Source organism: Euprymna scolopes, chromosome 10 (genome assembly GCF_053919585.1).
Source record: "Euprymna scolopes isolate OS-2025 chromosome 10, ASM5391958v1, whole genome shotgun sequence".
NCBI classification, from domain to species: Eukaryota; Metazoa; Mollusca; class Cephalopoda; order Sepiida; family Sepiolidae; genus Euprymna; species Euprymna scolopes.
In genome coordinates, this window is record NC_136491.1 from 46,760,732 (window position 1) to 46,832,820 (window position 72,089).

The 72,089-nt window shown below is 33.8% G+C and overlaps 2 protein-coding genes and 1 long non-coding RNA gene across 3 annotated transcripts; 1 reads left to right on the forward strand and 2 right to left on the reverse strand.

Moving 5' to 3' along the window:
• Positions 1-688: 688 nt before the first annotated feature.
• Positions 689-38,067, forward strand: LOC145285983 (uncharacterized). Its single transcript, XM_080134573.1, has 5 exons — positions 689-1,159; positions 6,770-6,875; positions 9,057-9,160; positions 17,039-17,237; positions 37,939-38,067. The coding sequence occupies exons 1-5, from the start codon at positions 756-758 to the stop codon at positions 37,999-38,001; spliced, it is 876 nt and encodes a 291-aa protein (XP_079990699.1). The 5' UTR covers positions 689-755; the 3' UTR covers positions 38,002-38,067.
• LOC145285986 (uncharacterized) lies at positions 35,537-43,185 on the reverse strand. Its single transcript, XR_013869088.1, has 2 exons — positions 37,614-43,185; positions 35,537-37,055 (listed from the first exon to the last, which is right to left on the reverse strand). It is a non-coding gene; the product is annotated as an uncharacterized LOC145285986 (long non-coding RNA).
• Positions 43,186-46,312: 3,127 nt separating this feature from the next.
• Positions 46,313-50,585, reverse strand: LOC145285984 (uncharacterized). The gene has a single exon (XM_080134574.1). The coding sequence runs from the start codon at positions 50,162-50,164 to the stop codon at positions 49,370-49,372; it is 795 nt and encodes a 264-aa protein (XP_079990700.1). The 5' UTR covers positions 50,165-50,585; the 3' UTR covers positions 46,313-49,369.
• Positions 50,586-72,089: the final 21,504 nt, after the last annotated feature.

A 72,089-nucleotide genomic window follows, 5' to 3' on the forward strand; every position in this document is an offset into this window, starting at 1 on the left:
CTTATCTTGCCTTTGATAACATTTATTTGTTTTTTGACAACTTTTTCGAATCTATGTGTACAGTAATACAAACCCAAAACTTTAATAGTTTATTTTGGAAGTATATTCCATAAAGAAATTAAACAAACCACTTTAAAAAGAGAAGTTTCGTATATTTTATTCGCAGTTTTGTGTTAAGGGTGTCAAAAAATCCCAAAAACTTCTGACACACCTAGTAAGTCGATAACCCTTTCTATGGATTGACAACCTCGTTAGATTTACCTTTAATGGTCCCGCTAAAATACATTCCCGAAAATTGATCCTATAAATTGATGACTCTGCCGTGAATTCGAAAACATATCCTATAGATTGATCACCCCTCGACTTTCATCCTATACCCTGTATTGAATACAGTGTATTCGTAATCTGGTGGACAGACATGTACTTTCCGTAAAAATTACTTTTAACTAGAAATAAGTTTCTACTTGATGATTTTTTCATAACTTTTGTACATATTACTATTTTCGACATGACAATTAAGTAGGTTGTTATTTTTCCTAAAAACAACATAATTTTAAAAATCGATCTGTCGACTATTTTATTAAACACCGATATTTATTTACGACAGACAGCAACAATTAGTGCAGAGTTTGTTTTCTATCGACGACGTTAAATAATGTTGATTCAGAAGTGCGGTTGAGGGATTCTGCATCCATTGTTTCTCGAGATTGAAAGTAAGCCAAAAATTGAAATAGCATCACACGATGAGTCATTAAATGAAAAATGGGTGGATTTTTATTTCGGAAAGAACTTCTTTTCTTATAACACCGTTCGGTGAATTTGTTCTTCCGGCGAAAGCGGGAATATTTAAATGCAAAAAAAAAACAACAAACAAACTCGTTTGTTGTTTCTCGAACTCAATTGATTTGTTTATAAAATACCTAAAAGAAACAAAAATGAGTGACCTTAAAGATAGTCCGAAGGAAAACGGACTAGAAAAGCAAGAGAAAACTGCGGACACGAAGGAGAAAACTTTCGAGAAGGCTGTTATAAATCCTGAAAATTCCGATAGCGTAAGCAGTACGAAGGAAGAAAATAATAGCGAACATTTGCATAGAAGATTCAAGTTCTTAAAAAATGCGTTAGATAAAGTTTTTAAGAAATGTTCTTCAGCTGGAAAGTAAGTTTGTTTGTTTTCTAATTATTACATTTTATTGTTTTGGTGCTGTTAGCTTGAATGTTTGCGATCCCAGCCAGAAATTACTTTTGTGACAGTTTAAGTGTCGAAATACTTTCGAATTTCGCAAGTTTTTGCAGACTTATGGACGCTTCTACACTATTAGGACGAAATTTCGGAAATAGTAAACTGGAGTTCATATAAAAACAACGATATTTACGTATTCCTCGTATTTTTAATATGATTATGGCAAAAAATTACGAAAATCGATAAGGTAAAAAATTATTTATTAAAAAAAATAAAAATAGAATTTGAAGAAAACGATCAAAAGACGCAGGAGAGGTCAAAAGGGAGGTAATTTTCCGTTTCGATTTAAACAAGATGGCGGCAATTTTCACTTGGCAACACGATTAATATTGTTTTGTTTAATACTTCAGTTATATTTAGGTAGTTTCGACTGCATAATTTGGAAGCTACCATTGTAATTTATTAGAATAAAAAACAAACAAAACAAAACAATAGAAACCATTTCTTATCCGAAAACTCTATTCATCGACTACAAAATTTCGTCCTAATAGTGTGGAAGCGCCGAATTATGTAAATGGCTGCTTTGTTGTCACTGATATTTAAAGAACAAATCTGTATAAATTTGTAGGTTAACATCCTCAGATATCCCCGCTCTAAACATAAAAATTATTTTTGGCACTTCTGCATGACAGTGACATGATTGAGGCGAATGTGTATATTTTAGTTTCAAGCACGGCCGATAGAGGGCGTGTGTCAGCCGAACAGGGGTCGATAACTCGTATCTTCCTAAAAGTTCGTGCAAAAACAATCCCTTCGAAGGGGTTTTTGAACAAATAAAGGAACTATCCCTTGTAACTGTGCAAAAACACTATATTCCAAAAAGGTTTCAATGAAAATCACTCATTGAAAAAAAAAAAAAATAAAATAATAATAAATAAAACAATAGTATTAAAAAATTTCTATAAAGAAATAACGGTATTATTATACAAACACCGTGACAGCGTTAGGGTTAGGGTTAGGGTTAGGGTTGGGGTTGGGGTTAGGGTTAGTGTTAGGGTTAGGGTTAATTCGCTGTCACGGTGTTTGTATAGTTTTACCGAAATAACTTCTATATTAAAATTATATTTTGCTACATTGACAAATTATATTTTGATATGTTTATGCAATCTTACTGCGGAAAAAATCGTAAACACTTGTTTATATTTGTGGTTCACATAATGGCCGCTACACATCAGTTCTCTTTCGAAGAACAGGGATCGATATCTCGTCACTGTTGCTAATATGTCACTATCATGCCGAAGTGCCTTTTTTTTTTTTACAGAATTACTTAAAAAAATTGGCTGAGAAAAACAAACAAACATAAAGAAAAAAACAATTATTTTAGAGGTGCATATGCACTTTATGTTACCGTGTTATTTTTAAATAGTATTTTCAAGTTAAATTCAAATTTCACAATGTTAGGTGGAAAGACAGAATAGTAACAAAATACCTTTCTCATGTTAAAAATAGCTTTCTAAATAATAATATTATGACAATCTTGACTAAAGTAGTCCACAAGCTGGCGGCCACGAACGGATGAAAAAATGGAACGGAATACAAATTTTAGTGAAACGAAATTAGCGAGCCGACTGAACAGTTTATCAAAAAAAAAAAAAAAAAAATAGCGAAAAAAACCAACTCAACTGCTGATAACAATAACTAATAATAAGCGTGTTTTAATTTTTAACATGTTGGCCTCCCGATTTATCGGAGAAGGACCTATGTTTTCAGTGGCATCCGTGTTCTGTTAGTCCAGACGATTGCCAAATAACCGTCCATTAGTTTTTCCTGAAATTTTGCCACAAATTGTATTTTTATTAAATAGATGTGCACAGTAAAAAAAATTTTTTTTGCAAAAATTCCCGTTGCATCCCCATGGGCTTAAAAGAGGTAAAAAATGCCCGAAAATGACACATTTTTGCCCCATAACTTTTGATCCATTCATTAGATTTTCCTGAAACTAGGCCAAAATGTGGAGCCCATTATTCTTAATATAAAGCCAGTATGAGTGACCCTGGCAAAATTCTGGTTTGCATCCCCGGGGACTTTCAATGCTAAAAATGCCCTTTTTGGAGCTCTTTTTTCATATTTCTCAACAAAAACTTGATATGTCTGACTATATAGTGGTTTTTCATGGTGGTCAACTTAAATATACATGTGTTAAGGCCTGAAACTGCTATGTTATCTATTTACACTGGGATTCGGCGTCCCTAGGGGCTCAAGAGGTCAAAAACGCCCCAAAATGGCCAAAAATAACACTTTCTGCCCTATAGCATTTGATCCATCCATTAGATTTTCCTGAAACTTAGCCAAAATGTGGAGGCCATTGTTCTTAACATGAATTCAGTATGGGTGATCCTGGCAAAATTTTGGTTCGCATCTCTCTGGGACTTTTAGGGCTTAAAAACATGCCTTTTTGGAGCTCTTTTTTCATATTACTCAAAAACTGGATATGTATGTCTATATAGTGGTTTTTCATGGTACTGAATTCAAATATGTCTTAAGGCATGAACCTGTACCGTTTGTCCATTTTCACTGTGATTTGGCATTCCCAGAGCTCAAAAGGGGTCACTAATGCTCCCAAATTGTAAAAAATAACACTTTTTACCCCATAACTTTTGCCCCATTTATTAGATTTTTATGAAACTTGGCGAAAATGTGAAGGCAACGTTGACCCTTCACATTTCTCATATTCATCATTTCTTCACTATTTTTTGTGGTGTCATCTCACATGCAGCACCAGAGGGGGACCACGCAAACGCAGCTTGTTAATAATGAAATGAAATAACTAAGAAATATTTTTTTGTTTTAACTAGACTGTAGTTTCACATAGCATTTTAATAAATAAAAGATATCATAAAAATTGAATTTCATCGTCCTCGGAGAAAACAAAATTCAATTTTTATGGTATCTTTTGTTTATTAAAATGCTATGTGAAACTACAGTCTAGTTGAAACAAAAATTTTTTTTATTTATTTCATTATTAACATATAACAAGTGCAGAGTAATTAAAAATTAAAACACGCTTATTATTAGTTATTATCAGCGGTCAAGTTTTTTTTTTTTTTGCTAGGCTGTACAATCGACTCACTAATTTCGTTTCACTAAAATTTGCGTTCTGTTTCATTTTTTAAAATTCGTTTGCAGCTGCAATCTTACAACCTACTTTAATCAAGATTACCATTAGTATTATTTTAGCATGGTAACATAAGTGCATAAGTACTTTTAAGAATTTAGAGTAGAGATCAGTCATTAAACACAAAGTAATCCTCCATTTTTGGGTCATTCTAGCTTTTTAGAGCAGTAAAAATGGTGCTTATTCAAATTAGCATTTATGGCGGCAATTAAAAGTTAAGAAAATACAGAAAAGTCTGTATGATGTACATACTTGTTACAGAACGAAGATGTCATATTCCGAAAATCACATAAATCGCTAAAAATTTTTTGGTGCTTGTTAAGATGCAATTGACTTTATATATATTTCCATAAAACCTTTGGCTTTGATGGAGGGGAGATTAAAAACTTGCTGCTATGGTTTCAAATGATCTGAAATAACAGCAAGGGGAGACTTGATTCCAAATATTTCTCATATGTTATATGTCCCCTCTTTTGGAAATAAGGTATGATTATGAATATCTCCATTATTAAATAATCCTTACACTCTGTGAAATTTACTTTATATATGAAAACTAAAGAGGAGAGATTATAACAGATGAGAAATATTTGGAATCAAGTCTCCTCTTGCTGTTGTTACAGATCATTTGAAACCATAGTAGCAAGCTTTAGTCTCCCCTGCATCAATGCCAGAGGTTTTGGGTAAATATCAGATAATTTGTAATTCATATGCAAAACTGCCCCATTAGCCTCCTCCCACTTTTTGCCAAAATATTTGAGTCCATAATAACCCAAGCTCTGGTCCATCACCTTACAGATGCTAAACTTCTGACCGACCAACAATATGGATTTAGGCAAGCCTGTTCCACGGCAGATATCCTAACTGTAATCATTCACTTGACAAAGCAGGAGAGGGTAGAGCGATAGCTCTAGATATATCTAAGGCTTTTGACAGGGTATGGCATGAAGGTCTTCTCAGGAAAATCAGATCATACGGTATCACTGAAAGAATACATAACATAATTAAATCTTTCTTAGATAAGAGAAAAATCCAGGTTGTCCTCGATGGTCATATATCTAAACAATGATATAAATGCATGAGTGCCTCAGGGGTCTATCCTTGGACCTCTATTATTCCTGATATTTATAAATGACCTCTCTGACAAAATTGTCTGTGAGATGGGTATATATGCTGATGACACCACTCTCTATAACAGAAACGACAGGAAAACAAATGAACACATATTTAAAGAAATGGCAGAAACACTAGAGGACGACCTCCAATCTGTAGTTTCCTTCTATAATTACAAGAAACCTTCTCTACCACCAATAGCAATGGCTAAAGACTCTTTATCTGAAAGTACATCTTTTAAACTCCTCGGCCTAACGTTCACAGGAAACATAGATTGGAAAAATTACATTAAGAGCATTTCCAGGACTGCTGCAAAAAAGGTAGGTTTTCTCTATTGTGCTAGAAAGCTATTAACGCCCGAAAGTATCCTGTACCTCTGTAAGGCCACCATTCGCCCATGTATGGCGTATTGTTGTCATATTTGGGCTGGTGCATCTGCTACTGGTCTCTCAATGATAGGTCTAAACTTCAGCCTATGTCCCATCGATGAAATGTAGCATCCCTCTGCCTGTTCTACAAGCACTTTAATGGTGAATGCTCCGACGCACTGCAAGCACTTGTACCCCCTTGACGTAAATACCCCCGAGAAACCCAAGCAGCAAAATCCCACCCCTTCACAGTTGAGATCCCTAGATGTAAGAGAGCCTTCTACTCCAGTAGTTTCTTCCCCAGAACCGCTAGACTTTGGAATTCCCTCCCGGGTTCCTGCTTCCCCAACTGTACTGACATGCAGAAGTTCAAGTGTAACGTGAACCGACATCTTGCTGCCCAATTCCCCACATAGTACCCCTGTAGCTTATGTTTCTGATAGTAGCCCCCTATATCAAAGTGGCAATGTGCCTTGTTTGGGGTGAAAATGTAATAAAAAAAAAACAAAAAAAAAAGAGAGAAGATGAAAGAAAGGAATCCACGTCACACCACATTGGGATTGGTGATCCTTGTTGAGTATGGTAACACATGGTCTTACACATTTAGTGCTATTGTTGCTGAATTGCCTGAAAGTAAGGATTAACTTTTAGAATTCTCAAAGATCTAGCACCAAATCCTTATTTTAAACACTTCTAATATTCAGACTGTTTGTTGATTCTTTGAAGATTAAAAAAACTTTTCTAAAAATTATACATTTCACATTTTTCAACTTTGCTCTAATGTAAGTATAGCACTATTATCATCATAACACTATCGACACTATAAATATTCTGAAGATATTGTCAAAATTTCCATATAAATCGCCATCCATTGAGTTGGTATAAAATGTTTTTCCTTGTTTTATATGTTACTGTTTTTCTTTTTCAACTGAGGTATTCTTGGTACCAGGAAGTGTTTCCAACATTGAGTTTGAACAAACCAACTGAATTAAAACACATTCAAGAGCAAGTCATCAAACAACTCACAGAAAATATTCAGGTAAGAAACTCATACCCCATCTTTTCCCTCAGGCAAATAATTTTTGCACACATTTTCTTTCTCCGGTCAAGAATCTTTCACTATAACATCCGCCATTCATATGCACTGGTAAAACGTGCTGCACAACACGTTTACACTTTGAACCGTACCATAAATCTAATTTCATATTATGTCCATAAGGATTCTAACCACCCTAGATTATCAATTCCATAACTAACATTGCTGTGACAATATCTAGAATTTCGCCCAGTAAGCATTTCTTTGATCAGAACTTCCATTATTAATGGTGCTTTGAAAACGTCAGGATACACCCAAACTATGAACTATATGAGTGCATCAGGTAACCCAAGGGTACAAAAATAAAGAATAGATCTAATGCATTTAGATCCAGCACCATTATCCACAATATAGCCATGGCACACTTACCTAGAGACAGAGTATGGAATAAGCATATAAATACAAATCGAATGGCACAATTACATGACTGGAATGTAACAGTAAATAGCCAGAAATAACAAGTTTGAGTAATATTTAGTGAAAAAATAGGAAACTCACTTGTGTTTGGTTCAATCTGCCTTATAGCAAAAGTCTTAAAATAAATATGGATTTTATCATTCTAGGGAGTGCGTATGGGTTTGCGACAGTCAATAAGAGCTTAACAACATTAGGGATGATTTATAGATAAAAATGTCCAGTTTACAGCAGTACAATATTACTATACCATGTTTGTTCAAACCAAAACATACTTATCCAAGTATTTTGATTAATGTAGTTTCAAGATTAGTTTATGGGGATCCATTTCCCAAACACTTTGAGATATATTTCCATCATTCTATAGACATCTGGCACAAATACTGACCCTACAATATTAGTGCACCAGCTTTGGACTAAAATACTATACTTTGATCCTAAGAGTGTATTTTAGTTTGATTTTCACATTCAATGCACCAGACAAAACATTTTAAAAAATGCTTTTTTTTTGCATTGCATCTTCGGCAATCAGGCGATCCCATCTTTTAAAAAGTTGGCGGCAGTGATAGCAAACATATGAACATAAAATTGCTTCCAGTTATTATTAATTTGTTAATAACTATTTGTTGCATCATGTGTTGAACAGATAACATTGTAATTATTCAAAACGTTTTATGGCCTATAGGTATTGTTATTTATAATAACAATACCTATAGGCCATAAAACGTTTTGAATAATTAGATTTCAATGTAGTACTACTAAAATAGTCATATTTAAAAAAAAAAAAAAAAAGAAACACTTCAAGTCCTCAAAATACTATTTAAAAATTTTTTTTTTTTAAATGAATATACTTTCACATGCATAATTAAATAATCAACAAGCTATATTTTAAAAGTTTTGAGCAAATAAAGTGATGGAAATCTTAATGCTATAAAACAGTAAGTTTTGGTAACAATTTAAAAAAAAAAACCCTGTGTCTTTAAAAGCTTGGTACAATGTTTGTATGATTCCTCATAATGAAATAATGTCATAATGAAATTTGGAAAACAATCAGAAAGAACATCAATCTCACTTCTTGTTGGGTTATAAAATAAATTGGTCTATTCATTCTTTTGTTGTCTTAAAAATAAGACTTCAACATGACGTGTATCAAACATTTTTTTTTTCTAAATGTTTTTTGTACCTCAAGTAATAAATAAATTAATGTTTTTATTATTTTTTATGTGTTAAAATGATAATTTTTTTATTTCTCTTTCAGTACCATCTGTTTTTAATTAGGCTCCCCCCAAAATGTTACTCGTACACAAAAGTAAACAATTTAACTCATAGCATTCATAATTATAAGCTAGTCAGCAGCCACATCAGCAGCAGTAGCAGACACTGTTGGCTGTTAATTTTAAAGCAACAAGTTTTTGTAAACTATGTTTATTTTGAAAGAAAAAAAATTTTTTTTTGCTTAACATTTGTGATTCTTTTATAAAATTTCCCTCAAGAAATATTGGTTTTCAAATATACTTAACTTTCAAAACTTATAATAAATAACTTCGTAGCTTTATTTATTTATTTTTTTTTTTTAATATAGGGTTAATTCTTGACAAGAATGCCAAATAATACAGATTATCAATCCTCATCTCAAAAATTAAGAAATCTAACACGTTCATCTGTTAATGTTTGAGATTTTTAAAATGTATTTTCCTTGTTTCTTGACAGATGGAAGCCAAATTGATGTTAGAAGAAGAAAATATTGAACAGTTGATGAACAATTTGGACGTTCTTATTTCGAAAGCTCCGGCACCACCAAACACTTCCGTATGGTGAGTAGGATTATTTATTTCTCAGCATTTTATTTTTTATTACATGGAATATGGTTTCACTTTCTTGAATTTTATTTTGATTAATGGATTACCACAAGGATAAGTGTTAAAGAATTCATCAATTAGACAATGATCGCCTCCACAAGCGGACTGAAATCAATGGGCAGGGTGGGCAGAACATTTCTTCAGAGGAATTTGATTAGCTAAGAGAATGGCTCAACAAGTATTTGTTCACATTTGAAGACTGTGATGTTGCAGTTGGCTAAGAAACTGCTCTGTAGTATCTTGTTCCACAGATTGGATGTTCTAAGAAAGAAAATTTGTATATGAAAGTTGAATTTGTTCTAGTAAGAAGATAGAGAAAGTAAAGTTCTTTGCTGTGGTTGTAGACAGGCGAGTTCTTGTTGTAAATGTTTTACAGGGGTACTAGGTATTGGAGCTTAGTTGAACACCTACCATGAACATAATACAGTAGAAAGAGGCTTTCAGCATCTCTTTTGTGTGAAAGAGGCTGTAGGGACAAGAAGATAACATCTCTTACTAGATTGAAAAGGCATTTTTGTACTCAAGAGAAGAAAGTTACTGAGTGTGACCTCCTTAGAACATATCTGGTTCTTATATAGGTAAAGGATTACATCGGGGTGATGCTTTCTGGAGTGATAGAATGATGTAACCATTTTTCTATAGTATTTTGGCTGATTCAAGTAAAAATATGAAATAGAGAATAGGAATCTCATTTTTCAAGGTAAAAGTGAGACAAAATTCTTTTAAAAATGGGAAGAGCACAATTTTTTTTCTTTTAAAAAAATAAGTAGGATCAACTTGAAAACTGTTTCAAGAATAGAAAATCCATTGTTCTGCGAGTTATGGGCCTAAGAGCTGATTGCAGTTCCTAACCTTGGAGGAAAAGATATTTCCCTACATAGCATAAGAAGGTGGACGGTCCGGTCCAGTGTGAGCTGAGGCTAGTTATGACGATCAGCTGTGGAGAACACAAATGAATGCTTCCCCAACACAGTGTAAGGTGTGAAAAGGATATAATGGCAAACGGAGCCATTATGTTGCGGCGAATCACTATAGGGAAGAGAGAAGAAAAAACATGAGAATAAAATAAAAAGGCCGTCAAGATGTAACAAGTAATATGTGAAATATAGTCCCAAGCCAAAAAAATATAATGAACAAGGTAGCATATTAGTTGAGTTATTTTGATAGACAATAGAGGGTATCTTGTGAGCTGACCAGTGGAAATATTGTAGGTAGGAGTTTTTATTTTGATCCCCAAATGTAGTCTGGATAGAAATAATCGAGGAGATGAATGACTTGATTACAAGGAGTATATATAATATATATATATATATATATATGTACTAGCATGGGTACCCGGTGTTGCCCGGGTGTTTGGAGGTGTATGTTGAGCAAAAAAAAAAAAGTGGTAGTAGGAAAGCAGACTCAAACCCATACCACAAAGGAGGAAAAGAACGGGGAAAAAAACTTGACATCTTTGCTGTTACCATCACCGCCAAACCGGAAGTGACATAGGTTTAAATCGAAAGGAGAGGATGACTTTCAAAAATATTGGTGAAAAAAGCGACCTTCCTCCACCCCTGTAGAAAAGTGCCCAGTTGAAAGTGAAGATCTTAATGTTTTAGCCAATTTTTCGATATTTGTTGTCTGAAAGGTCGAACTTCAAAACGGTACTGATCTTGTAAAAATCCATCACCTCTGTCGAAAGTTTGAGGCAGACATGCAAACATGCATACATTTATATATTGGTAACTAAAAATTTTCAACCCAAACTGATTAAAAAGCTTGCCCTATCTCTGAATACCCTTTATGTAAAATTTCAAATGTTTAAACCAGAAATTGTCTGAGTAATTTGGTAGAGACTGCAGAAATCAAATTTTTTTAAACTTTGACGCCTATTATGACCCCTTAACATTTATTGTTTCAGGCTCAAATCAAGTTATTAAGTTAGATCCATATCCAAGGAACCTATATCTAAAATTCCAATTGTTTATACCCAAAATTGACGGAGGAGTTTGGTAGAGTTCTCAAAGGTCAAATCATTGAACTTTGATCCCTTAATAGCCAAATTTCTGGCCGAAAACGGATTACAAAGATTTTCCCAAATCTCAGTACCCTGTATATCAAATTTCGAGTCTGTAGACTGAAAATTGAAAGAGTTATTGCGTAGGGAAATGTATACAGACACACACACAGACAGACAGACGCATTCACTTTTATAGATATATAGATAAGAACTGTAAATATATTGTAAATAATTTTTCATCTCATCTAGGGATATTTTAAATAGTTTAGGTTCATAGAGTGAATGCAGTATTTTGGTGATTGCAACTAGTTGTAGGCAATAGCCCAAGTGGACGACCCTCAACACCGCTCTTCCCCCCCCCATTCTCCTTGGACTTCATACCTAATTATTAAATTGCATACATCTATAATATAATTCTCACCTGTCTGTTTAAATGTATGTATGTTTGTATGTCTCGCAAAAAATTTCCAGAGATGACGGATCCTGACAAGACTGGCATCATTTTGAAACTCAATGTCTCTGACGATAAATATCGAAAAAATGGCCAAAAACATTAAGTCCTCACCCTAAACTCGGCTGTTTTGTACAAGGAGGGGGTCGATTTTTTTTTTTTTTTTTCGCCGACATTTTAACAAGTCATGGTCATCGTTGGATTGACTTTGGTTAATTTTAACGCTTTTGACTTCCAGTCGCGTCATGGAGACATTGGCTAAAACGTCAGATTTTCTTTCACTTACTTTTCTGCCTTCACGTCACGGGTTTTAACCTGCCTGCTTACTACCACTTTTTATTTTTTTGCTCAATACACACCTTCAAACACTCGGGTAACGCAAGGCACCCAGGCTAGTTTTTATATAAATTCTGCTCATCAAGAGTTGTATGTTAAAAATGTATAACCCAATTCCATGATAAATAAAGTCTAGTTGTTAGTAACACCCATGGGGAAGAGTGGGCAGAAAAACCAACAGATGAGAGTCCTCCCAAGTTGACAAAAGAGACAAAAGGCCTCCATTGATTATGGAAAAGGGTGGCTGGAAATAAATAGCTGAGAGTAACCTACACCCAAATGGAAATGCCATAAGACTGAAAAGACATTTGGTCTGTGAAAATGGAAGTGGTCAGTGGGTAAAGACGGACAAAAGAAAAAAGAATAATGGGGCTTGACCTTTTTCCTATCCATGGGGTGTGGAAAATATAACAGTAAATAGGATGGATGTAAAGAAAAATGTATGTTGTACATTTTTGATAAAATAGGAAGGAAGGGGTGTTATGTTGTTAGTCTACCGGAAAATACTGTAAAGTGAAATAGTCGATTATGATCAGTATTAGAATGGTTGATTGTTATGATTGTAAAAGTAGAATATCAGAGGGAATGTTATCAAAGCAAAATAAATATTTATATTGAATAGTTTCCAGGAATGTAACTTGATGGATGTAATGTTATTCTGATAGTTATGTTTTCACTAAGGATGTATCAGGCAGTATTAGGAATTTAGGACAAAGAAAATGGATGAAAAAATACCTTTTGGAAACTACAGTTCATATGTTTTGATGCTACATAGAGAGTGACATCAGAAAAGGAAGTGAGTTTTAGATTGAACAGTCTGTAACTAAGAGTTGTGTAGTAGAGACAGCCGATTGCAGTCATGGGAGCACTACACTGGTTAAATGAAATATGTAGTTGCAGAAAAGCGTGACACCTAGGAACCAACAACACGCAACCTCAATAAATGTAAATGTGAAACAATTTGGAGTTTTTTATGAGAGATATGCCTACATTACAGGAGCATGTTAGAACAGACTAAAATGGTTGTGATTTAAAGCGTGTGTTTTTTTGTCCAACACAAATGTAAAAAATGTTTATCAGCCTTCTATGTATAAACTGTTAAGTATGTTGACACGTACAGATACCCATTATACACACACATTAAGAGAAACATTTTTACACAAGATAACATATTGGAAGATGTTACACACATTAAATAGACGACACCTTAACAAGCTAAAGAGACTCCTTATGTACAACTCGCATATATATACTTACTAGTGGGGAGGTACCTGGCGTGGCCCGGGTGTTTGTAGGTGTGTGTGGGGGGGGGTTGGAGAATCAAAACAACCCTGTTTAAAAAAAAAAAAAAAACGTTGGGCGGGTGTTTGGAGGTGTAAAAGAAAAAAAAAGTTTTAGTAGGAAAGTAAGAAAGTTGAACCCCGAACCTTTGATGTGGAGGTGGAAACGAAATGGAAAAAAACCCTAGGACCTAACCATCTCGGCCACGAGAGAAGAGGAATGAAAAACATCTTAATTTAACGTTTATAAAATGAAATTGACAGGTACGAGAAACTTAAGTCGCGTGATGTTTGACCTTGAAACATGACGCGGCTACAAGTCAGTTTTTGTTTGTTTTATACTGAAAAGCGAAAGAACTAGCGGCGATCGAAATATCTGAAAAAAATAGCGCATGAAAATCGGGCAAATTGAATACACACGCAACCCCTGTTCTTAAGTCGTAGATATTATCATTTAGACGTGATATAAAAAGTTTTAAGAAGTGAGCCGAGCGAGAAGGCCGACGAAAAAAGCCTTTTGCAGACATACACAAAAAGCGAACATACATACATACATACATACACACATTTTCGCTTTTATATATATAGATTATATAGACCAGTATACAACAATATTAAAAAGTTTGTTACTTTGTACTGTTAGTATTACTACTATTACTATTACAACTACATATACATTTTACTTTGCTTACATTTGGCTTTTTCAGTTTTTTATCCAAAATTCAAGAAAACATTTTACAGAAAAAAGCATGCAACTAAAAATTATAAAAAATATATTAAATATTTACATCTATATGCATAATTCTAAAACTATTATCCATATTAACTAATCAACTATAAAATATTCTTAGTTAACTTTGGTTGTAACTTAATTTCGAGTCGTTATAAAAATACAAATCATATGACACTAGAACTGATCATCTCGGTTTAAATTGCCCGTGAAATCTCAAGAGTATCCAATCAAATTTGATCATATGCATTGTAATTGGAATGTAATGTATGAAATAAAAAAAAATTGAAAAAATGTATCGCTTTTTGGTTCGTCAGTTTTGAACGTGTTTTTTTTTTTTTTTTTTCAACTTTAAGTATAAAAATATTCAACATATAAAGGCACATAAAATGCATATTTTATTCTTTTTCCGTCCATATAATTGTTTTAAAAATTGCCCCACAAATAAGAGATAAGGATTCCTAAAGCATATTGCCTGTTAAATTTTCCCAATTTCTAATGAAAAGATGTTACCTTTTAATACAAGTACAATTGATTTACCCCAGATCAAATTTATGCGTGTGTTGGTCATTCACTTGGGCTGAGCCTATCTTAGATGATGATGCTGTTGTACGAAAACTCTTATCTGGCTGGTTGTTTGCAAATTGAGTGTTTTAGGTGGTGAGTGAAAGGGCGAATGAGATGAGAAGTGGTAGGAGGAGGAGGAAAATAGATATGATAGTAGTAAAAGCAAAAGTGTATTCGAGAAAGAAAAGGGCAAGAGAATAAAAGGAAAAGAACAGAAAGAAAGAAAGAAAGAATTTACAATATATCAATGTTACTTGAATGTTGATTGAATGTTAAATTATTTAAATTATTCGGGTTACTGTTTTCATCTTGAGTGTTCCTATTTACTTACCTCCTCACGAGGGCAGAGTTAGACACAAGGTCAGTTTTTAATGTGGGGACTCTGTATAGGAACAAGAATAAAAATTGCCTCAGTCATGAAGAATTTCTCCACTAATCGAGAATAGAAAACAGTGTAGCATCAAAACAGATACTACACTGTGATCATGGCCAGAAAGTGACATCTTGAGTGTTATTTACATATATTTCGATCTATGTAACCACCAACCTTCTTCAGACATATCCTGTCAAACTCTGGAATCTTTCTTTCAAACTTTAGATAACCCTCCTCTAGAACTCTTGGTAACCCTACTGTCTAACTTGGGAATCTGCACGGAATTTCGGATGGAACCCTTTATTTAATCCATCGAGGTAACATGCTCTTGTTCACTGAACCATTAATTTCTGGAGATTTTCAGTAGCATATTCAGATTCCTTGCACAAAAATACACTTGTATAGCAAATTTCATTGCTTGATCTTGTGTTTTAACAAAGATATAGCATTTTTACTGAAAAAGTAGTGTAAAAAATGTGACAAAACGCATATGGTATTAAAGAAGGAAAAATATCCAAACGTGTGAGGCACAAAAATAGTCATGACTTCCTTAATTTTAATCAGATTTAAAAATTTTTAAAAGATTCTTTCTTAGATTATCAAGCTCTTTCTATGTATGCGGTTATTAGAATTTATGTTAAGCCATTTCAATTTTTTCATGTGTATTGCTATGTTCAGCCATGACCAGGTAGATTTCTGAGTTCATTAAGATACACCTGATAAGAGTTGGAAGTTATATTGGCTTGATATTCTTTTCTGAATAAAATTTAAGATTAGAACAATAGTTTGAATAATCCAAATCATCAATTCTCATCTCAGAACTTCAGAAACTCATAAAAATCGTTTGACTCAACCAACATAAAAGAAAAGGATAAAGATCATCAAATAACGTAACGAAAAATATTTATTTCTGAGAAAAAAGTATTAGAAAGCGTTGTACTTTGCAGTCCATATATTGTAGTAGTTATTTCAGTTGAACATTTAATGGAAGGGAAATAAATCAGCAGATGATTAAGAATGTTATCATCTGCCTTGGAAGTAGCTATTTTGCATGGAAATAAAAGTTATATGAATGTAGCAGTTTTATTGAAGGTGCTGTTAATTTGTGGCATGATTTGGATATTTTTGTTGGCAAGAAAATGCCAGCCAAAAGTATTGTATATTATTATTTATTTAAAGTTTTAAAAAGTATGACTGACACCTGAAATTTTAAATTGTCTGATTACGGCTCATGAAATTTTAAAAAAGTCCAATTAATTATTTATCAAACTTTGATGTAAAGACTACTGACATGCTTTTTATGGTAAATGTGAATTCAGTATTTTCATTTATTAGCTTTTAATAACTGGGATCTGAAGCATTTATTAAAAAAAAAAAAGAAATGTGGTCGATTCCAGTCCAGACTTAAAATTTTAACATGTATGATTTGGGTTTGACATATTTCAACTTCAGCTTAGAAAAAAACTTCCCCATATCAAAAAAAAAAAAAAAAAAAGAAAGAAAGAAAAAAGTCATATATGAAGAAAATACTTGATTCTGATTCCGACACTTAAATTTTAAAAGTTCCTACTCTTGTTCCAGCTGAGCTCTTCAAATTTTGAAACAGTAAATTTTAAAGAATCAAAGCAAATATTCAGCGCCAGAATTGGATATTTGCCTTGATTGTGTATAATTTCAAAAGCTGAAGTTGTGTCTTTATAAAATTTGAAAACACGTGTCAGAGCTGAAGTTGGACCATTTGTTAAATTTCAGGAACCAAGTTTGAACTTTAAAAAAATTAAAGAGCCAGATAGTGACCATTTTAATAATTTCAGAAGCTAAAGTTGGACCTTTTTAAAAGTTTTCAGGATGTGGAGCCAAAAGTCAAACTTTTAACATTTCAATTGGAATCTGAGATGAATGTTTGTTCTACTGACTCTGTAGTCTTATATTGGAGTATTCATGCCAAACATTTTTCTCATGACTGTAAATGCAAAAATGGTTTTATTTTGTTTGCAACATGAAACTCTTCAGAATCTGTTTTTCTTTTTTGTATTTATTTATTTTTGGTAATCTTGTAAATTGTTCTGAACAATTTTTTTTGTGCTTCAGGCGTCCAAGCGGCAATGTCCAAGAGGATGTTAGAGCGCATTTGATACCTGATAGAAAAAAATTCCATGATAATCTGAAAGACTTGCTCAAGAACCTGGAACAAGAAAACAAGCAGTTGAAAGACATTGTCGCTCATCGGCACAAGCATCTCCTCAAGACAAAGGATAAACTTGATGAACATAATGCATTCTTCACAAAGGTAGTTTTCGACTTTTTTTTAACCTTGACATTTTTACTTTTTTAATTAATTTCTTTAGATGTGACTTTGCACTTCTACAACTGAGGAACTGAAGTCCGTTCACGATATCTTAAAGTTGACTTTTACAAGAACTTTATGAATGATTCTTATTAAATACAGGAATATTATTCTACATTAGATTTATCAGGGACTTATATCCCTTGGACCATATCGGGGACTTATATCCCTTGGACCATATCGGGGACTTGTATCCCTTGGACCATATCGGGGACTTGTATCCCTTGGACCATATCGGGGACTTGTATCCCTTGGACCATATCCTAACTTATACAGAACAAGAGAATGCACTTTTATTTTCGAAAATCAAAATCAATTTTTTTTTTTTTTATTATTATTATTAGAAAGTTGGATTTCTGCTTCCCATAGATATGAGTTCTCAAAATTTGCTTTTTTTTTTCTTTTATAGAAAAAAATTTGATTTCTGCCAAATTGTTAGAGCCTTACCTCATGTTCTTTCATCTGGCTTGATTTTATTTAATCTTTATCTTTTCCTTTTTTTCTCTCTTCTTTATCTCTTCACCTTTCATTCCTGTTCCATTTTCAGTTCTCTCTGAAAATTCTCTTTAATTCTCTCTCTGGAAATTTAAAATGTTAATTTTGCTGTGAAGGCTAACAAAGCGGCATTCACCTTAAACAAGCTGAACTAGCTCCTTCCCAAAGAAGTTTCTAGGGAATATTAAATTCACAAGCAGTCCCCACTTGTATATATGTCTCAGTTAGGTGAGATGACAGTGTTAGAGTTTTGCAGAGCGGTATCAACATCCTCCTACTTATGGCACTTGGTATTGCCAAATTGGTCACTCATCTGGTACTGACCAGGCTCAACACTACTTTTTTTTTTTTTTTTTTTTTTTACATAGGCATGACCACATTATCAAGGCCAAGAGGCCACTCAAGGATAAGGGTTAAAGAGTGTACAGTAGAAATTGGACAATATAGTAATCATTAGTAATGAAAATTTGGTAAATTTGATAACTTATATGGAACGGCTCATCAAGAACTTATTTACGTTAGACTTGAAGACAACCATATTGTAGTCAGCCGGAAAGCAGGAAAACAGAGGACAATTCCACAGGCGTGCAGTTCTAAGAAAGAAGCTTTGTTCATGGAATTTAGGTTTAGGCACAGATAAAGAGTGGGGGGAATTATTGATAGTGTTTACAGCTAGACGAGTGTTTCTTGTGAAAGTTTGGCGAGGGGGGACCATAGATTGAAGCTCAGCCGAACACTTTCCATGAAAATAACGATACATCAGAGACAAACTCGCAACATCTCTTCTGTGAGATAGAGGTTGCAGCGAAGAGAAAAGGACATCTCCTACGAGGCTACGAAGTCTATTTTGAACTCTATCAAAGCAGGACAAGTCCTTTCTAGCAGCTCCTGCTCAGATGTGGCAACAGTATTCCATCCTTGGACGTACCTGGCTCTTATATAGATAGAGAATAGCATCAGCAGTGAGATATTTATCGGATCGATAGAAAGATCCCACCATTTTTCCAGCGGCCTTGGCAACAGATTTGATGTACGTGTTCCATTTAAGATCAGGAGTAATGGTCAAGCCAAGAAGCTTGTCAAAACTTGAGGCCTCCTGAAGACGAGAGCCATTCATTTCAATTGATACCAGATGTGGATTAGAATGTTGATGATGTAAAGAGAGAAGCTTGGTTTTAGATGCATTAAAAGTAACCAGCCACTCCTTTCCCCATTGTACTATGTGCTCAAGATCAGAGGAGAGAGAATTGGAGAGAACTTGGTCGTTTACTGTCTTAGATGTGCTACCATAAATGGTAGTGTCGTCAGCATAAATGTCTACAAATGATGTAAGGATGTGATTTGGAAGATCATTAATGTAGATCAGGAAAAGAGTCGGGCCCAGGATGGACCTCTGAGGGACACCGGCATTAATACTGTGAGCTTCTGATTTTTGCCCCTCAACTACTACTCTTATGAATCTATCAGAAAGAAATGATTTAATAATTGAGAAGACTTTTCCAGCTATACCATAGCTAGCGATCTTATGAAGTAAACCTTTATGCCATACCCTATCAAAGGCTTTAGATATGTCAAGAGCAATTGCCCTAGAAAGATTGCCACCATCGAGAGATTTGCTAATCCTATGCGATATAACTGTAAGCACATCTGCTGTAGATCTAGCAGAACGGAAACCATATTGAGTGTCACTAAGGTTATTTTTGTTGAGATGGTTGATTACTTCTGTATTTAACACAGATTCTAGCAACTTACTCATGACACACAGGAGACTTATTGGCCTGTACTGAGAGGGGGATGAGCGATCACCTGAATTCTTAAATACAGGGCATACTGATGAGATTTTCCAGGGAGATGGGAAACTATTCTCCTTAAGACAACGTTTAAACAGTTTTGTAAGTATGGGCGCTAGTTCAGGTTGAAGTTTTTTGAGTACTATAATTGGAATACCGTCAGGGCCAGTTGCTTTACTGGAATCAAGGTTTTTGATTAGCTTGGCAACATCACGTACAGATATACGTATATCACATAGCGTGTTTTCTGATACAGGAGGAAATATTGGGAGTTGGCGGCCTTGGTCGCAAAGGGTAGAATTAGCTGCAAAGTTCTTGACAAAGAGTTTGGCTTTGTCTGATGCTGACGAGATTACCTCAGGTCCATTGATAATAGTTGGGATGAAGCACACGCTTCTGTTCAGGATTCTGTTTGCTATTTGCCAAAACTGGTGGGAACCAAGCCGCTGCTCAGCTACTTTGGACTTAACAGATTGAGCATACAACTCTCTTGCGTTCTTTATTACTTTCTTACAATGGTTGCTGGCAGTCCTGAAAGCGGTGATCTAATGAGAATTACTGTTAACGTGATTGAAGGCTAGGCTAAGACTTCAAATGATGATAGATCTAGGGGTAGTTAGATGACTTTTGTTGCATCAAAGAATGACTTCCTGCCTCCTTTCTTCCATATGTGCACTCAGTGTAGTTCTCTTAATTTTGGCTTGGTTGAAACTGATTGGAGTTCTTAAGAAAAATGTTGATTTTTTTTCAATGCCTTCTCCACACACCCATATACACACATAGCTCTTTCCACAAGCAGGTTGGGAAATTTGTTTTGCTTTTAGCTTTTATTTTTGTCATTGGCTACATACAGCCTTAAAAATATAATTCCACCCCACATAGAGAATTGAAAACTGGAAATCTTTCTCTTTTCTGGCAGACACTTCTTAACTAGATATTCATTTTTGCATGGCTTTCACAACTTAAGTGTTGTGCTTGTTGGACATCTTTTACAGCCTATAGACTTTGTTCTGGTCAATGTCACTGAGATTCCCAAACAAGACACCACAAGATGTACTCATTACTCGTGTGTATATCTATCTTATGAGTCTCTCACAACATGTTTTTTGTAATTCTATTGAGAGACTTTAATGTATTTCTTACTATGTTATACTTATGTTTCTTGTTTCATATCATGTTAAGTATTATGTTTTGTGCTTTATATATCCCTTTGTGTTTGTCTTCAACAAGCTGTGAAAATGTGTGTGTGTGTATGAGTGTGTGTGTGTATATATATATATATATATATATATATATATATATATATATAAACTACTTAATTTTATATATTTTATAATATATATATATATATATATATATATATATATAAACTACTTAATTTTATATATTTTATTTATTTATATATATATATATATATATATATATATATATATAAAATTTACATTTCCTGTCTGGGTCGTTTGGACTTTTGTTTCCCTTTATTTTATATTTAACTTTATCATTTATTTTTTTTTCTCTCTCTCCTTTTTCTTCCTAGATCTTTTTTATTTATAGTTATGTCTCAGAAGTAGAGTGAAAAGCACATCTTATTTTTCTTTTATTAATATTATTTTTTTTCCTTGTACACATGTTTGTGAATTATTCCATGGATTTCTGCCTTTGGATTATTATGGACCATCTTCTTCCAATTACGGGATGTCTTTGGATTTTACTTGTACAAATGGAAATTCTTTTAACTTTCTTGAAGTTTTACATTTGGATTTTACCGTCACTGGATTTTTTATCTTCCACCAGACTATCCATTCATGTGTAATCACCTTTTTCTTTACCATATTCCCTCTGCTTAACTTATTTTGTTTTCAAGTAAGATCTTTGACTTACTTGTTGTTTCATCAAATACTTCTGCATGCAAAATCCGATCCCGCATTTTGCTAATTCCTACCCTCTGATGAGAAGGAGAGTATTTCTTCGAAACTCCGTGGATTAAGGACTATCCATTTATCTTGTGTTTCTTTTTCAGATTAAATATGTTTTTAACTCATTTCAAAGTGTTTTTTAACATATTTTATTAACTGTTTGCTCATATATATATATATATATATATATATATATATATATATATTGTGTATTTAGGCAGCATGTTTTCATTTAGACAGACATTGCTTAATAGTTTTTTGGGTTTTTTTTGTAATTTCTCTATTTTTTGTATGATCGTTCTAATATCGTGGTCGGATTTGTGTAAGAAAGTTCCATAGTTATTTTCATCCATCTGTTTTTTTGTTTTGTAAGTACTTTCAACTGATTTTCTTCAGGCAGTTTTTGATTACTGTTTCATTTAAAATCTGGATGCTTTTGTATGCTTCAAATTACATTTAAATTACTTAAAATAGTGAAGGGTTTCATGTTTAAAAAATAAATAAATAAATAAATAAAAATGTTTTTAACGTGTTAAGAATGTGGCTAAAATAAATAAGCAATATATTTAAATAAACATTTAGGTAAAAAATAAATAGTGTGTGTATATATATATATATATATATATATATATATATATACACTTTTTATTTATTTTTTACATAAACATTTAGGTTAAAAATAAATAAGATGTATATCTTGCTGTACTTTGGTATTAAGCACTATCATTAAACATGTTTCACTTTGGAACAATATTAATCTGGAATTATATATATCTCTATATATATCCATCAAACGTTTTTCCCTGTAAACAGGACCTGTTACCTTTTCTAAATCTACTAACAAGAACTCTTCATTCTTTCAATATGACCATACCAATGAAATCTTTTCTTCTGCACACATCTCCCTATACTGTCCAGATTTAAACTTGTTTTTAAGACTCGCATTACACATCCATTGTATAATTTTCATTTCTCATTTCTCTCCATGCAATGCATGTCCTCAACCCTCATTGGCCAACTTTCACTTCCATCATCATTACACTGTATACACATTCTTGATAGACTCTTCATTTAGTTGACAATGATAATGCTTTGCTGCTTAGTAACAGAAGTTCGTTGAGCTTAATCCATCCATTTCTGAGTATTGTAATCACACTAGAACTTGCTCCACCCTGTACTGCAATGGTATCACCAAGTTAAGAAAACTTTTGAACTAACTCAATAGCTTTGCCATCCAAATATAATTTCTCTATACCTGAGTTCTCATTCACATCCATCTCTATACAACGATAATTTTCAAATTTCCTGAACACATGAATCCTTATTTACTTGTCTCCCCATGAGGGCAGTTAGATACAAGATTGGTTTGTAATGTAAGGAAAATCCAGCTTCTCCAAAAGGGGCACTCTGAATTAGAACCCGATAAAAATGACCTCAGTCTAGAAAGATCCCTCCTTCACTAATTAAAGAACAGGAAAATAATACACTTTAAAATATTTATTTGCACAAAATATAAAGATTTACATTTGAAACAAATTGAGCACAACGCCATCAAAACAACAAGTACCTATTATTTCTTTATTTATTTAAAATATAAATGCAGAAGAAATGACTTTAAATTTGCCTATTGTATGATTCTGAACAAGTATTAAAGATTTGACTTTTGTTGTGTTCATTTGTATATTCTGTCATAATAAACTGCTTTCAGTTTGATGACATTTGTAAAACATAGTTGGGCAGACATTAATGTTTACCTATTTTGTCTACATGACATCTACAATGTTTATTTTTATCAATTTGAGTAAAAAGGGAAAATCGTGTCAGATTTTAACTTTCTGGAACCAAAAATTTATTTGATCGATTGTTTTGTTTTGTGGCATATCAACCCCTTTTAGGATTATTTAATATCAAATCCGGTCATTTGAGTGAAACTTTTATGCTTCAAGTTGTGAATATTTTCAAATATTTATTCATGTTGTAAATGTAAGTTTTGGGTTAATGTTTTCATCTTTGATGCTGTTCTTGTCTCAGCCGATGTAACTGGCCTTTTTCATGCATGTCTTGTCGAACTCTGTAATTTGTACAAAGTTCAAACAAATCCATTTATTTAATCCACAAGGGTAACTTGCTTTCATTTCATCAGCTATTTTAAGTAATTTTAAAAATTTTTAATTGTAATTAAGAATTACCGTCAATTGAACCTTCAAACTCCAGAAAACTGTCATTTAGAACTTATAACTTAGTACTTACATTCATTGTGCCATGGATCAGTAATGGTAATCCAAATTTGCAATCCTTATTCTAAAAAAATTCCAAAACATAATGTAAGTTTTGTAGATTAATTTGTTTTGTAAATAAATAGTTAAGAAATTAGATAATCTATTAAACTCATAGACATAATTCTAACAGGTATTTTAATTTCAGGTCAGGCATAGACTGTGAGCTCGGCATACCAAGCCCACTGTCTATCACCTTTACTCATACCTATATCCTCCTTCTATCTATGGATTAAATAGTAGAGTAGACTAGACTCTCAAGCCTTTGTTGTGCAACTAGTCTAGGACAAGAAAAACTGAAATATCATTTCTTTTTCTGCTCATCCCAGTGTTGTTTCTAGCCATTTAGGACTACTTACCACTGGACTTAAGCAATGCTGATTCAGAGGAAATGTGGTTTAGACTAAAAACATCTTGTTACCTGACCTTTGAACTCATCAAGCAACTTCTGAGTTTAAACACCTTCAGTTCATCTACACTACAAATATCATTTGATAATTAAAACTAACTTACCAGGGCTTTTATTATATACACCTCACATAGGATCCTTACAGGGAATATCTATTGTCTCAAAAAATTAAACATGGGCCTGATTGTGCCAAGTTTGAATTCAGTTTGTCCGATAAAAACACTTTGACCAAACCTATGCTTGACCTTGTGTCTAACCTCCTCGAAAGACAGTAAATAAAATGAGACTCACTTCTTCGTCTTCATTATCAGAATCCCCATCCTCTGTTTGTCTTATTTCTCTTTATTAAGAGTCTGCAATCTCGATCTTCAGGCTTGGCAATTATGAGTATTCCATTCAAATTTCAATAAGATCCTTAAGTTCTCTTGGGTCGTCCAATTTTCTTCTGGCTCTCTACCTTAAGGCCTCCTCTCAACCTGGCCAAAACACAAAAGTTCATCAAGGTTTGGTATATTCAGCTTTGAAAACAGAATATCGGCATTGATATGCCAGGTCTGATCCTATCCATTTGATCATTACTTTAATTTAATTGAAGATAGACAAGTGAAAGCAATCAAAAACAAAGATATAGTGAAAATAGAGACTATATAACTGAAGTTATGGGCTTAGAAATTGTTATTTTATAGAGTTAAGCTTTCATTAGAATGATTAAAGTGTACATAAAATTTGAATACTTCTGCAAAATAAGGATTATGTTATCATTGGCATATTCTGTGTAGTTTACATAAACTGCCAGCATGTGCTTTTTTTTTTTTTAAATACTGGCCAATTTTTAAGGTTTTGAACGAAAACATTGTTTACTAAAAACAGTGGCCAATGTTTAAAATGCTAGCAAAATTTTAACTCAGAATATTTAGAAGTGATCTCATTTGGACCATATTATTTCCAAATTATTCCCCTGAATTATACCAAAATATATAAAAAGAATGCACTCCTCTTTGCAGAAACCTAAAATATCCAATTCCATCCCCATGTAAATATCAAAATGAGATATGCTGTCTTTCTAACTGAAACTCTCACGCAGTCAAAGTACAAATGGCTGCCATTTTGGAATACTGATCACAAAACCTGGTTGCAGTCCTCTTCAAACTCTCTCTTCTAGTTGCATTAATTAGTCTATATAAGACTCCTAGAAGTTTAACAACAAAATATATGTCTTGTTTATTGCATTGTTCATGCATATTTTTCTTTGTAGACCTTTGTTCTTTACTGATTTTGTTACAACATTGTCTTAACTTCTTTTACCTCTTTATGTATCATGCTTCATATATCCTCTGTATGTTGTCTCCAATAAGCTGTCTTAGTGTGTGTGTATATATATATATATATATATATATATATATATAATGTGTGTGTGTGTGTGTGTGTGTTTAAAAACGTTTCTCTCAATTAAAAAAACAAACAAAAAACACCAAGATTCATGACTGCTTTGTTTTACATATTGTGTGTGTTGGATTTGTTTTTATTTATATTCATTGTTTGGATTCATTGTAATTGTAAACATCATCACTGTCTTCATGATCATTGAAGAATTCCATCGTTTTTAAACGTTTCTCTCAATTAAAAAAAAAACAAAAAAAAACACTGAGATTCATGACTGCTTCGGTTTACATGTTGCATGTGTTGGATTTGTTTTATCTGGGGTGAAGAGGGCTCCAGAAAGCCATGGTCAAGGCACCCTCTCTAGGAGAAGCAAATCTCTGATTTAAAAAACCAAAAAGCGGAAGACCAGTACCCGCTTTAAGCTGGTTTGCAGTTTGATTTGTTGCTGGATATCAACATTTTGAACTGAGAGAGAGACCAGCTGTCATACAAAGCTAAATCTCTGTAATAACATCTTTGTACAGATACTTCCTCAGACATTTGTCAAAAAAAAAAAGACAGTCCTATTGGCGATGGCTGTCCATATTAACAGGAACAGAAGATATTATGCTAAGCGACACCCACTCCAGCTCTGTTGCTGGAATGTGAGAACACTTATTGACAATGGTAAAAAGACTAGAACGGAAGACTGCAATTTTGACTAAGGAATTGCAAAGATACAATATAGACATTGCTGCACTCTCTGAGACAGGTTTCGCAAGTGAGGATCAACTGGTTGAGCGTGAGTCAGGCTACACAATCTTCTGGTCTGGTAGAGCTGAAAAGAAGAGGCGTGAGGCTGGTGTTGGTTTTGCAGTTAAGAACTCCTTAATTGACAAGATCGAACAGCCAGTAGGCATAAATGACCGTGTAATGACATTGAGAATGCCCCTTGCTGCTGGTCGTTACATGAATGTTCTTTCTGTCTATGCACCGACTCTTACTTCGTCTGAAGATGATATCACTTCTTATTATCATATGCTTAGATCTGTTATCACCTGTTTGCCAAGTGCTGAGAGTTTGATGGTTCTTGGTGACTTCAATGCACGAGTGGGATCAGACAATGAGACTTGATCTCCATTGGGTCCATATGGCATTGGTAGAGTCAATTCAAATGGTATGCTGCTTTTCCATCTCTACAGCGAACTAAATCTTGTTATCACCAACACTTTTTCCCACCAGAAAAACAAGGAGACCTGGTTCCATCCCCAATCTAAACATGGTCATTTGCTTGATTACATACTGTCTAGACGTGGTGATCTTGTAAATTTTTGTAAAGTTAGAGTAATGCGTCGTACTGATCATTTAATGGCCAGAGCTACACTGAAAATTACAGTTTGCAAAAAAAGCTGTTTCAATGTTTTTTTTTTTTACATGGGGGTCACGACTTATCAAGGCCCGAAGGCCACTCAAGGATACTCAAGGATAAGAGTTATTGCGTGTATAGTAATCAATGAGATAGTTTATGTTGGACTTGAAGACGTCCAAGTTGTAGTCAGGTGGGAAACAGGCAAGCGGCAGAGAGTTCCACTGGCGTGCAGTTCTAAGAAAGAAGCTTTGCTCATGGAATCTATGTTTGGATTTAGGCACAGATAAAGAGTGGGGAAAATTATTGACAGTAGTTTCAGCTAGACGGGTGTTTCTCGTGAAAGATTGGCGAGGGGGGACGAGGGATTGGAGCTCAGACGAACACCTGCCATGGAAATAGCGATAGAACAAAGACAGGCTTGCAACGTCTCTTCTGTGGGAGAGAGGTTGCAGGGAAAAGAAAAGGGCATCCCCCACTAAACCACAAGGCAGGATAGGCTGTTTTTAGCAGCTCCTGCCCAGATGTGGCAACAGTACTCAATCCTTGGACGTACTTGGCTTTTATAAAGATAGAGAATTGCATCAATAGTGAGATATCTTCTGGAGCGGTAGAAGGATCCCACCATTTTCCCAGCGTCCCTGACAACAGGATTGATGTACGTGTTCCATTTTAGATCAGGAGTAAAGGTCAAACCCAGAAGCTTGTCAAAACATGGAGCCTCTCCAAGACGAGAGCCATCCATTTCAATTGATGCCAGATGGGGATCTGAGCGTTGATGATGTAAGGATAGAAGCTTGGTTTTGGATGCATTAAAAGTGACCAGCCACCTCTTTCCCCATTGTACCACGTGCTCAAGATCAGAGGAGAGAGAATTAGAACTTTGTCATTTACGGCCTTTGATGTGTTGCCAAAGATGGTCGTGTCATCAGCATAGATGTCAACGAATGATTTAAGTATGTGTTTTGGGAGATCATTGATGTAGATCAGGAAGAGAGTTGGACCCAGGATGGACCCCTGAGGGACTCCAGCATTAATACTGTGGGCCTCTGATTTCTGCCCATCAACCACTACTCTTATGAACCTATCGGAGAGAAATAATTTAATGATTGAGAAAACATTTCCAGTAATACCGTAGCTGGAAATCTTGTGAAGTAGGCCCTTATGCCATACCTTATCGAAGGCCTTCGATATGTCAAGAGCAATTGCCCTGGAGAGGAAACCTTTGTCAAGAGATTCACTAATCCTGTGTTATATAATCGGTAGTACATCTGCTGTAGATCTTGCAGAGCGGAAACCATATTGCGTGTCACTAAGAAGGTTGTTTCTGTTGAGGTGGTTGACTACTTTATTTAATATGGATTCCAACAACTTACTCATGACACACAGGAGACTTATTGGTCTGTACTGAGAGGGAGATGACTTTTCACCTGAATTCTTAAATACAGGGCATATTGATGAGGTTTTCCAGGGTGTTGGAAAGTACTTCTCCTTAAGGCAACGCTTAAACAGTTTTGTAAGTATGGGGGCAAGTTCTGGTTGGAGCTTTTTCAGCACTATAACTGGAATGCTGTCAGGGCCAGTTGCTTTACTGGAATCAAGGTTCTTGATTAGCTTGGCGACCTCACACACAGATATTTGCATGTTGCATAGCGTGTTGTCTGTTATAGGAGGAAATACAGGGAGTTGATGGTCATTGTCACATAGGGTAGATAGCTGCAAAGTTCTTGGCAAATAGTCTGGCCTTGTCTGATGCTGACGAGATGACCTCAGGTCCATTGATGATAGTTGGGATAGAACGCACGCTTCTGTTCAGGATCCTGTTTGCTATTTGCCAGAACTGGTGGGAACCAAGCCGCTGCTCAGCTACTTTGGATTTAACAGACTGAGCATATAACTCTCTTGCATGTTTTATTACTCTTTTACAGTGGTTGCTGGCAGTCCTGAAAGCAGCTTAGTCTCAGTACATCCTAAAGTGTCTAAACGTATTGATGTTTCCAAATTGAAGGATCCAGTCGTACAAAGTTCCTTGAAATTTGCTTTCAACCAGGTGGATTTCTCAGATTGTGATTGGGAGACAGTAAGAGATACAATATACCAAAAAGGTTTTGAAGCTCTTGGATTGAAGGTTCCCACACATCGAGATTGGTTTGCTGATAATTTCAATCAAGTTAATCCTCAAATTGATAGAAAGCGGAAAGCTTATTTGAAACTTCTCAACTCTTCACTTCTGAACAGGCCAGCTTTCGCTGCCCACTTCTCTTCTGTGCAGAGTGAGGTTCAGTGTTGTGTGCACTAAATAAAAAAACAAATGGTGGTCTTACCTCTCCAGGGAGATACAAACTGCCTACGATCATAGAGATGTCAAGACATTCTACACTTTGCTTCATCAGGCTTATGGTCCAAAATCCTCTTCAACTACACCACTCTTGGTGAAGTATGGGAAAACCTTGCTGAAAACCTCAGATGAAATTATGCATCAATGGCATGAACACTTGCATGATCTTTTTCATAACCCATCCAATGTTGATGTTGCTGCAATAGAAAGTATCCCTCAATTTTCCTTTTGTTCAGAACTTGATGTTGAACTGACTCTTGTGGAAACAGTTGACTGCATTAAACAAATAAACTCGAACAAAGCCCCTGGGCTGGATGGCATCCCTGCTGAGCTGCTGATACATGGTGGTGTCAATGTACATTGTGTGGTCCACTCTTTGATACTGTCAGTATGGCAGGGTGATCCGGTTGCCCAAGATTGGGTAGATGCCATCTTGGTTATGTTGTACAAAGGAAAGGATACAAGGTCTGATTGTGGAAATTATCAAGGTATCTCGCTGCTGATGTGAGAAATTCCATAACCAACACCATTTTGTTTGCCCGCCTAACATGAGTTGCTTGACGGTCTTTGATTGGTTCAATTTGAATGCAGTGGGTGGATGAAGGACATTTCTCTAAATACAGAGACAACATAATTGCTGAACTTATTTTACCCAATGAGGATATTCTACAGTGTTCGGCTTGATATATTTGATTATGGGAAATTGTTCCTATTTCTTCCAGAGACCACGAGGTCCTAAAATATGCCATATTGGGCAACATCATTCACGCCGTTTTCAACCATGTACAACATGAATCCTTCTAAAATGAAACCTGAACTAACATTCCCACAGAGGAATCATAACTAAAGGCTCCATTCCGTATGGATAACAAATTCAGCCACTGTTTTTGCAAAGGACTTACCGTGAACCAAAGAACTTTCATTTACTGATACATCTTGAATAAAATTTGAGTTTTAAAGGCATGGCTTTTGTTTGTGGAGTTTCATTTGTTATCTGCAGGGAGGAAATTGGGTGTGTAGGGAAGAAATTTCTTATACCCCATTTTTTTTGCAAAAACAGTGGCTGAATTTGCTATCCATAAACCACAAGAAGGTTAATATGGGGGTGAACACGCTTATCAGGAGTGGATTGAAGGAGTGCTACATATTGATCAAATTGAGGAATCAAAACCTCTTTAAATTTGCGGCTTTATTCTCGCAAAAATTAAATTTAAAATTCGAAGTTAATAACTTCAATAAAGTTGTCGATAACTTATCTCAGGAAGGTTTCCGGCTATATCCCGGTAATAAGAATTTGAATGGAACCCACCTTATGAGGATTATTGGATTGGACCTTCTGAGCAAGTTGAATGAGCTAAAGCTAGTTGAGTGTCTTAATGGAAATGCATGGCGACATGGAAAATTTATAATTCTGTTTGGCGAGAGCCGACATTTTTTAAAAAAAGATTTGAATGTAGAATCGCCTCCCCTTAATTATATAGTAAAATCACTTCCTCAATCCAACAGTTATTTGATTGATTCGGTGCTAAATCCGACACTCTTATGAGGACGGTTTGAAACCTTTCTTTCCCGAGTCCGTGGTCGAGCATGGGGTTGAAACCTTGCTCAGTCTCGATTCATTAGGTATTGAAGAAGATGCTAAGTTGTCGGCTGTGGACAAAAAAAAAATAGAAGAGTTCAAAAACTATCGTATGGGAGGGGGGAAAATATCACGTAGACTTACCGTGGTATCATGACAGGATCTCACTGGTAAACAGTAACTTTGTGACTTCCTTGAAGGTAATGGAGAGAGTGGCAGAGTCCTTAGAAAGAAAGGGAATGTATAATGAGTACTTCCAAGTGTTTGAGGATTATGAGGAATGTGGAATAGTGGAGCAGTTTTTCGTCCTGCCTGGGAAGTATGAAAATTATATTTGGGTTCCACATAGACCCGTTATTAAGGAGGGAACTGGAGGGACGACAAACATTCGTCCCGTATTCAACTGCTCCCTAAAACGTCGAGAGGGGATGTCAATTAATGACACTGCCTACATGCTAAATTATTGGATTTATTGCTGGGATTCAGGAAAAATAAATATGCCCTTCTTGGTGATGTAAGAAAGACCTTTTTACAAATTCACCTTAAGTCAGAAGAGGATAAAAACAGATTTTGTTTTTTCCTTAAAAAAGGTGACAAATTGTGTACTTACAGGTACAAACCAATTATATTTGGGTTCAATGCTAGCCCCTTCATTCTGGACTTCAGTTTGAAATTCCATGCAGAAAAATATGCAAAGGATGCAGCATCGCATGCTATTTCCAACAATTTTTACGTGGATAATCTTGTCACTACCAGTTGTGACGGAAAGTTCTTACTTGCTATTTATAATAATGTTCGTAGCAGACTGTCAGTAATCAATAGGATAGTGTAGCAATAGTATTGGAGAATTGATAAGGTGTCATTACTTGGGGGGGGGGGTCATCAGGAATTTGTTTGTGTTGGACTTGAAGACATCCAGGTTGAAATCGGGAGGGAAACAAGCAAGCGGAACAGAGTTCCACAGGCGTGCAGTTCTAAGAAAGAAGCTTTGTTCATGGAATCTACGTTTTGATTTAGGCACAGATAAAGAGTGGGGAAAATTATTGACGGTGGTTTCAGCTAGTCTGGTGTTTTTTGAAAAAGATTGGCGAGGGAGGACCAGAGAATGGGAGCTCAGACGAACACTTGCCATGGAAATAACGATAGAACAAAGACATGCTCGCTACGTCTCTTCTGTGGGAAAGAGGTTGCAGGAAAGAGAAAAGGGCATCCCTACCAAGCTACGAAGTCTATTTTGTACTCTGTCAAGGCAGGATAGGCTGTTTTTAGCAGCTCCTGCCCAGATGTGGCAGCAGTACTCCATCTTTGGATGTACTTGGCTCTTATATAGATAGAGAATTGCATCATTAGTGAGATATCTTCTGGAGCGGGAGAAGGATCCCACCATTTTCCCACCGACCTTGGCCACAGACTTGATGTATGTGTTCCATTTAAGATCAGGTGTAAAGGTCAAACCCAGGAGCTTATCAAAGTCTGGAGCCTCCCTTAGATGAGAGCCATCCATTTCAATTGATGCCAGATGGGGATCAGAGCATTTATAATGTAGAGATAGGAGCTTGGTCTTAGGTGCATTAAAGGTAACCAGCCACCTCTTTCCCCACTGTACCACGCGCTCAAGATCAGAGGAGAGAGAATCAGAGAACATCATCATTTACAGCCTTTGATGTGTTGCCATAGATGGTCGTGTCATCAACATAGATGTCAACGAAAGATTTTAGTATGTGTTTTGGGAGATCATTGATGTAGATCAGGAAGAGAGTTGGGCCCAGTATGGATCCCTGAGGGACTCCAGCATTAATACTGTGGGCCTCTTATCTCTGCCCATCAACCACTACTCTTATGAGTCTATCAGACAGAAATAATTTAATGATCGAGAAAACATTTCCAGTTATACCGTAGCTGGAAATCTTGTGTAGTAGGCGTTTATGCCAAACCTTATCGAGAGGTTCCTTAGACATATTCTTGGTTAAAGTGGTATAGCTTTGTCCCTGATTTAAAAAGGCCAAAACAACCACTATTGCTACCATTGTTATTAAGAACCAGATGCGTTAGGCGGGTCATCTCATCCAGTTTGAAGACTATCGACTCCCAAAACAGTTGTTCTATGGTGAGCTCTTTCTTGGAAAAAGACCCCAACACAAATCCAAAAAATGTTTTCATGATAGCATCAAGGAGAGTCTGGTGAGCTTTCATATTCCTGTTGGGAGTCCCTAGCGTTTGATCGCAAGCAGTGGAGGACATTGATATATAGGGGCGCAGAACATTTTGAAACAGCCAAAATAGACCGAGCAAAGCTTAAGAGAGCATGTAAGAAATGGCAAACCTTGTCGCCCAACCATGGAGATTTCTGGATCTGTAAGGTGTGTGATCGGGTCTGTTGTCTAAGGCAGGTTTTGTTAATCACATGAAAGCCGCGATGATACAGGTTCCGCTGCTGTTAGTTTCATCCAAACCAGTGAACGTTTTCAGTGTCATGTCTGCTTGAGGATAAAAAAAAGTTTTGGTGGGTAAGTATGAGGATCGAACCCGAACCCTTGAGGCAAAGTTGGAAATTAAAGTGTGAAAAAAAAAAGTGCAACGTTAACCATTGAGCCACTGCGAAATACTAACGGAAACACGTTTGAATTTATTTAACTATTTAGAATTGGCAGGTGCACGTTTTAATGACTTAATGAGGTCAACGCTTTTTTATTTTTATTTTCCAAAGATGTTGGGGGGGGGGGACCATAACCAAATTGAATAGTAATTGTTTGATATAAGGAAAATATTTCCACATTGATCAAATCTGATTGCTTTCGGACATTTCCGGCGATCGCGACCGGAAAAATACTGCCAGAATTAGTGTCGCTTTTATTATACGAAAAAGCCTAATCCACATGCGGTGAGCGAAAAAATTTTGAAAGTCGAGCAAATTAAATAGACAGGCGACCTCCGTTGTTAACTCATAGATATTATGATTTATATGTGATATAAAAAGTTTTAAGAAGTTGTGAGCTGACCGACCGCTTCTCAAAAAAAAGCCTTTCACAGACATACACAAAAATCAAACATACATACACACATTTTCGCTTTTATATTTATACTAGCGGGGGATACCCGGCGTTGCCCGGGTGTTTGGAGGTGTGTATATGGGGGTGGGGTAAGTAATAACCTTTAAACGTTGTTAAAAAATCAGAAAAAAAAAAAAAAATGGCATAAATAGCAAGGGGTACCTGGCGTTGCCCGGGTGTTTGGAGGTGTGTGTGGTTTTGGGTAAATCAAAACTCTGGAGGTAGGGTGTTAAAATAAAAAAAAAAAAAAAAAAGTTTTGGTGGGTGAGTATGAGGATTGAACCCAAACCCTTGAGGCAAAGTTGGAAATTAAAGTGTGAAAAAAAATCGTGCAACATTAACCACTGGGCCACTGGGACATATTAACGGAAACACGTTTGAATTTAAGTAATACAAACAGAATTGACATGCGGCTGCAATAAAAGTTAACTCTACTGCTTCTATTTGACCTCATTAATGAGGTCATAGAAGTAGCAGACTTAACTTTTGCTCTGCTTCTAATGGACCTCATTAATGAGGTCAAATAGAAAGAGTGAACTTTTGCTGCCGGGCAGCTTTTGGGTTTATTTACCCAACTTTGACTGGTTTTTTCCCCAAGATGTTGGGGGGGGGGGGACCAGCTCCCCATTCTCCAGATTGAATAGTAATTGTCTGATATATGGAGTTTGGCCCCACATTGATCAAAGCTGATTGCTTCTGGACGTTTCCCAATGTGATTGCTGGGAACATACCTTAGCTTTGAATTAGTTTCACTTTTTATACGAAAAAGCTCAACAAACACAAGACGGGCTGAAATAGCAATAATTTTTTAAAAATCGACGTAAATAAATCTAGACGCTACACGCATTCCCAAATCCTAGATATTATTATATGGGGGGTATATAAACAGTTCTAAGCGATAGTAACAACTCCGGGAGCGTCGGCGAAAAAAGCCTTTGCGAGACATGGTCACACACATTTTATATATATATATATATATATATATATATATATATTAGTCGGTGTTGCCAGAACTTGGATGCAATTATACATTTTGCTCATTAGGATTAAGCTAGCCGCAGTTAAAAGTGTTTTAAGTGATCCACAAGGCGCAACTTCGTGTCGCACACACTTCAGATGTCAGCATTCATTGCAGCAAACAAATGCTTGACATGCAGGTTCAGAAAGACATCTTGCAGCAGGTTGTTGCTGTTACACCATTACATGGAGTACTGCCTTGTTGCCTACCCGCCAGGTGAGTTTATTCAGAGGTGCATCCCCCCCCCCCACCCCGGTGAATTAAACTTGCCCCTCCCAGATACAACCTGGAAATTTCTATTATTTGGTGTAGTACATACAGAGCCTAGCCTTCTTAAATGGTTGCCCATCTGGTACTGACCAGCCTAATCATCGCTTAACTTTGGTGATCTGGCAAGAACCGATGTGTCAACATGATTGTGCCATATATATATATATGGCACAATCGTTGACACATCGGTTCTTGTAATTTCTCTATTTTCTGTATGGTTGTTCTAATATCTTGGTCCGATTTTTGTAAGAAAGTTCCATAGTCGTTTTCTTCCATCTGTGTTTTTTTTTTTTTGTAAGTACTTTCAACTGATTATATATATATATATGTACACACACTTTAAATTTACGTTTCAATTATCACAAAAAGTCAATTCACAATCATGATATTTATTTTTTAATATATATATGCAAATTTTTGTTTACTTTTTCCATAAGACATACGTGTTTCATTGTGGTTGCCACACACAAATTATTACAGACAGTCACATATAAGTGGACGAATAAAAACGAAAAAAGAAAATTGCTTCAAGGAAGGAACAAAACATTAATTCTAGAAATTCAAAAACACTAAGAAATGATGTCAGAGGAAAGATGACGCCACAATAAAAATACACTATCACATGCCGAAAAAAAATTTCACGGTGCCATTTTTGAATAGAGCTAGAATCAGTTATCAACTTTTTCAAATATGAACTTGGTAAACTATCCCATATATACTAAATTCTATCTAAAAAATATTTTAAGTGCTTATATAGGTAAAGAAATTAAATAAAATCTTTTTTTTTTTTTTTACATCTATAGAGATAATATGGACACTAAACTGGAAATTATACATATTCCAAATGAGTTGCGGTGAAAACTTTCCTTAATTCATAAATCAGAGTAACCGAATATATATATATATATATATATATATTATATATATATATATATATATAATTCTTTACTATAATAATTAAATACCTACAGACACTAGTGTTTCATCCTTTCAGGATTCATCAGTGCAGGGTGTCATGATTAACGCCAGTCGAGAGATTCGAACCTTGGCAACAGAAGTCATGTCTGGCTTCATTAGCAAGGATCCAAATCATTCGGCTACCGATAACCACGAGAGATAGTTGAAATTAAACATTTATTCTTTTAAAATGCTTTTAACGTCGATCAGAGTGATCTAGTCATTATATGACGATCTATGCATATGAGCTAAGTTGACTGACTTATTACAATTGAATGTGCTCAAGTAAGTTTGTTAATTTAAAGAACAAATGAAATAGTCCAAGGGCGATAACTCAATTTAATGGTTTAAAAAAAGATTTATTCTTAGAATTAAATTCACTTATATATACACCTGCATACAAGTACTTCATTGCATATATATATATGCATGCATTCACACACATGCACATATATAGATACATATGTATTTATACAAGTTCATACATCTATATGCTCCCTCATTTACATACTTGCCTAATATCTAACATATATACACACATTTACACGCTAGTATCTCGTTCACTCATATGCATATATCCTTGTAGACATAAATGTGCTCACATATATGCATTTGACTTCATGTATGTATATATATGTATATGCATGCATCTATACTTATGCACATGTCCACTGCATATATGCATACTCACTCGTCTATGTACTCATTAACAAACACCTAGTCCTGGCTACATGCATACACACCAACACACGCTTATGCACACATCTACACACATACTTCTTAATACAGACCTACACAGCCGTACACATCTGCATACATATGCAATCATGCACATACCCTTACATACGAGCCCCCAGGTTCAAGTACATATGCAGGTCACAAAACATATACACAAGCACCAGTCCACTCTTATTTAAATTCACGGTTCTCACAGACTTGAAAAGTCCTTGAATTTTTACTTGAAAAGGCCTTATTTCTATTATTACCTTGAAAATGTCTTGAAATGTCTTGAAAATTGTACTCTTTATTGCCAGTAAAAATTTGTAACTAAATATTAAAAATAAAATCGAAATAAATCTCCCTCTATTTTTGTTTTCATCTATAATTTAATATTTTTGGAGGAAGGGTGGCTGCCATAAATAAAAATTCTTCCTTCTGCAGATGGGACTTACCTTGCAAAAAAAAAAAAAAAAAAAAAAATGTGATAACCTAAAATGAGGCTGGACGGGCCGAATAAAATAGACAAGATAGTAGCAATCTCGGTTGGAAATTTAAAAGCCATAAAAAAATTAATATTTTAGATGAATTTAAGCATTTAAAACCACTTTAAAAAACACCAAAAAATGATGCAGATAGGTTATAAAGTAACTGTTATTGTCTATGGTAACATTTATTTATTGTATATTTGATTTTTGACCACTTTTTCGCATCATTGTGGATTGTAAAACATCCCAAATTTTGTTTTGAAAACTTGAATTTTGTCTGAAAAAAGCCTTGAAAAGTCCTTGAAAATTGACATTGAAAATCTGTATGAACCCTGAAATCTAATTCTTAATTATTCTCTTTTCCTTTTATTCTGGTTTTTGTAAGTGCATCCAATAAAACTTAACACACAAAATGGCAGCCTCATGTTGTTGAAAAGACTTCAACACACGTGTAGCTAGAAATGTAAAAATATAAAATATACACCATGTTAAAAAAATAAAACCAACACTTCATATCACATTGGGATATTACACACAAGCTATAAAATGTGAATATAATGACATGTTATCATGATAGATGTTTATCATTTTAGTTTCTTGTTTTATTTTTTAGATTGTGCATACAACAGAGAAAATACAGAAATCATTTGAAGCCACGACAGACGACCCAATTTGAATATTATAATACATAATTCTGGATTCTTTCAACTTTTTATAACATAATAAAGATGTCTACATCTAATTTGTCAGTCTTTTTTTTCTTTTCAAACTTTTCTCTATAAAACTATGAAACAACTTCATATGTCTGTATTTATCGCATCTATGTAACTTTCAATTATACCTACTGAATTTTATTATTCGCTATTTTTAAAAAATATCCTATTTAAAAAATGTAATTACAATATTAAATCCATCAGAATGCATTTCAGTTTCCTTGTAAACAAGTTAGCTATTTTAAAAAATTTTTTGTGGAAATCGCTCCAGATAAGGTATGAAGCCACTTGATGTAAGGAGCTTTAAAAAATAAATAAAGTACTACTTTAAGGTCAAAAACAAGTCAACAATATGGATACATTCTGAACCAAAAAATAGCAATTTTTCCCCTTTGTCAAATATCAATCATGGAATGTGAGGACTTAATGGAAAAATAAGAGCAGCGAGAGTTAAGAGGATTTCCTTGAATAGTTGGAAAAAAATATAAATAAAAAAAATTGTTTCCTTCCAAAATGTGAAAAAGAATTTGGAAACATTTGAACAATCAATCCCAACACAAAATACCTCTTGTCCTTTTGGTCAACAGAAATGGCTGTTTTCTGGTTGACATGTAAGTAGATGCTCAGTGGAAAGTGACATCTTTTGAAACGATATAACCAACACTAATGTTTTTTTTTTAACATTACAAACAGTTTGTGTTATGTCGATTAATCAGACTATTATTCTCATCTTGAGTGTTATTAGCACAACGTTTCGGTCGCTGCAACCTGCAACCTTCTTCAGATGTTGAAAACAGACTTCTTTTTCTCTACTAAGGAAAAGAGGGTTGGCTCTGCATTACAAGAATTCGACCCTTGGGTTTGTGAGTGGGTCCGTAGATCATAAGGAAGGTTCAAATCTTCAAAGGTCACTAAGATATTTTTTAAAGGCTTTCCTATGACTCAATTTTTTCGGGATATCTATACTAATTGTTAATATTAGTGAAAAAATGTTTTTCGAAACAGGATTGATACCCATGCACACACATATATATATATATATATATTTGTTTTTTTTTAAACACAATGGGGTCAACTCCAATGAAAAAAGTTTTTTTGTAAAGTTACCTCCCTTGGGCTGGGCATATATCATGTTTGTTCTTTTTCTGTGAGTTTGTGATTAGGGGCGTCCAAATGCAGTTTAGTTTGATGCTAGAATGGCTAATGATGTTGTCATTTTCTATCATATGTGCTGCCTCTAAGTTTTCTGACAAACAGTTGTTGGCTTTCTACTGCTCTGGCTGTGATGATTGAACCAGTGTTGCATGAGTCCAGTGATAAGAAATCTGGGTACTTGTACAGTTTAATCAAGACATAAAAAATGAAAATATCGGAAAAAAAAGGTTATATTGTACGTATTCGTTATGGAACAAAGTTCTCCAAAAAAAAAAAAAATTCAATTAATTTCATCAAGTAGTTTTTATTTTACAGCGAAAAAACAATGTTATGATACCGAGCAAAAGGTTTGGTTTTTAAGAAGAAAAGCTATTAATAAAGATGGGGAGGGAGTGTCGGCGCTTTAATTGGAGTTATCTCCCTTTGGCGTGTTCAACAAATTTCGTAATGGCTGACTTCAACACGCTCTCATAAAAACGTGTTTTTCTGCTGTAAAAAACAAAAAAACAAAACTACTTGATCAAATTAAATTAAATGTTTGTTTTTTTTTTTTTTTTTAGATCTTCAGTCCAAAACGGATATGTACAATATAATTTTTTTTTTTTTTCTCTCGATATTTTCATTTTTGAGTACCTTGATTAAACTGTACAAGTACCAAAATCTGAAATGAGTGAAAACAATGTTAGGATACACAGAAAAAGACTATTTTTTTCCTTCTACACTAGTTGCACAACCAAGGTATGAGAGTCTAGTCTATCCTACTATTTAACCCATAGCTGGGAGGATGATATATTAATTTATACCTTTCCCCAAGGGTATGACTAAAATTGTGATAATCTCTCAACAGAACAAATGCTGAGCTTATACTCATTACACCACGCCGCTTCCAAACTTAAAAGGTGATAAGTTATTTTGAACTATCATCTCCTATCATAGGTAAAAAATAAAAAAAAAATTGCTGCAATTAATAAAATCTTAGTACTAATGCAGATTAGGGACCATGTCATCATCGGCATATTTTGAGCAGATGACATAAACTGCTAGAAAATGCTAAATGAAAACTTTATATTTTCTTTGTTTCATGAAAACACTGGCCGATTTTTAAGGTGCTCAATAAAAATTTCTTTCTTACAGAAAACAGTGGCCAATGTTTAAAATACTAGCAAATAGTTAAAAACTAAGTAAAAAAAACACAATTATAATTAAAAACGGTCATCATATGGTAATTTGATTGCAAAAAATGATACAGTTTACGGACTGTACTTAAATGTTATTCAGAAAGCGATTCGTAACATAGGGAGGAGAGGGCTTTTAAACTATTCTGCTCATTCACCTAATAATTTGATAAACAAAACATTGTAAAAAAGAAAAAATATATATAAATATATATAGTTTGCCAAGTGTTGGCTGCTACAATTTCATTAGCTAAGTGCTTTAATAGTTTACATAACCTGCCTGGAACATGCCAACAATAACGTGGTCCCTATTCTGCATAAATACTGAAATCTCTTCTAAAGTAAATTTGTCAAGCTTCAGGTTGTGCAGTTTGAATGTTAGAAGCTTCTGATGACGGTCAAAAGATTTTGTCGAGTTTCTTGAATAATGTTGGCCGATGTTGTCTCAGAAATAAGATGAGATAAGAGAATATAAGCTGCATGGGATTGGAAACTAAAAGGTGTTAAGATTTCTGTTGCAGATAAATAGGTAAAAAAGAAAAAGTCCAACGCCATGTATATACAACAGACATTCAATCAAATATGATGATGTATATATACCTTCCGACTTTGCTAAAGGTTTAATATTTAGACCTTTATTGTTTTGATATTCATAAATTATTTACCTAAGAATATATATATATATATATATATATATATACAATCTGTCTTTACTTTAAATACGAGGGTTGTTCCAAAAGTAAAGCCTCCTTTCTGTCTCCAACTTTTTACTCAAAAAGTTGGAGAGCTATGAAGACTGAAGTGGTACCATTAAAACAAGCAACCTTTTGTGCACCAGAATTTATTTTACTACATAGTTATCATCATTTTCAACGCACTTTTGCCAGGCATTTAATGACATCTTTATTTTTGATGCACATCCATGACAGGGGTTGCTTTCTCACACTGTCAATATCTGCAACAGAACGATGAAACTTTCAGGTTATGAATGCATAAGTTCGCTCATTATAACAATGCAATTTGCAATCCCCGTTTTATCCATTCGAGCAGAATAAAAAAAATAGGAGGCATTACACCCCTTCATACTATTATGGCAAGTGTTCTTCACAATTATCTTATCTAGTCTTTACTCCCTTTGTTCCAGCTCCTTTAATGTCAATTTGCGGTTTTGATACCTCATTGTAATACAGCTTTCTATTCCATTAACTTTTTTCCAAGAATACCTACAATTCTTTCTGCTGATTCTTTTCTTCCTTCTTATAGTATTGGTCTTTTCAAGACATCTTGAGTCTTTGTATCAGTCTTTTATTAGCTCTTTACATCAAATGGCTTCATGTCTTATCTGGAGCGATTTTATAAATATATAATTCAGATATTTACTGATGAACCAAACGAAGTTTCCATGAAAAAGTTTCTTTTCTAGAACAACCTGTCTGTGAAACAAGATATCATGAATTTGCTTCCCAACTGACTACAGCACAGGCATCTTCAAGTCTTATGTTAATAAATACTTGTCAAGCCGTGCTCTTGGAGAATCAATTCCTCTTAAAAAATCTTTTTCCCATCTCTCTTGGTAGTGATCATCATTCAATTATTGATAATCTATTTAAACAATCTATTTAACCTTTATTGAGTTGCCCCTGAGCCGTGATAAGTGATTATCTATTAATAAAAAATAAAGTTACACCACTTCTTAGACTATGATCATAAGAACTAAGACAAATGGATCTAAATAAATTATTATATTGGGAAGACACTTAAAATTTAACATACAAAAATATAAAATACTTACACTTCACTAAATAAGTCCCGGGCTTGACATATAGATGTCACTATTAATTTAAAAAAAAAAAAAAAAAAAAAAATGCATATTTTTTTTTATGAAGTACTAACCTTCAAATAGAACACACGAAAATTTGAGCCCAATCATATTACTAGTTTATAAATTAATTATTGTTGCAAATTTTCCAACTAATGGAAAAATTTTAATTTCTTATGTTGATATATAAGCATTGCTTTTTGAGGGGGGGGGGGTTACTGTCCAAGCACAATGCAATGGCTTTGTAAGTATAATTCAGTTTTTGCTCCAATGGAAACAATGGTTATAGGGTGGTATGCTGACTTTAGAGGTGGTCATACATACATAGATGATGAATGTTCAGATTGTGAAAATTCAACTGTTGTCCCGGAACACATAATTTTTTTTTAAAAAGGTCAGCAAACTCGATTAAGCCAATCACAAATTGAAGTCATGTGATTAAAGCAGGAGTCGACAATATCAGAAGTCGATGTATTCACCATTTTTTCCATGAACATTTGTCAATGAGAAAAGTGTGTTTTAAGTGGGTGCTGCATTTGCTTACAGTCGATAACAATGAAAAAACATTGATAATTCAGAGCATTGTAACAGTTTCAATTCAAAAGGTTTTGTGTCAATATGTGACACAGTGGATGAAACATGGATTTAACACTTCACTCTAGAGCCAAATTAGCAGCCAGTTGTTGAGTGGATGGCAGCAGGTGAAAGCCATCTAAGGACAAATATCAGCAGGTAAGGTTTTAGCTTCCATATTTTGGGATTCACAAGGTATTTTGTTCATCGATTACCCTGAGAAAGGAAGAACCATCAAGAGTGAATATTATATAGAATTGCTGATTAGTTTAAATGAAGAAATTGCTAAAAGACACAAATGAAGAATAAGTGTTCTTTCACTCAGATAATGCACTGTCACAAGTGAATCGCAGTAATGACAAAACTACATTACTTGAATTAAAGAGATTTGGCTGCTGAGGTTATATATATATATATATATATATATATATATATATATATATATATATATATATTACATACATTATATATATTTGTTGTTGATGGTTAAGTGAAAATAAGTTACTTGGGAGTAATGCCAGAACTCATTTCACTCTAAATAATTTACCTGACTGAAAATCTTTCTTTTAATAAGAACAAAGTAAAAGAAAAATATTTCAATGCGATTTAACAAATTTCAAAGCAAAAATGAAAAGATTAAAGCATACCAGTTGATACTGCTGACAGAATAAAAATGGTAAAACTGTAGCTCTACATACTTTCCTCATTCACAAAAAAAATAAAATAAATGATATACAATTTTTCTTTTCAGACGACATTGAGTGTTTACAGTCGTAATTGACATTTAACAATCACATTACACTCATGTTGTGCACATCTTTTGTCTCTTAAATTCTTTTCCATATTGCCACCAGGACTTTTTTTTTTATAGCTTTCAACTTTAAATTTGATTCTGGTTTCTAACCACATTTTTACTCAACCATTAATCACTATGTTGATAAACAATTTATTTATTGTATAGTTGACCATCCTGATCAAACTTTAGTATAAAAAATTTCAGCGCTTGTAAATTTTCAACAGAAAAAAAAAAGTGAAAAAGCCCAAGTAGCTTAGCACAAACAATAAAGAAATTATTTTTCAACCTACATGAATATTTTTTTTTTTTTGTATTTTTAAGTATTTTGAAGCACTCTTATTGACATGTCTTTCGAGTCTTGTAAAATATTTAAAATAGCATCGGATTTTATTCAAAGTGAAACCCCAGGGTTGTTAAAAATTTTTTTTTTAAAAATCACCTAATACCTGTCACCAATCAGTCCAAAATTTAATTTACAACTGATCTATATATTTTTTAGGAGCTGTATTTTGGTTTAATTTTCGATTTTTGAGTTCTTTTATGACCTCAAGGTTTCATCTGACACCATTTTGAATAGCTCAGGTTTACAAAACTAAGAAAGCATCAATAAAATCTATACTCCGATAAATTTTTTTTGTGTATTGATAATCATGTTAAAAACTTTTTTCTATTTATTTAAAAAGAAAATACAACTTTTTTATATCTAGATTGTGAAATTGCATTCATCTGCAAAAGATATAACTAATTGTCATATTCTTTTAAACATTAATTTTAATCAATTCTCTATAAGTTTTTTTGGTTTTCTTATGGGGTTATTATTTTTGATTAACTATTACAAGTAATTATATTCATGCAGATATTCTACATGATTTACACTCATGTAATATATATATATATTATATATATATATATATATTTAATTTTGCCTACTCCTCTTTTTTGCCTACTTAAAAATTTAAATTTTGCCTACTCCTCTGTCAGTTTTTAGTCTACAAACATTAAACTTCACATATAGGGTATTCGAACCCATGCAAAACTTTATATCTGGGTTTTAGCCAGGGAAAATCAGTACAAAAGTGTGAAAATTAAAACAATGGAATTTGCCAGGTGAAGGTCGAACGAATGTGCATGTGTAACGTAATAGCTTTTGGTTCAGGTTTTAATTTTTAGCCTTGCAGCAAACATGTCTCCATAGGTCAGGCATCAACACCAAAGGAAAAAGTAAATTGTAAGCTAAACGTTTTGGTTTTGATTCTCAGTGGTGGCGCACAAGTGATTTTTTTAAAAAACTTTTTAAATCATAACTATATATTGGGTCCAATATAATATAATGAATATGAAATCTGCATTAATCAAAATATCATATTTAAGCGTATTTTATGAATGGGCAATGCCGGGTGGCCTGCTAGTATGTAAATAAAAGCATTTTAAAATATTTAAAACATAACAAAATAATAGAAAAGTAACTTTTTTTTGCCTTTGTTAATTGTTTTCCTTTTTACCACTTTTTCTTTCCGTTGGAAATTGTTAACAATTCCCAAAGTTTCAATGGTAAAAGTCATTAGATAAACAAAGAAAAAAACATATCTATCTTAAATCTTATGACTAACCCTATGTCCAAGTGGAAAAAAAAAAAAAAAAAAAAAAAAAAAGAAAGAAAAGCGAAATGGAGCAAATGGCACATAAACATTTAAGTCAATATGGTTACATATTCTGAGTGGTATATTGTCTCAGATTGACAATTTTTTTATACTAAAATTTGATTAAACAGATTGTTTGAGACCATTGAATTTTAGGAGCTGTTAAAAACACAATTTCGTCTGTAAACAAAAAAAAAAAAAAAAGAATTTTAATTATTTGGACAACTGTTCTCATCTTGAGTGTTATTTGCAATGTTTTGAGTGACATAACTTTTGAGGAATAAACATTCAAGATGACAGCAATAGTCCAAATAATGTAAATTATCGATCTCAAAAATTTAGAAACAGAAAAAAAATTTTAGGCTACAAAATGGGGGATTACTTTTGCATATAAAGTTAATGTAAAATAATCACCTGACCATCAAATGACACCAGGCCATATAGCGTTTTGACAAATGACACCGGACCATATAGTGTTTTGAAGGACAATATAAACAAATATTTTTAAGAAAATTTACATAATTTCTTAAAAATTCTCTGGTACATAAGTAGACGACCATTTTAAGTTAAATTTATATGCAAAAGTAAAGTTTAAAATATGGTTTCATTCAGTTTGCTTAATCTCTGTTACGGACATTTTTCTTTTGTTTGCAGGTAATCACCTAAAAAAAAAAAAAAGAAAAAAAAAAAAGAAAAAAAAAAAAAGCAGAATCTTATTTTTAAAAAATGAATTAGTGCAAGGCTCCAATAATTCTAATGGTTTCTTAAACTGAAAAGAGAATTTGGGGAAAAAATAAATGATGATTTTCAAGTTGTGTTTTTTTTAGTTCCGGTTCCTGCTGATTGTTCTGCATGATAGCAAATGGCCTGGAAAAGTCTCTTTTGATTAATGTTTACCAATTTTAAAATAAGCAAACGAACTTGACTGGTTTGTAGAATAACAGGATATTTTAAAACTGGTAAATATTAATCACCGGAAACTTTATAAGAGTATTCATGATAAAAGAGGAAGGTCAGCAGAAAGCGAAAGTAAAAAATAAAATAAAATAAACAAGTAAAGCCATAAATAATTAAAAAAAATTAAAATCCAAATAGCATTACAAAATAAGCACCCTGTCTGAGTTAAGTAATGGAGGTCAATTTTATTATGATTTTTTTTTAATGATATTTTTGGCTTGCAATGTTTCTATTTTGAACAAGTTTTTGTTGGATGGTCTTGATGACAAAAAATATTTTAAGAGCTCAACTTCATAAAAAGAAGCCTTTAAGGAATTCTCATTTTTAAGCACAAAGGTGGAGCATAGGAAGAGATAAACCAGCTTTGAATCCTAATAACAAGTTTTGTTTTTTTGAGGTGGAAGGAAATAAAAAAAAAGAACTGCATAAAAATATAGATCACCACATTTGGATTATGATTATCAAAAATGACATTTTTTTTTAATTATTGATTACAATGAAGACTTTGCTATCACACTTTTATTGTAAAATGGATATTAACTTTAATTCCTTCTTGAAACATCATTTCTTGCCGTCTTTAGCATAGAAATTCTTTCAATTACAGTTATAAAGTCAATATGCGTTTTTACAATGCTAATAAAATAGAAAAGAAAATCGATGAAATTGAGCTATAGCGATTCCCGAACAAAAGGCCAACTTAACAACATTATATTTTATAATCATCACTATTACCAACATAAATTATTTTAATGGAAATACAGCTTAAAAATTAATCAAAAACAGTTTATTTTGCTTTACCTATTCATTGTGACATATGCATTATAAAATTAATATTTTAATAGAAGGTATAATATTGGAACTGAGCAAAGCAGCCATCTTGTTTAGTCAATAACGTAAACAAAGATGGCTATAATTTTTATTATTGGAATCCTTGGAGATGAGTAATTTGTACATTTATTGATTTTTGTAAACTTATCTTCATAGTTGTGGCTTCACAACGTTTCGGCCAAATATTACTCTGGCCTTTGTCAAGTGGCTAACCATGACAGGATAGAAATGCTGAGTCTCCTAACTGTATCCGCAGTAATTACTGCCTTCCTATCTCGTCATGGTTAACCACTTGACGAAGGCCAGAGGAATAGTTGGCCAAAACATTGTGAAACAGCAACTACGATGATGAGGATAAGAGTCCACAAAATTAAATAAATATACAAAAGATGGCTACTTAGCTCAGATCAGATATTTAAGAAAGTTAAAATGCTTGCTTTCTATTAAATATTTAATTTTAACAGATATATACCACAAATGAGTAGGTAAAAAAAAAAATAAAAAAAAAATGATTTTAACTAATTTCCTTTAAAATAATTTTGTCAGTAATACCATACAATTACCAAATTGTTTTATTCTTTTGCCCAGACTTAGGGTTAAGGAAAGGCAGGTGCTTGTTTTTTTATACTAAAGTTTGATAAGATGATTTATCAACATAAAAATGGGCTAAATTCTGATTTTAAAACTACTGAAACAAGTATAGGCAATCATGTAGTATGGTTAGCAGCAGGGACATCGAATAATATATAACAATTTTTACCAAACGCATTAAATTTAATTTTCTACCAATCTGTATAGTTTTAAAGTTCTGAAACTTTTTAAGATTTAAAAAAAAATAAAATTTCAACACAAGATTTCATCTACATCTTTCAGATCAAGAATTCAACATGGTCGACTGTAGTTTCATATAAACAAAGAACACACACAAAAGAAGATTACCTTAATGCTAACCATAAGCCTGACTGGCACCCGCTCGGAACTTAGGGTTAATGGTAAGGCAAATGTTTTTTTCACTATCTTTTAAACCTTAAATTAACGACCACCACCAAAAAATTGATGTCATCTCTGATTGGTGTTTGAATAAGTGAAATTAACGATAAAAAATTCAAATATGAATCTTATACAGTTTCAGAATTTTAAAACAATACAGATTGATAAAAAATTAAGGTGAATCAGAAGAACAGACGACTCTAAGTTCGCAGAAGAGTGTTTGATAAACAAAAGAAATCGCATTATACTTTTTTTTATCTGACACTGTTTGCTAAAGACTTCGAGTCACTCATTCTAAAAGAATATTAATACTTATGCAGAATATGAATCGTGTTATTTTTGAAATAGGATTTTCATGTTCTATTAATTTTACAATATCTTTTGTTTATTGAATTGTCAGGTGAAAGTAAACTAGAATACAGTTACCCACCCCCATGTTAAGAATTTTTTTTTTAATAACTTAATTATTTTAACAAGGTTCGCATTCTGCATAAGTACCATTTAAATTTTAATGCATTTAAAGTTATATTTCGATTTCCCGTTTGTTTATGATTATCTAAGAATTAAATTTTATTAAAAAAAAAAAAAAATGCGAGGCGAATTTAACAGTACCATTAAAATTCAAATTATTATCTACGAGATAGTTAAAGCTCAATATCACATACAAAATTATTTTTGCTGCTTCTTTACAATAAGCGTGTCGTCTTCAGGGTTACCAGAAAAAATATTTGAAGCCTAATCTTTCAGAAAAAAAGATCAAATTGATAACTAGAAAAAATTTCCAACAAAAAAGACAAATTGAACATTTGAATTGTTAAAAGAAATAACAGAGTGTGAGAAAATATATAAACATTTATATATTTTATTTATTTTTTTTTTATTGTGTTTGTGTAGATTGGTGAGGTTTTAAAATCGACGCATTTTCAGGTGACGTCCATTTTCAACAATTACGTTGATTTCAGTGTTGCAGTTATCTCCCTAAATTAAAATTGCAACTTTGAAAAATTTTGTTCTAAATTATTTTTCAAATGAACCATTTTCGTAATTTTTGGACGCCACAATACCAATGTACAGAAAATAAATGTTTATATATTTACGCACACAATATTTCAATTTGGCATTTTTGTTTGTGAAAATTTGGCTAGTTATGAATTTATTTATTCTTTTGGCTTCAAATATTTTTTATGGTCTAGCAGCAACCCTGAGGACGACTCGCTTTTGTAAAAAAAGCACTTTTTTATTCGATAATTGTGTTCTCAAATGTGGTAAAACCGACACTAATAAGCAGATTTTTTTTTTTTTTTAAAGGAAAAATTTGGACAATTGCAAAAGGGAGAAAAAAGAAATGCCACCTCGTGTTGTTTTTATTTGAGGGAGGCGGGTATTTCCTCCACATTTTTAACAGGCACTATTCTTAAGAGTAATGCCGAGGCCTTCAATTTTAACTTCATCATAAATCCAAGCTCTTTCACATCGGCATTCCGTGCCACATTTCTCAGAACCGCATTTTTTACAAGGGAAATGGCAACCGGGACAATCGGTCTCCAAACAGTCACAATAATCTTTACCGTTGGACAAAAGGGCGCCAGCCTCGTCATACAACTTCTTCGACTTTCGACTCGCCCTATAATTACTAGCATTATGGTTGTTATTAGTAGCATTCAACGCTGGTTTACCCCTTCTCCTCTTAGTTAATATGTTCTTTCCGGTTCCATTGTTGACCGTAGGTTTAATTTTCTTTTTAATGACGGGTAGGCTACTTCTACCCGATCGCGTCTTCATCGGGTAGTCGGTTTTCTTTTCGGCGTTTTCGTCCTCTTTCAGTGGCATTGTGTTTTTGGCCTTCGCTAGTCTTTGTTTTAAAGACGAAGAAGATGAAGAAGAAGAATCTATCAATAATTGTGATGGCTCAGTTAGGTCGGCAGTTGTTTTCTTTTCGTAATCTGATGATGGTCGATCTTTTTCAGGATCGTTTTCGTCGGATTTCTCTTCTGGTGTTGGTGTCCGTTTGTTGTCATCGACGACGTCGTCGCCGTTGTTGTTGTTGTTGTTATCCGCTTCCGGGTCATCCGGTCCTTCCTCAGAGGATTTTTGTTGGCGTTGTAGCAGTTGACGTCTGTTACGGGTCAACTTCATATCAGAGGGGACATTTTCTACATCATACTTTTCCTGTTCGGCTACGGATTTCGACATTTTTATATCTTAATCCTCTTAATCTTTAGAAAATGTTTCTTTCTTTTCCTTTTACTTATTTCTATTAAATAAATTCGTATCTTTATATTTTTCACTTTTTTAAATAAACAAAACCCGACGATCTCGAAGGATTTGATGTAAGGAATTGCCTGTTATATTTAGTCTTTTTTTCCTGGGCGATTAGCACCTCTTCAGGTTATTATTATTGAATAATTACTCCAACTGACGATACTAGAAACCACTTCCCTCCAGCCTCGATTCATCGTGTTCAACAATATCAAAAGAATTCGTCTGTATTAAAAAAAATAAACAAAATAGGAAAGAACGTTGGAAATGTTTTCTGATTTCTGTTTATGTAGCTCTTCAAAGCATGGCGTACAGAGGTAGATTTAGTCATATAATTCGTTCTCCTTTTATTTTCTGTATTAATTTCTTACTTTTTACTTTCATTTTGCAAATTTAGCCTTTTTTAAAGCACTTTGGCCTTTTTTATTATTATTTTGGCTTGATCTGATTATTTTATAAAATAAAATAATCAGATATTTTATAAAATAAAATAATCAGATAAAAGGCAAAATAAAGTAAAATTTTACTTTACTTCCACCTAAATACTTACCTTTAAACTGATCACTTTCAGAGGTTTTCAGGTATGCTGAAAACGAATATCACATTTAAATTGAGCATAGACAAGTAGTTTTCCAGATATTAAGACATTGGTGGACCTGTACGAGAGTGCCTACCTCCTAAAAATGCATGTTTTTCAGCTTTTCTTGGGTGTTTTTAAAAAGTTTTTTTTATCATAGATTACAAACGTAAGTACTATATTATCAGAAAAAATTTGAAAAAGAAAAATTAATGACTTTTAAGAAGGGGGTTCACTTTCTCGTTATAACGTTCTAATCACGTGACACATCAGTAAAGAAATGGAACATTATAACGAGAAAGTGAACCCCCTTCTTAAAAGTCGGTTATGGTATAAAGATGAGGTCTGATAATCCAGCCTCGTTATCAGTTCGGTAAAGGTGGGTCTGTCACCGGTATCAAGGGAGAACCTAACTCCTTTGAATAAACGTGGCAGAAAAGTAAAGCGATATTGTTCTGAACTTTATCAGTTTGGGTTTGTGTTTGAGATAGATATGGGTTTCTTTCAACTTAGTTTTCAAAACAAATTTTACATATTTAAAAGAAAACCCTGTTTTCGTTGCGTATAAAAAAAAGTGCTTATGCACTTATGTTACCATGCTATTTTTTTTAAAAATAGTATTTTCAAGTTTTACATTTTTTAAATTGTTAGGTGATAGTACAAAAAAATTACAAAATACCCTCCCCTTCCCCTGTTAAAAATGGCTTTCTAAATAATGGTATTTCAGTACGGTAACATAAGTGCATGAGTACAAAAAAAAATCTGTTGCAGGGCCGGTCGTCCGGGGACAATCGACCGAACAACTAACAATGTAGACACAGGCAAAAAGTAAACAGCAAAAAGGCAAAGAAGAATGACAGACACAGGTTGTTTGATTAAAGATGAGGGTTCACCTTTTATTTGCAGAGGAAGTGAAAAATCGAATGACTGGATGCTGGTTGTCCGGAAGGTCACACATCACTGGACGCTAAGGTCTGGAAGGCTGGAACAAGTACTCTAGACGTAGCATGGTTTAGGGTTGCTAGCTGGGTTTGGAACGATCGGCTGGACGTTAGGGCGATCCAGAACAGATGATAGACACTGAGAATGCAGGGGTCAGTGTTAAGGAATGAACGACACTGAACGTGGGGTCAGTGTTAAGGAACGGATGAAACTAAGAGTGTAGGGGTCCAGGTGCAGGCGAGGTTGCAGACCGAAGGAGCAAGGTGCAAGCGAGGTTGCAGACTGGAGGAGCGAGGTGCAAGTGAGGTTCCATGCCAGAGGAGCAAGGTGCAAGCAAGGATGCAGGTCGGAGGAGCGAGGTGCAAGCAAGGTTGTCGGAAAGCTGCAGGAGCAGCTGGAAGGTGTAAGAGTGAGCTGGAAGCACCAAGGGCTGGAAAGGCTGCAGGAGTGAGCAGGAAGCCGCTGGAGACCGGAAGTGAAGTTCACTGCCGGTGGGTCTCAGGAGGCAAGCACTAGTGAATCACATTAATAGAAAAACTTATTAGCCCTGATAAGGGCTGGTTTGTTATGCCTGATAAGGGCTGTTTGAACTGCTGCTGAGACGGCTGGTGTCGCTGCTGTTGCTGGTAATCTTTCGGCTGGCGGATTCAGTCAACGTGACTGGTAGCGTCAACGTCGCCATAAGGTATTGTTACAACATGTGCCGGGCTTAGAGAGAAAACAAATTAATAGTATCAATTCTTTGCTGAATTGAATACAACCAAAAGAATTCCATGTGTAAATTGATTGTGTTTATGTTCGATTCAGCTCGGAATCAAAGTTTCTGCTTTCTATTTTCATGGAGAAAAAGTTGAAATTAGGTTTACTTCACCTCAGTTCGACTTCACAAAATGGTTATTTGCCGCCAGGCAGTGTATATAAGATTGTTCTCTAATGAAAAAATGGCCGACCTGGAAAACATAAACTACAATGTGAGCGCACCACGACAAAACAATGTTCCTTATTGACTTTCCTCCCCACAAGGGCAAAAATTAGATGCAAGGTTGGTTTTTAATGTGGGGGAAATACGGCTCCCCAACAAGAGACATTCTAGATTGGGACAGAAATAAAAATTTCGTCAGTCTAGAAGGATTTCTCCTTCACTTACCGAGCACAGAAAAACTGAAGTGTGATGTCAGAACAGATACTTCATTTTGTTCATAATTTTTGTCATTTCTCTTACATCCAAAAACTTCACTGAAGGAGGAAGGGAGGATGTTTTGTAATTTTTCTGTACTTTCACCTAACAATTTAAAAGATATCGTAAAACTTGAAAATACTGTAGCAGCCGGCACCCGCTACATCACAGGCAGAGACTACTTCTCTCAACGAGATTCGAAATCCATTTTCTCCTTGGCTTGTCCAAACACAAGCCAGCTCTCTATCACGTGACAGAGTATATAAAAGGCAAAACCTGAAACCATTAACACTCTTTCTCACTGGTCTGCCCAACAGCAAAGATCGCCGGGAGGCTTTGGCCTCCAGCAGAACGTGAGTACTACGAGCTAGCTATGGCTCTCTTCTAACTACCATTTATTTCCACGTGCTGTAGCTACACGAACTTTATCATTCTACATGACTACTCTCGTTGACACACACACACACACACACTTTCGACAACACGTCAACACACTGAATACCTTTGCCCTCTCTTTCTCCTGTAATTGATTTCCTTTGTTCCAGCGGCTACTGGCTATAAACACGTGTCTTCTTCAACCAGCCGGCATGATATTAATTCTATATCTACACAAGAACACTTCAACCTACTAATACATTTCTATCTTGTACTCTTCTACTAAACGACACTAACGAAAATGTCAAATAAAGTTTTTTTTTATTAAATGTTAAAATGAAAGTTCCTTTTGTTGTCTTCATTATTAACTAAAATACTATTTAAAAAAAAATAACACGGTAACATACCTGCATAAGTACCGTTTCTTATACGCAATGAAAACAGGGTTTTCTTTTAAATATGTACAATTTGTTTTGAAAAATAAGTTGAAAGAAAGCTATATCTATTTAACCCAAACCCAAACTGATAAACTTCAAAACAATATTTTTTTACCACATTTATTCAAAGGAGTTAGGTTCTCCCTTGACACCGGAGACAGACCCACCTTTCCCTGAACTCAGAACGAAGCTGGATTTTCGGACCCCATCTTTATACCATAACCCAAAATCATTAATATTTTTTTCAAAATTTTTTCTGCTAATATGATACTTAAGTCTGTAATCTATGATAATCGTCAGAAAATATTTTAAAAATTGGTGTAAAACACATTTTTAGGGGGTGGCAACTATCGTACAGGTTCGCCAAGTCTTTATTATGACACTTTGTAAATGCAAACCCGCATACATCCTTAATGCACATATGTGTAGCGGCAGTCAAAAGTAACTTTTAATGGCTATGGTAACATTTATTTGTTGTATATTTGATTTTTGACCATTTTTAAAAATTGCTATGGATTGTAAAACATACCCGAAATTACTTGTTCAGTTGTAAAAATTGGTTCCTTTGTCGTTCGATTTGTTTCCCGTGGTCTTGCTTACATGCATGCATACGCACATCAAAAATGTGTACGCGCTTGCACGTACAACATAGCTAGCACATTTAATAATTAAGGTCTTAATACCCGGAAAACTACTTATCTTTGCCAAATTTGAATGTGATATTCGTTTTCAGCATACTGGAAAACCTTATTTAACTCATTTTAAAGGTGAGTGTTAAGGTGGAAAGAAAATAAAAATTTACTCATATATTTATTATAAAATTTCAAATAGAGAGTTTTATTTCTAAAAAAAGAATTATCTTTATAATTTTGTCATTAAAAGTGCAAATTAAGACTAATATTCTTATTTTTATCTGTGTAATTTTGTTACTTTTCAATAATAAGCATTTTTATTTCAATAAGTCGCTTTAAAATATAAATAAAGAATTTAAAAAAAAAACATAAGGGTCTATTTTGAGTCGTCACCAGTTTCGGTAACAAGTACACGGAAAACAAGAGAAGACTTCACCTGACTATAACCCAAGTGTCTTTATATTTAATTTCTCTAAAGAGCCCATGACTTAAATTTCATAGAGAACGTCTTTGCTTCATCACCGCTAAGGAAAGATACGAAACTAACAGAAAAAAAGACGTAACCATCTGGGAGGTAATATCTTCAATGTAACCAATTTTTCTTTAAAATGCTATAAGAATTCAGAAGAATTTTTAATTTGGCATTTTATTAGCCTTTTTGAAACTTCTAAAACGAGTTTGAATTTGGCTTTTTTGGCCATTTTTCCTGAAAAAGTTAGTCTTCAAACGTGTATTATGGTGTAGCTATATAGTTGACAAAAAATACCGCCATTTTCTAACTTTAGGGCGAAATTTGTTTAAAATCACCAAAATGTTTGTTACATCATGTTGCATATTTTGACTTTAAGACAATTTTATATTTGGATTCCATGTTCGTTTATTTTTATCGTAAAATTGCCACAAAACACGAGCTAAAAACTGCTAAATTCCTGGCATAGACGAAGCCGGTTTTCTTTTCACCATATAAATTTATATTATTAATATATTTTAAAATCATTATTTAAAAAAATAATAGTTTTAAAACAGTTATTTTTAATTTTTATTGTGTGCTCGATAACTTTTTAAATGTTAAGCGTAAGTTTCAGACACACACACACACACACACACACACAAAATGTGAGCTAAAAAAGAAAACAACTGACGACGTAAGTTCTTAAGTTTCTTTAATTTTTTTTTTTTTTTTTTTACCTACATTGCTTAATAAGTTTTAATAATTCTTGGGGAAAAATCTGCGATTTATAACAAGCAAACAAAACAACAATCATAATTTGTTCCAAATAATTAAAATGCCCCCCAAATCAAAATTATATAAACAAAAATTCCGAAAAAAATGGCTGTCGAATGACTTATTAAAGAACTGGTTGGTGGAAATCCCCGACGACCCACTAAAAGTGGGTTGTCGGTTTTGCAAATGCGATCTTAACACGAAATATTACGCGCTGATAAATCACATGAAATCAAAGAAACACCTGAAAAAATCATCACTTTCAAAGAACGACGAATCAGCGGTCGAGTACCATGTATCAATCGAGCCCCCTTCTCCTCCCCCTCCTCCTCCTTCTTACTGCACTTTTGAGGTAGGTCATTTGGAATGTCGGCTTGCCCTCTTTGCAGCCTCACATGCAACCTCGATTGACCATTTAGCCAATGCTCTACGAAACTCAATCACTGACAATGAGGATGACGCAAATTTAACGATACACGAAGAAAAATGCTTCAACATCATTAAAAACATTCTAAGTGTTCATTTTCTGAAGGATTTTGCTGAAGACATTGCTGATGGCTATTTTAGCCTGATTTTAGATGAATCTAATATCAGCATCGATGATATGCTCGGAGTCGCGATCGTTTATTATAGCAGACATAAAAACAAAATTGTGTCTACGTTCTTCACACTTGTGCAAGTGCTAGAACACGACGCCCATGGAATCATTGATGCCTTAAAAAATGCAATATTAAGAAGAAATCTTAATTTTGATAAACTTATCGGAATCGCAACTGACAATCAACATGACATGGTTGAAATTAATAACGAAATATATAATATACTTAAAACCGAAATCCCCTCATTAATTTTCTTAAGATGCATATTCAACTCGATTCACTCAGCGATATCGTACGCGTCTAAGGAGCGCCTTCCAAAAAACTTGGAATTCTTAATCGCAGAGACTTATAAATGGTTTTCCATTCCAGCATCTCACCAACAAGCTTATACAGATTTATGTAAATCTTTAAATGTTACTGAAACTGTGTTTAAATTTTTCAGTGCTTCAAGTTTCAGGTGGTTGACTAATGAAATGGCGGTCGGAAAGATAATTGAACAATGGACGAAACTGAAACAGCATTTTGAAGTTGCCCAGAACCAAGAGAACTGCTACACTTCCGAAGTTCTTTCTAAAATGTACGACGACGAAACAAACATGGCTTACTTACTTTTTTATCATTCAATTCTTGTTGAAATTCAAGCGGTTAATGACTTATTTGAATCTGTCAATGTCGACAAAGTCAAACTTTTAGATGACTTGGCATTATTGATACAATCAACTGCAAGCAAGTTGCTATTGCCTACTGCCAGAGTAAATGCAATTTCGTCTGACATTGAAGAATTCTTAGACCCTCATCCTCGTCTTGAGTATAAATTTGAAAGAAAAATCTTAGAATTAAGAAACGGTGATAAAATAACTGAAGATGCAGAAATGTTGATGAGAGAAAACTGTCGACATTTTCTTTTAATGTTGTTGGAACAGTTAAAACAGAGACTACCATATGACTTTGATATTCTCAGGAGAATGTCGGTTCTATCGGTAAGCAAAGCACTTCAATCAGTTAAAGAACCTATTGGGAATTTGATGGAGATGATGGGATTCTCAGAAGAAGATATTTCTGCTGCTGAGATTCAATGGATAAAACTCCATTTAATAGACTGGAATAATCAAAGTGACACAGAGTCTTTTTGGAATGAGGTTTTGCAGTACAAGGATGAGTCTGGGGGTAGCCCGTTTGAGGAGCTTGCTCAGTTCGCATATAAAGTGTTGCTATTGCCTCATTCAAATGATGAAGTTGAAAAAATATTCAGTTGCATGAAAAAAGCTAGGTCAAAAGTAAAAAACCAGATGGATCTAACAATGCAAAACGCATTATTGGATGTGAAATTTGGATTGAAGCGTCATGATAAATGTTGTGACACATGTACCATATCGGAAGATTCAGTGAATGCTGTACGGAGATTAAGTGAGAATAAGAGTGACTCTTCTACATCTGTATCAACATTTGCTATCAACATTCAAAATTTGTTCAACTCCATTTTATTGTAACCTTACATTTATGTTGCCTATGGCTAATTTTATCATCTCAATGTTTGAATATCCCAGATGAAAATCTTAAAAATATCCAGCTTGGAAGGATCATTAACAATGACTGAACATCCTAGTAAATTCAAAAGGAGAAACCATGAAAGCCACAAACCAGAAAACCTAGATTTGAGTTTTGCTCTCCTTTGGGCTGCATGAACTTGGAATTCAAAACCTGAATCACTTGTATGTGAAATGAGTATTCTGTCATCTGGGCCACCATGCCAGAAGTTTGTTGACCTGTGTTAGCTACAGATTTTCTTATATGTGGCATGGTGAAGCACGTAGCAGAGTATTCATCCTGCAGACAAGTGACTTAAGTTTTTGCTTATGTTGCCAATGGGTAATTTTATCATCTTGATGTTTGAATATCATGGATGGAGTTCTTAAAAATGTGCAGTTTCAAAGGATCATTAACGATGAATGAACATCACAGTAAGACAAAAAGAAAGCAAAAAATAAAACATAAACACAAAAAAAAAAAAATGAATTAGATCTTCGTAATAACTAGGGCTAGGACAACAGCATATTCTTTTCATTGTTTTGACTCTAGAGTGTGTATCTGTTGATGTCTTATATAGAGTGATGTGGTTCTCAATTGATTAACTGTTTCTAACTATGTCGGATATATACTTTAATGTTAAAACAGTGATAGAATATTTTTGTCACAGCCCTAGTAATAACAGATGATCAAATTTCAAAAAGAGAAACTTGCAATGGAGCACCAAAAATTATACGTTGGACCTTGAAAATGTCTCTATTTACTTGCTTTCCCTCCATGATCGTTTTTTTTTAATGTGGAGTAAAAATACAACTCTCTCGAAAATAACAAAGTAAACACTATAATTATTTCCACAATCAGATATGTCACAGCCCACACAAACTCTAAAAGCCGCAGACTAGAAGTTATAGATTTGAGTTTCACCTTCTTTTGGGCTCATCAGTAGAACATATCCTCAGTCAGAATTCAAAACCTGAGTCACTTGCATGTGAGACGAATACTCTTCCACCTGATCCACAACACCACATATAAGTTTGTTGATCTGTGTTGGCTATAGATTGTCTTGTACATGGCATGATGACTCTGGTGGCTAAGTATTCACCTTGCATACAAGTGACTTAGGTTTCGAATCCTGAGTTCGCATATGTTCTGATGTATCCAAAAAAGGACAAAATTTGAGACTAGAACTTCTGGTCTGTGACTTTCATGGTTTGTGTGGACTGTGGCATTGTCCGATTGTTGAAATAATTATATATATAATCATCCACAGATAAACATTTCATTGTATCACAGGTTTTCAGTGTGGCTAGACTGGCAAATTCCTTGAGCCAGGATAAAACTTAAACATCTCGTAGTCAGCACTCCTATCCACACAGCTACTATATATATATATATATATATATATATATATATATATATATATATATATATATATATATATATATATATATATATATATATATATATATTATATATATATATATATATAGGAGCGCAGACTGTCTATTAGATGGTTCTAGTTTTGTTTGGTGGATCTGATAAAAAATTTTTAATTAAAAGTATAAGAACAGAAGAGATTTTGAGATTTAAACCATTTCCATGGAACTTTATTCAGTTGAAATGCTTAATATTTTACAAATTAAGCAAATGGTGTATATATATATATATATATATATATTATTTTTTTTTTGTTTTTGCAATACGTTTTGAATGAATTCAATTATTTATAGGAAAGTGCATTTTTAACTAAATGCGAGTTAGGAATAATTTTCCCTTTGACCAATTTGGTACCCCCAAATGGGGAGCGGCATATATATTGTTTTTTAAAATATAACTATCTACTGACACGTGTTTCGTCGTCTACGACTCATCAAATTCAGCCACTCTGATGAGTCGGAGACAATGAAACATGTGTCAGTGAATAATTATATTTAAAAAAAAAAAAATATATATATATATATATATACATATATATAATGCACACGCTATCAAGTGTGTATATTAATTATATAATCCAGCAAAATAGTGTTTATGTATGTATGTAAATATATATATATATATATTATTAGTAATGGGATGATTCCAATATTTTTCTCAGTTCCGATACAATTACTGATTCTCTTATAAATTCCTGATTTCAATATAATTTCCGATTCCAATAACAAAAGTGTCCGAAAGAACATACCTACAACATAAAAGTAATATAGAGCCCCTGAACCCTTTAATTGAAAGTTTGTTTTATGTAGAATTTTTTTTTTATATTTGGAGCTTTATTTATTGCAAACTTTTCATAAAAAGAATTAAATTGTAATGAAAAATTAAGTTTCATACTTTTTTAAGAATTGCTTTTGGAAACAGAAATTAGGCTAAAATTTTTCCATTTTGATTACTGATTCTGATTAATCATCTCAACAGTAATATATACACATGCTTACATACATGTACTATTTTGCTTGGTTTGTAAAATATTTAGTACTTTGACTACAGAAAGGATCCATAGAAATTATTTCACTATATCCAGCTCGTAAGTGTGGCTAAACTGGCAAATTCCTCGAGTAAGGATCAAAACTTGAACCGCCTATATCCAATCAGCCACCATATATATATATATATATATATATATACATATATATATGCATGTATGTATATTATATTCAAATTAAACCAGCCAATCATTAATTCTGACCCCAAAAGACAGCAATTCTCCCTCCTTTGTCAGAGACATCACTAATTGCATGTGAGAACTAAAGGACAATATAAGGAAGTGAGAGTTATGAGGCTGATATGACATACAGTGTGTAAAACAAAAAATTTTATTAATAAACAGATTTATGCATATTTTTTAGAATAGCAATATATTAAGGGAATTTCTATTTGCCTCATGTTCTTTGTGATAAAAAAGCAGAAGAATTTTATTAAAAAGTAAATTTTCACTTAAAAAAACAAAAAAGTGGTCATTTCAATTTTTTAATCCAAAATCCGTTAAATGCAAGATATTTTCAAATAACCATACATTATCGAAAAACATCATTCTCACCGAAAAAATGTGGAGAACAATCAACCTTTATTCCCTTTAAATTCTTTTGGTAGGCACTAACACCTCATCCTTGTTGGTTGTTAGGGTGGGCCGCTTACTTCTACGGGTACTTAATACATTTTCACGCTTCGTCCCCCTATATATATATATATATATATATATATATATATATATATATATACTTATGACTGCATGTGGAGGGAAGGTGTTTAAATATGTTCAGGATTTAATTGATTTATGTACAGTGTGGAACAATAAGATTGCAACCTTAGAAAAGATGACATGATTCCATTTTTGATTGATTAAAACTGGTTTTCTTTTTTTTGCTGCCAACCATCTGTTAGTTTGCTAGTAGGGTACAAATCTTAAGAGCGATAAGTGACACAATGTTCAATGTGCGAGATCGGAGATGTGCCACTGTACAACTCATGCTCTCTACCGAGCCAAGTTATGAGAACATCTTCAAAATGCAAATTTGGACGGTTTAATGCTTGAGGGCACAGCTCAACAAAGTTTCCGGCCACGGATACTGTTCTTTGGTATGGTTTCAAATGAGGGCCACATCATGTCACCTCACATCTTTGAAGTCAGCTTGAAAGTCAACACCAACAGTGTACCTGGATGTGGTGATCCCCTGGTGCAATTAAGTGGCTGCTGGCAGACCCTGGGTGTGGCAGCAGGAATTGGCACTGCCCCATAAGTCCAAAGAGACCCAGGGTTGGCTTCAGCAATAGTGCTACGACTTTGTATCCTTCTCTCACTGGCCCCACCTCCTTCCATGACCTGAACCTGTTGGACTACTTCGTTTGGCCATACATCAAGAACATCACCAACCCGAGCTCCCACAACACCAAAGCCAGCCTGATCACTGCCATCCACTGAGCTTCTCTCGAGCTTCTGCCAGCGCTTGTAGAAAAGGCATGCTCCCAGTTTCGAACCCATATCGAGATGATGATTGGGGCTGAAAGCGGCTGCATTGAATACATGTCAACTCTACTGCATAATCAAGTTACCTGAATTGACTTTTTTCAATAAGTTTTGAAATAAAATTTTAGTGTTGTTTTCTTTAGAGCGACAAATTTATCGTTACACTCTATTTTAATTCATTTATATACAGGGTGAGTCATAGGGAATCGGATGTTTTTAAGGAAAACAAAATTCAGCAGTAATGAACTGAAAAGAAAAGCAATTCAAAATCAATAACTAAAGCAAAATTTAATGTAAAAGATAAACAAATAACAACAATGGCTTCTTAAGCAGGTTTAAAGAGTACCTTTCGCTATTTCCTATCCCTTACTCAAGGAGAGCAAGGAGTGTTTTAAAAGCATCCGTTTCCCGTGACTCACCCTGCATTTATGTATACTTTATTTTTTATTCTGTTTGTTCCTTTACTTATTGCAATATTGATATATGCACGTATGGGATACATTTTTATACACGCATATGTATTTGTATGCATATGCATTATCCAGTTAAGATGAAGAGATTAATTTGGGTGAAAATACAAGTAAATTCACTGAATTAACAAGTAAGGTGAATAACGAATTTTAGCTTTGTTAACTTAAGAACCCTTATCCTCGAGTGGCCTCTGGGCCTTGATTAGTGATGATGCCTATGTAAAAAAAAAAAAAGAAGCTAGCATGGATATGATATTTAAAAACACTTATTCACTTTTTATTTTCTATTTTCTATCTGCTTAGTAACCAACACCAAATAATGTGGCTGGTGCTACCCGATCAGGCTGTCTGAAGATATTGGCTTCCTGAGACGAAATGCATTGATGCTTTTTTGTCTTCCTTTTGCAAAACTTAATTATGTTCTGCAAAAACAAAACCAAAAACAACAACCCACCTTTTCCTCCTCCTCATTTCACCTTTCTCTTCTCCCCCACTTCCTGACTGATTTCCTCGCTTAAAATGTACCAAACATTAATACTGTAACTCTTTTCCCTTTCCCATTGCAAAACTCATTCATGTTCTACAGGGCAGGGAACAAAAATGATGAAATCCACGATAAAACAAATAAACCAAACACTACAAAGAAGATACAAAAAGCTCGAAGTATAAAAACCTAAAAAAAAAAAAACTGGATGCAACATGAATACTATTTCCAAAATAATTGGATTTGGCATTAAATAACCTGAAAAGGGTTGATGTGCCGTAAAACAACCAAACCAAATAATGTGGGATTAAATTACCCTTTGGGTTGTCAGCTGGGCAGGTCCTGGGTACTCAAAGATGGGAGAGGTGCGCAAATATATTAAATAGTCGTTGAAGTAAGTAGTCTTTCCAAAAGAATCTAAAGGGGAAAAGAGGTTGGTCATTTTTCCTGTCTTTTTGATGGCACTCTGAGAAAATTTTATTTTCTGACTCTGAGTTTCACTTAGAATCCTGGTGAAACATGAAAATGTTGAAATGTAGACTCCTTACAATGTTTATCTAATTTTATTTATATCAAAGTTCTGTACGTATATTGAGCACTTTTGAAGAAATATTGGTTTTTAGTTCAGCTTAACAATATACCTACACTTTACTGGAAAGTTCTGTGGAAATTATTTCAATTGAGTTCAATTCTGAAAATATACAAATCTCTCTTATTCTAATATCTTTAATAATTTTTATCAGAGCTACCAAACTAAAGGGCACTTTTTGAGGTTCCCCTCATCTTGGAAGCCTTGTTTACAGCCAATATGTAAATGTGGCACTGCTGATGAGATCTGCAAGCAGACTGACCAACTCTCCCCAAACTCGGACTTAAACTGGCATGTTTGACAAACCAAACTTTAATGAGCTGCATAAACTTTCTCGAAAGTTAGATGAGTTTTCAGAAAGTTAGAGCAAGAGAAACCCAAAGAAGGCTGGAGAGTCCATCTGCTGAAATGTTATGTTATCAAACAAGCAGGCAGATTGTAAATAATGTAAAATTTAAAAAAAAAAAGTTAATTTGTGGATTAATAAAATTAAAATGTCCTATAAAGTTTGTTTTTATAATTGCCTTTATTTATTTTGTCTTTTTGGTCCCCTGACAAAGGAGGGATCGAACCTTATAATTCACTCCCATTTGTTCATTCGTCTGTTCGTTTATTTGTACTTTTCTCAGTAACCACACCTTGGATGTTTTATGAAATTTTGCACAGTCATGGTGAAAGTAAATGTTTTCCAGAATAGATTTTCCATGATAACTGGTTGCCCCCCTCCACCCTCCCGAGGCCATTATAGGGGTAAAATTGCCCCCAAATCATTCATCGTTCATTTGTTCACACTTTTTTCAATAACCATGCCTTGGATTTTTAAAAGATTTGCACAAACATTAGTCATAGTGAAAGTAAATTTTTCACTTGTGGATGGGGACCCCACATGCTCAGCTGGTTTTATGCATTTGAAGTATTTCTCAAATCAGTTTCAAAAGAAAATCTAGTTCTGGTGTTTTTGGAGTTTGCCTATTCGTATTCAAATAAAAATATATAATTGATTGGTTGAAAAAGAATAGGCATTACTAAGGCAGTAGTTTTTATGACGTTTGAATCTCATCTAAGTCTATAAGATATTTTTTTAATTGGGTATGTTTTATAAATTTTCAGAAATTAATGTAACATCCAAAAATTTTTAACCAATTTTTTTTTTTTAAATATAAGTGTACAAAGCGAGAAGGAAGAAAAAGAGATGGGAAGATGAAATCACAGAAGGTGAGAAAGACAGAAAAGAAGAAAGAAAGTGGGAGGATGCAGAAAGAGAGAATATGGAAAAGGGGAGAGGGGATGAACAAAGAGTGAGAAAGAGGAACAAAGAGAGAAGGGGAGAGGGAGGAAGTGGAATGCCATTTTTTATCTAAATTTGTTACTATAATCTATAGATTTTAGTTTTTTCTTGTGGTTTAAAACAAATAAGTTTATCAGCAATGGAAAATTACGTTAAAAAAGAATTCAAAGAATCATTTTTGTGGAAATATGAAATTATGCTGAAAATTTTTTTCTGATTCTGACACTCCAAAAAGGTTGATTTTTCTGATTCCAATTAATCGTCTCAACATTAGTTGTAACAGCTTTTCTTTTATAAATCTAATGTTTCAAAAAAAGCCAGGTATTTTTCATGGCTTTCTATTATGTTTGAACGAGATTAATATGTCCAGAGCAAGGTTCAAATGTGTTGACCAATAAAGCTGAATCGCGGAAGGTAAAAAAAAAAGATAATAATAATGAATTGTGATATGATAACAATAAAATGATGTGTTCTGTTGCAGTGTATATCGGAATCAGATTTGTGGTGAAGTTTGGCCCTTTTAAGGCCAAATTTAACCTTTTTTGGAAACTGTTTGGCCATCAAAAATTGTATTTAGCCGTAGCCACAATTTAGCCTTTTTTTAAGCCAGCTTAAAATTTGGATTTTTTTCTGCTTATATTGTGCCTATACTCGTTTGGTCATTATTATTATTAAAGAAAACGTTATAATTAAGTAATTTTAGAAACGGTTTCGAGTTCAAAAAATTCTATTGGACTTTTGTTTTTATTTTGGTTATTTTTCTTTTGTTTATTATACTAAAGAATATGTTTTTGAGACATATTTTGCAAGCAGTTTCAACTTTAAAACTGGCATTAAGTCTTTTTAAATTTTTGTCCTTTTTTTAATTGCAATACATAAATATTTAATTTATAGCAATCAGTTGAAACAAAATTTTTTAATTTTTTTTTTAGTTTTTTTTTAAAGTAGTTTGGATTTTACAAATCGTATTGGAATGTATAATTTTAGCTTTGTTTTGACTATTTTACATAAATGTCTATTTGATAGCAAATATTAAAAAAAAAACCACTGCTGCCACATCTGGGAAGATACCGCTCAGAGCATTCTTCAGTGCCGAGACAAAGTTCAAAATCAATTCAGAAATCTAGTGGAGCATGAGCTGATATGTTCCTTACAGTGCCTTTCTCACAAAAGAGACATTGCTAGTTTTTCTCTATTCTATCTCTATTTTCATAGAAGGTGCTCAACTGAATTCCAATCTGTGGTTCCTCCTTAAGGCATTCACAGCAAGAACTTGTCTTATCACAATAAAAAAAAAACTCAAGGAGTTTTTCCACAAACATACCATCTGTGGAACACATTATTATGGTACTGCATCCCTGCAGATTACAACATGATTGTCTTTGAATCCAATGTCAGTTAGATTCTTGCTATGAATTGTTCCCACAAGTATCGTTACATATTAGACGCCTTACGTTAGTGGGGAGTAATTTAACTAGTGTGAGTTTTGACAAGGATCACACTAAGTACAGACAGTTCAGATCTATAAAACAGAATCGTTCTCAGGGTTGAATGAAAGATGGATGATGTAAAGTTGAAGCAGGGGTAACAGGTCAAATGGTAGACAAAACAGTAGTTGGACAATGGTGAATGACGTCATGTTTTCAAGCTGAGAGAAAACTATGGTTTTCAAATCAGGTTCTCTATGGAAGCTGTGCGAATGAGACATCACCAATAATCTAGAAATAATCTAAGCGGAATACTCCCTCAAGTCTGTCCATGCACATCACTCATTTCAGTAAGTCAGGGATTTAAGAAATAAATAATTACCTAAGATAACATCAATCTTTCTCTTTCTGGAGTCAATTCTCGCCAAATAAAACCAATTATGAAAACTCAGTAAACGTCTCTTTGTGTTCTTTTTTTCTTCATGAAAAGCAGTGTATTTCTACAGCAACTACTAGATGAAACGGTGATAGTGAAAGGAAACAACTAAAGGACTTTACGTTTCGAGTGAAACAGTCGTATTTGTGAGTGATCTTTCCAAGGGGCGATTATAAATAATAAAACGCTTATCTTTTGGCGATTGTTTTTTTTTTTTCCATCGACAGTTTTCCAAAGCGCATTACTGAGTGAAAAATGTTTTTACAACCTTCTTTTTTAAAGAAAACAGGCCAAGTCAAATTATTTAACCGATATAAGTTTATTAGAACAATATACTCTTTTTTTTTTTTTTTAAAACAAAGGCTGTTTAAACTAATGATAAATTTGTTCGTAGAGCCCTGAACTATGAACAAAATGGTAGCAGTGAAAAGAAGCAAGACTGTGGAACTCTCTTCCGTTTGCCTGTTTCCCACTTGACTACAACTTGGATATCTTCAAGTCCAACATAAACAAATTCCTGACGAACTGCCCCCTTAAGTTAGACACTTTATCAAATCTCCAATACTAACGATTACTATGATACTATCCCATTGATTACTGTACACACAATAACCCTTATCCCCGAGTGGCTTCCGAGCCTTGATAAGTGGTGACCTCCATGTGTAAAAAAAAAAAAAAAAAAAAAGAGGAAGAGACTGGAAATGTCAAATTTAGCAGGAAACCTTTCAGTTTTAGTTACATGAATCCTGTTCTCATTCACAACAATCTTAATCAGTCATTTGAAATAAAAACAAATAAGTTAGACACAAGGTCAGTTTTAATGTAGGGAAAATTCAGCTCTCCAAAAAGGGGATATTTTGGATTGGGACAAAGTTTTAAATTCCATTGAAGGCCTTTTCTCCTTTGACCGAGAACAGAACATATACTATGTACAGTTTAATCGTGGCCTTCGTTATTAAGACGGTCTTGGTTTAATCCTAACCTAAAAGATAGTTCCCATTTACTTGACTTCCCCGGGAGCAAAGTTAGACGCAAGGTCAATTTAAAAACAAAAGAGATGATTAAAAAATAAAAAGTATTGCATAACTTTAAATTTTTAATTCTGAAAAAAAAAAAAAAAAAATGTATATCATTGCAAATGAAATGCAAAAAAATTAATTGAAAAAATTATATATGGCTTTCATAACAGTTTATTATTTTTAATAATACAAATTTCCTCATTAAATATATATTTGTGCAAGTGGTCTTGTAAACAGCATACATCATGGATAGAGGGGTCACCAGAGTTAAAGCAGGTAACATTCAGAAATAAACGATATTGTGAGACTTGTTAAGCTGGGAGACAACTGGATATTGCATTAAATGGCGTTATTTTGAGATGTTCAGATGGAAGTAGTTAAGTAGACAAGGTAAGGTGTATAATGTTCTGACCAGTTTTGATAATAATTAAGTCATAGACTCATACGTTTCTCACACACACACACACACACACACACACACACACACACACACACACTCTCTCTCTCTCTCTCTCTCTCTCTCTCTTGACAGGTCCTATAATCTATCATAGCTGAATAAATCATGTTCTGTAAGTACATGTTGAGTTGATTAAATAAATGATAAACATTAAAACGGTATTTTGTATCACTTCTTGTCATTCAAAGATAAATAGATCCTACATCACCTACTGCTATTACTATTACGAATATTATTATTTATTATCATTATCATTATTGATAACTAGCAGGGGTGCCCGGCGTTGCTCGGGTGTTTGGAGGTGTATGCTGTGCAAAAAAAGCAAAAAAACAAAAAAATGGTTAATTTTTTAAAACTTTGACCCCTATTATGACCCCTTAAAATTTATAGTTTCGGGCGCAAATCACTTTATTAAGTTAGATCCAGGTTCAAGGAACCTATATCTAAAATTTCAAGTGTCTAGACCCAAAATTGTTGGAGGAGTTTGGTAGAGTTCTTAAAGGTCAAATCGTTGAAATTTGACCCCTTAACAGCCAAATTTCTGGCTGACACCCGTCACATCGATTTTCCCAAATCTCAGTACCCGGTATTTCAAATTTCGAGTCTATAGACTAAAAATTGGCAGAGTTATTGCGTAGGGAAATGTACACAGACAGACAGACAGACAGACACGTTCACTTTTATAGATATATAGATAATATTAGTAGTAGTACTAGTACTACTACTAATATTAAAATACAACAGTTTTATTTATTTCAAATGTATTTATGGGAAAAACAGACAAAGATTTTTAAAACTATTCTCTACTTTCTGTCTAATCTTGCCCCTGTTTCTTTTGTCCCAGCTTGTTTGACTCATTAGTGGTTTCCATCAATTTGCTGTTTGGATATCTCATTGCAATACAGCTTCATATTCAAATAGCTTCTTTCCAAGAACTACAGAAGCTCTCTTCTTGTTGACTGTCTTCTCCCTACTTTTAACCTTGGTCCTTTCAAGACTAAAGTTAATAAAAAATCTCCAGTCTTATATTATTTAATGAATTGGAATGCTTATTGAGATGAGTATTATTCATTTACTTATTGCGGACTATTAGTTGTTGTTTCACAACGTTTCAGCCAACTATTCCTCTGACCTTTGTTAGGTGGTTACCACGACGGGATAGAAACTGAATCTCCTAACTGCATCCTCAGCAATTACTGCCTTCCATAGTTGTTTGTCGTCTCACCACGTTTTGACCAACTAAGCCTATCCACGTTGAATCTCTACGATTCCAGGTGAGCATTGTCTGAAGATAGCAGTTTCAATCCTACCCAAAGCCAGCCAGAGGCTTAGTTGGCCAAAATATGGTGAGACGACAAACAACTATGGAAGGCAGTAATTGCTGAGAATGCAGTAAGGAGATTCAGAGTTCCTATCCGGCTGTGGTAATCACCTGACGAAGGCCAAAGGATTAGTTGGCTGAGACATTGTGAAACAACAACTAAAAGATGAGGATAATAGTCCGCAATAAATAAATGAATCTCCTGTTTTTGCGATAATCATCTTTTGTTCTTGTTAGTGCTTTATATCAAGTGGTTTAACACCTTGTCTGGAGTGATTTCTATGAAAACATGTTCAATTTTATTAGATATATTCTACGAGACAATTATATCTCCCTCATAACATATAGACAGAGATATAGTCTTTCCCTATGCAACATATCATATAGCTGACCCACTTTAAATCTAGTGATGAAAAATCTTAAAAGTCTCTATGAATTTAATTTGATGAGACAATGCAAAATAAAACTTATTTAGTCCCATCATCCTTATAGATTGAAATTTTGCTCCATTCTTCAGTCTGAAGACATCAGAGTGGACACTTTTTGGGGGCTTGAGAAAATCAAACTTATCAAAACTACGATTGAAACAAGTCCCTGATGTGTAGCCATGGTATTTTTGTATGAAACGTATACATCTAAAAATATTTGAATAATTTTTCAACGTAGTATATTAGCTTATTTTGAATATGACAGCACATTCAATCAAAAAGAAGAATATAAAAAAATAGTCGCTTCTACACTATTGGAACGAAATTTCGGAAATCTACATGTTCCTCACATTTTTAAGATGATTATATCCAAAAATTATGAAAATCGATAAGGTAAAAAATTATTTATTAAAGAAAATAAAAAAATAGAATTTGATGAAAACGATCGTAAGACACAGGAGAGTTCAAAAGGGAGGTAATTTTCCGTTTTTATTTTAAAAAAGATGGCGCCAATTTTTCACCTGCTAACATGATTAAAGTTGTTTTATTTAATAATTCAGTTATATTCAGGTAATTTCGACTGCATAATTTGGGAGCTACCATTGTAACTTATTAGAAGTGACAAAGAAAATTAGTTGAAACCATTGTTTTTTTATCCGAAGAGTCCATTTATCGACTACAAAATCTCGTCCAATTCTCTAGAAGCGTAAAAAAATATAATGAAACTTTTTAATAAGTTATATAAAAAATATTATATTTAAAAAATAAAAATATTTATGAAAATATTTGTTTAACAACATAATTCTTACACTTCTAGTCATTGTTAAATACTATTGTAAACTCAAATTTCTGAGAATTATTAAAATTAAATATTGACATGTGAAGAAAATACTTTAAAATACATTTTTAAAACTCGTGTTTCAGAAACAAAAGAATCGTTTTAAAATAAATATTTCAATTGTTTTTGTATTTATTTAGAGTTACAATCAATAAAAAAAATATATATATATAGAAAATGCAGGGAAGTCTACGATGTAAATGCTCGTTATGGAACGAAGATGTCATATTTAAAAAAAAATCACGTAAATTAATCCAATAGTTGTTTTCTTTTTAAATAAGAAAATTAAATTTAGGAGTAAGCTAGGAGGAAGCAGGGAGACACTATGTTTTTACAATGTGTTTAAATTCAAAGGCTGACAACTCAATTTGACTACTGAGATTTACGGGTCGTGCTATTTTATCATTACTAATCGTAAATATTGTAAAATTTAATTTTCTTAATTTAAAAATATTGCTTAATCAATTTACATGTTTTTTGGAATATGATGTTTGAATACTTGTTTAGTTTAATCAAGATATAGGTACTTGTACAATTTGATCAAGACATTAAAAAATGAAAATATCGAAAAAAATTTATATTGCACGTATCCGTTATGGGACAAAGTTCTCCGAAAAAAAATTTCACTTAATTTCATCAAGTAGTGTTTTTTTTTTTTTACAGTGAAAAAACAATTTGCTATGATACCGAGCAAAAGGTTTTATTTTTAGGAAGAAAAGCTAGTATTAAAGATGTGGGGAGGTAGTGTCGGCGCTTTACACTGAGTTATCTCCCCATTAGGCTGACCAGCACGCTCTCATAAGAACGTGTTTTTCTGCTGTAAAAAACAAAGCTACTCGATTAAATTAAATGAAATTTTTTTTTCTGAGATCTTCAGTCCAAAACGGATACGTACAATATAACCTTTTTTCGATATTTTCATTTTTTAATGTCTTGATTAAACTGTACAAGCACCCATCAGTATTTACACCATCAAATCACAATCACTTTCTTTTATTACACACGACAAAGTTTCAGTTTTTTTTTAATATTATTTAATTTAATTTATAAATATGAAATATGAAAACTGATATTGTTGAACACATGTTAACAATCGCAGAAATTAAGGAAAAGAAGTGAACCTTTTCCAATTTCATAGAATTCCTGGGAAATAACGACTTACAAGCTGCATCTTCTTTAGGGCTGGTAAGTAACACCAGCATCTGCCAAAATTGTAATATTCCTAAGTCCTTAAACAAAAGGTCCAAACATTCCGACGGATTTGTGTGGAATTGTCCGGTAAAATCTTGCAAGTCCACAGCCAGTTTGAGAAAAGGCTCATTTTTTGAAAGAAGCCGCTTGCCACTGAATAAATTATTAAAGTTATTATTCTAGTGGAGTATGGAAATGTCCCAGTGCAAAATTAAAAAAGAAATTGAAGTAGCAGAACACGCTATCGTGGACCGGATGTCTTTCATCCATGAAGTATGTGAGAAAGATATCATAGACAATCCAATGATGCAGGATGGAAAAAATGAAGAAACACACCTACCCAAAGAAGTCGAGATTGACGAGTCTCTATTCTTCCGACATAAATAGAAGTTGAGTAAAAAATGGAGTATGGGTTTTTGGGGCCATGGAACGAGGAAAGCGATGCAACCTTAAAGA

What these genes read in the sequence shown, in the direction of transcription:
- LOC145285984 (XM_080134574.1), bottom strand. Translation starts at nt 50,164, where the DNA reads ATGTCGAAATCCGTAGCCGAACAGGAAAAGTATGATGTAGAAAATGTC.
- LOC145285983 (XM_080134573.1), top strand. Translation starts at nt 756, where the DNA reads ATGAAAAATGGGTGGATTTTTATTTCGGAAAGAACTTCTTTTCTTATA. An exon ending in AAATGTTCTTCAGCTGGAAA is followed by an intron (nt 1,160 to 6,769) that starts GTAAGTTTGTTT and finishes TTTTCAACTGAG; the next exon opens with GTATTCTTGGTACCAGGAAG. An exon ending in ATAATGCATTCTTCACAAAG is followed by an intron (nt 17,238 to 37,938) that starts GTAGTTTTCGAC and finishes TTTATTTTTTAG; the next exon opens with ATTGTGCATACAACAGAGAA.